This window comes from Mercenaria mercenaria, chromosome 19, assembly GCF_021730395.1.
Source record: "Mercenaria mercenaria strain notata chromosome 19, MADL_Memer_1, whole genome shotgun sequence".
Lineage (NCBI taxonomy): Eukaryota > Metazoa > Mollusca > Bivalvia > Venerida > Veneridae > Mercenaria > Mercenaria mercenaria.
In genome coordinates this window covers 10,139,893-10,196,052 of record NC_069379.1, presented here as the reverse complement: position 1 = coordinate 10,196,052, position 56,160 = coordinate 10,139,893, and the positions used below count along the sequence as shown (strand labels likewise).

General features: G+C 34.6%; 3 protein-coding genes and 1 long non-coding RNA gene across 5 annotated transcripts; 1 reads left to right on the top strand and 3 right to left on the bottom strand.

Moving 5' to 3' along the window:
- Positions 1 to 21,585: 21,585 nt before the first annotated feature.
- On the bottom strand, positions 21,586 to 49,601 carry LOC128551128 (uncharacterized). Its single transcript, XR_008368633.1, has 3 exons — positions 49,061 to 49,601; positions 26,132 to 26,226; positions 21,586 to 23,065 (listed from the first exon to the last, which is right to left on the bottom strand). It is a non-coding gene; the product is annotated as an uncharacterized LOC128551128 (long non-coding RNA).
- LOC128551127 (uncharacterized) lies at positions 29,302 to 40,703 on the bottom strand. The gene is made up of 8 exons (XM_053531566.1): positions 40,350 to 40,703; positions 37,846 to 38,043; positions 37,389 to 37,460; positions 36,763 to 36,840; positions 36,273 to 36,341; positions 31,956 to 32,035; positions 31,244 to 31,529; positions 29,302 to 30,846 (listed from the first exon to the last, which is right to left on the bottom strand). The coding sequence occupies exons 1-8, from the start codon at positions 40,438 to 40,440 to the stop codon at positions 30,728 to 30,730; spliced, it is 993 nt and encodes a 330-aa protein (XP_053387541.1). The 5' UTR covers positions 40,441 to 40,703; the 3' UTR covers positions 29,302 to 30,727.
- LOC128551126 (uncharacterized) lies at positions 40,899 to 46,892 on the top strand. 2 transcript variants are annotated; one of them, XM_053531564.1, is made up of 3 exons: positions 40,899 to 40,973; positions 42,461 to 42,580; positions 43,304 to 46,892. In XM_053531564.1, the coding sequence occupies exons 2-3, from the start codon at positions 42,526 to 42,528 to the stop codon at positions 46,096 to 46,098; spliced, it is 2,850 nt and encodes a 949-aa protein (XP_053387539.1). In that variant the 5' UTR covers positions 40,899 to 40,973; positions 42,461 to 42,525; the 3' UTR covers positions 46,099 to 46,892. The 2 variants fall into 2 exon arrangements, with proteins under 2 accessions (XP_053387539.1, XP_053387540.1); XM_053531565.1 differs by lacking the exon at positions 40,899 to 40,973 and having other exon boundaries at positions 40,999 to 42,580.
- Positions 49,602 to 51,349: 1,748 nt separating the features above from the next.
- LOC123541829 (fibrinogen C domain-containing protein 1-B-like) lies at positions 51,350 to 52,288 on the bottom strand. The gene has a single exon (XM_045327450.2). It carries the CDS (start codon positions 52,286 to 52,288, stop codon positions 51,350 to 51,352), a length of 939 nt encoding a protein of 312 aa, XP_045183385.2.
- Positions 52,289 to 56,160: the final 3,872 nt, after the last annotated feature.

The window sequence follows — 56,160 nt, the reverse complement described above, 5'->3', positions numbered from 1 at the left end:
AAGCTTCTCTAGATGATATAACAAACATATATCATCTGGGGCCGGTCTAAATGACACCTAGTTGTGATGCATTAACGAAAGTAAAGTGCCCAAATTCCGGAAACACTGGAAATACCCATGTTGTATGAAAGAATGAATTAGCTTAGATACAATTGCAAACAAAAGTTGTCAGAGGCAAGCAGATGACGTATTATCCATATGCGCTTACGGCATTCTTCGGTTTTCACGGACAACTATGTAAGGCCCATATTAGGATACTAAAGTTGTCAATTCAATGCTGTAGTTTGGGTTAACAATTTTCAATGGCGAATCTGGATTGTGAAAACACTCATTCTCAGTATAGTTGTGCATAGAGAAAATGCTACAGTGGCGCCCGCGTGTTGGTTCCCCGTGCACACGATTAAACCCTTGCGTGGCACCATTCATAAACGTTTCACGTTACACGCTTAGTTAATCGTGCAGCCAATCAAATTAGTTTTAAACCGTGTAAGCGTGCGGAAGCGGGAGACGAGTTTTTTGCATTATACGCATGCGCAGCGTGTAGATTGGAGATGGTAAAGCGCATGCGCAGCTCGCGCCGTCTGCATGATGCCTGTGTATGATCACAAGTGGAATTTTTTAACTTTTGTTGCTTCCATTTCAAAGTTTAAATGGAATCAAAACATATTTACTAATTGGTCTTTATTAATTACCGATTAAAGATTTGTCTTTAAGAACAAATGTAAAAGGTTTTTTTCTTTTTATGTCATATCGTTTCGTTCTAAACAAGTGTTAAAATACATTTTTAATTCCATTTCAGTGAACTTCTCTATTATTTCAAACACACGCTGTTTTACATAAGTCATTAAATGAAAAGGTGAAATTAGTTTAAACAGTATTTTTATACAAGTATGCATAACATGATACAACAGTTCTAAAGATAAAATGAGGATTAGGAAACAAAGTTTGTGTAACTTATTGTAGAGACCGTACCATAGCCTTTGCATACTTTGATTTTTCAAACTAAAGTGATTTTTACAAGTGCACCGGTTACGATAAAAAAATGTAAACAACGGACTCTGTCTATGAAACTTTGAAATGAATGAATGACAGTCGATCTTAGTCATAATACTGATTGACAGTGAATGCTAATGACTCCATGTGTTGCAGAAAGGTATTTAGTTTGTAACTGTAATTTCCCATCAATTGAAATCCTCTCAAAACTGGGAAAATAATTACTTATATTTGGCCAAAACTCACCGTCTTTGCCGTTCGACAGCTGCAAAAAGGGCAAATATAAAAGATTCAGTGTAAGTAATATTTCACTGGTACTACCAGTTAGTAAGTTCATACTCTGAACAACACGTCAGAGAAATTTGGGCAGATTTGACCGATTATGACGTTGGCAGCATTAGATTATATTTTTTCTTTACACAAAAATTGCCGTTAGGTAACAAAGCGAATACGCCGATAATCCGGAGTTCACCGATTATTGTTCCAGTTCACGCAATGTAATCCAGCAATTAAACTGCATAACTAATAGACCTTTATCACGGACACGGACAATGTAGACGTACTATGTACTATGGTCAAAATCTAGGGGATTTCTCAAAACATAGAAATCGGAAAACATAACCGGAGAGATGCGTTTACTTTCTAAGACACCAAAGTCAAATGCTTTTGCCTAATTATCAAGACACAGCATATTTTTATAATTCTTGACAGTGTTATACTCTGCTGTGAATAAATCTTGTCTGTGTAAGGAGAACACAGACGAACTCATATACCTACATCTTACGAAAATTACCAGATTCAGTTTAATAAAACGTCTCTTCCTTTAATTTTACTTGTTGTCTGCCATTTGATAAAATATTCTTTCAGATCTTATTTTGTAAATTTACGGCATTTAATTTGTCAGTGTGACAACAATCAACCCAATCAGTAAAACAAATTTTGAACGGTTGATCTTTTTCATTTTTGCGGCCGAAAATACTTTCTTAAGGTGGGTCCTGATATACATTAGCAATACACCAAGTTTGGTGACAATAATCATGTCTCAATCAGAACTAAATTCATTTACCAGTAGCTGTTCTTTTTTGTTTGTTTAGGTACAATAAATTTGACCTCAATTCAAATAGCCCACAGCTATGCCTCTACATAATAACCAAGTTTGGTCAAACTAGGCCAATCAAATTAGTATAGTAATTCGGAGAACAGTGATTATCTTTTAGAAACAGAAACCTTGACCTAAGCAACCTGAAATGAATCTTAAGCTGGAGTTTTTATAAGCATGTAATATCCAAAGTTTAACATCAATCCTTTGTCTCTATTTTAAGTATCAAAAAAGTTTAAATTAGCAGCAGCTGCCAATATAGCCAAGCCTTTTATTTTTATATACTTCCTATCAATAAAGTTTTACCGTAATATCTCATTTTTATTTACAGTTATTTGGCTCAATCAATTTAAGCGAATAAGGAGGGTTATATTGTTATCACACCGGCGTCGGTGCCGATGTGGGCAAACGTCGGCCACCTTCTAAACTTCACAATCAAACTACCCCTAAGATTATCAAATCTCATATTTTGCAATAATATTGGTTAGATATTTTTATATCATACTTCTCGATACCTTCTTAATCAGAAAGCATTACTTAAGGATTGATTTTATAAGGGGATAATTATTTCATATGCTTCAACACTTAACGCCTAAACAAGTGGCATTGGCATCTCAAAAATGTATATAGGCAAGTCAAAACAATACAATCAGTAAACTACATAATAATGAAGTATCTTTCCTCCTTCCCAAAGTATTTCGGTACTATTTCAACTTTTGTTTAAGTTAGACAGTAATCTCTGCAAATTGCGCTACATATATGTAAATTATAAACTAAAATCATTTATGATTGGAACCAATTGCCCGTTTAACAGAAATTCTGTTCCATATTGTTACAAAAAGCAGACGTTTTTACAACTTAGCTCCACCTCGGAAGTATCATTAGCTCTTTTTTCCACCACCTAATTTGCAACCGAAAACAGGTGGAGCCAGTGTTTACAGACCGTGTTACAGCTCATTTTGTTTCTTAGTATTTATTTTTCCTCCAACACACTGATCACCAAAACATGAGACATTTGAATAAATGTTTTTTTTTATTCTTCCAAACACCTAGACCCAAAACCCCTCCCCCTCCCCCAGTCTCCCATCCCCGATAGACTTCTACACCGATCCTCAGTTATTCATTGTGATTTCTATTCATATTCCTTTCTTTTTCAATTCTTGGTGTTTCATTTTTATTGTTTCAGTACAGCCTACCTTTCCCACACAATAACAAATAGGCGAAAGATCTGTATTTTGTCTACCAAATTGATTTCTTTCTGTAAGCCTTTAAAATATGCTATTTAAGGGGGAATGGTACTTTGTCAAAATTTAAGATTTGCTGATTGTCTTATATACCAAAATAAACTTGAAGATATTTCCAATTGATATCATCATCTTTTAGAGCAATAAACATGCGTATGACGTTACCATGACGTCGCAAACATGACCCGTTTTCGCGCTTTTTACGTCCGTTAATCGTAGCACTAAAATAGTATAAAACTCGATACTACAAGCGTATTGTTGGCGTCAATGCATTAGATTATATATCAAACGACAGAATAAAGCAATTTCTTAATGATTATTAACATGAACAGGTATTTTCTATCTGAATTTTCGAAGGAGGTTCGAAAACAGACATTTGGTTGTTTAAGAAAATTCAGGAAGAAAATCGATTCTGATCCATTTTGCAAAAAATTGGCCCGTGGAATTTTTGCCAAATTTTTGTATGTGAAAATTCATTATGTTGTTAATATCTATGCCAAAATAGAAAAAAGTTCACCGAAGCGTTTTTGTAGTAAAACCGTTTGAACTTGACTACTGCAGCGTCGTTAAAAGACATGTAATCGTTATGTAACGTTGCATTTGTTTATTTTAAATGGCTTGTCATAATTCTATCTGGAAACCTATAAACAAGCAGTTATGAGACATGAATTAAATATTTCAATCTAATCGTAAAAATATTACACATTTCATAACATGCAGTATTCCAAAATATTTTCATTGATAAGTGCGTATCTTTTAAATTACTAGAAGTTCTTGATGTTCATTTCAATAGCCACTTCATGCACCTTTTTCAAACTCAGCTGCTCTCTAAAATAAGTCGCGATAAATACGGACAGTTCAGAAGGCTAAAAAAGTTAAGTTTTGGAAGAAAGGGAGTGTCGGGAGTGATAATAAAACGGAGAAAAGCAAAATAGAAAAATCGTCGATTATGCATATTTTGGTAATTTATTTGACAATGGTTGCAAAATATGCGGAAAAAGACTTTACTGAAGCCCGCCCGCTTAGCTCAATAGGTAAGAGCGTTGGTCTACGGATCTCGGGGTCGCTAGTTCGATCCTCGGACGGGGCGTATGTTCTCCGTTTGATGAACGACACTGTGTCTGATATCATTAGTCCTCCACCTCTGATTCATGTGGGGAAGTTGGCAGTTACTTGCGGAGAACAGGTTTGTACTGGTACAGAATCCAGGGAAACTGGTTAGGTTAACAGCCCGCCGTTATATGACTGAAAAACTGTTGAGAAAATGGCGTTAAACTCAAAACAAAGACTTTACTGGAAAAAACCTATTTCCCGAAACTAAGTATGGTCTATATAGTGTACTACATTTTAAAATGTAAAATCTAAAATGCTACGGCATTTTACGGAACCCCTATTTTATAAACGTTGCAGCTGCATTAGGTAAGCATGGGGTAATTAAAATACAAACATTTCCGCACAGTTCTATCCGAATGTGAATTTCGTTTAAATTGTATTAATGATACAATTAAAGGCAGATTTATAGAAACGGTAATAAGACTGTTAAAAAAGTTGATTAATTTTCTGAATCAAGTTTTTACGCTCGTTTCAACAGTATGTCGGGTAGTTTCCTTAAACATTGTTCCTGGGAACGACCAGTACTAAACCCCTAACCTCCGACACAAACTACAAAGTGTTCTCACATAAAGAGCCATGTTCGGTAGCGGGGCTCGAACTTACAGTCCTCCATCAGTGAGATATCTCAGTGAATCAAACCACGTAGGCAGTCCTAAAAGTTTACAGTTTATATATATACGTTATTTTTCTTTTGCAAGCAGTACAACGGAATTTTAAAATTCGAATGTTACGTATGAATTTTAAGATTCCGCCGTGTACTGTTTGCAAAGATTACACGTCAAAACATTTACATAAATGGATACCGTTCTACCTGTTTTAACATATGTTATTTGAGCTGCGCCATGAAAAAACCAACATAGTGGCTTTGCGACTAGCTTTGGTCCAGACCAGCTTGCGCAGTCTTGTCAGGATCTATGTTGTTCGCTTTTAAAGCCTATTGCAATTTAGGAAACCGTTAGCGAACAGCATGGATCCTGACCAGACTGCAAAGCCACCGTATGTTGGTTTTCACAAGGCGCGGCTCATTTCATTTAAATATTTCTGTTATTTGTTATTTGTTGCACAGGACGGGGAAAAAAGCCTGAATAGAAACGACTAAATTATGAATTTTAAACATGCCATCACGGACATGCCCCTTCCGTTTACATGACGACATAACGATATAGAATGATGAATGTTCGTCCATATGCCGTAGCGGCTTGTTTCACAATATTGTCTTTCCTAAAATTCAATAAAAAATATATTAAAGTTTGCAATGTTGGTCCAAATAGACATTTGCGAATTAAGTCTACGTGGACTGGGAACACCTAAGACGATCGATTTTTCAAGGGGACCGTCTCAACATGATAATTTAAATTTATGTTTGGTAAGAAAACATTCCTATAATGATGGTAAGGTCTGGCTTATTATATCACCGAACAGGATAAGATTTGGATTTGTCTTTCCGTCCGACTGTTCACCAGAGAAATGTTTTGTTATACATATCGCAAAAATATTTGATCTAGCGTCATAACACTTTCCCGAAATGTTCTTTAATATTATAAGTTGCGCATCTGCGTCAATGTTGAAAAGATGAGCTAGTCTGATTGAAATGTATCCGTATTCCATCGTCGTCGTGGGCCGACATGAAAAAGTCTAAACTGGGACAGCTGGGTTCAAAATGTAGGACAGTAGGTAAATCATTGTGAAAACTGTAGAAAACGTAATAGCATGCGTCTCCATTTCTTTGTTGTTATTACGCCCGAGGGGACGTATTTTGGGATACAACAGGTGTTCATCTGGCCGTATGTCTGTCTGTCTGTGTGTCCGTCTGTCCGTAAGCAATTTCGTGTCGACTCCGCTCTGTAAATCGTGAACCCCTTAAAGGATTTTAAACAAACTTGACAAATGTTCTCCACATCAAGACGACGTGCAGAGCGCCTGTATCAGGTGGCTCGCTTTAAGATCAAGGTCACACTTAGGTGTCAAGGTCATATGACTTTGTTTCGTGTCCGCTCTGTAACTCTTGATCTGTTTGAGGTATTTTAAAGAAACATTGCACAATGTCCACCACATCGAGACTACGTGCAGAGCGCATGTTTTGGATGGCTAGCTATAAGGTCAATGTCACACTTAGGATTCAAATGTCATATAACTTTGATTCGAGAGCGATGTGTAACTCTTGAACTGCTTGAAGGATTTTAAAGAAACATGGCACAAATGGTCACCACATTATGACGACATGCAGAGTGCATGGCTCGCTTTAATACTTTTGGCGATATGTGTAGCATAACTTCTCTCTGATGGACAGAAAAACGGAACAAGAGCTGCCCGTAACACAGCGCGCTCGGCTTTCCTCAGTGCTTGACTCTTAATTAGAGCTTTGCCAGTGAAAAAATCCAAGTTAAAACGGGACATAACTCTATCAAAATTCAAATCAGAGTAATCGGGATTGTTTCAGAGTTCAAATCAGAGTTATGGGGATTATTTTTCCTGGTGTAGATTTCGATAGTAAATAACTATTTTAAGTTTCAAGTCTATAGTTTTGATAGTAACAGAGATGTTTGACCTTATCAAAATTTTTAACTGAAAATTCTAAGTTAAAAAGGGACATAATTTTGTCAAAATTCAAATCAGAGTTATGGGGATTGTTTTTCCTGGTGCATACTTCGATAGTAAATAACTGTTTTAAGTTTCAAGTCAATAGCTTTGATAGTAACATAGATATTTGACTTTATCAAAAACTTTAACAAACGGCGACGCCGACGCAGACGCCAGCCGGAGCGAGTGCAATAGCTCTACTTTTTCTTCGAAAAGTCGAACATAAAACACGCACTTCAGAATTCATATCACCTACCGCATAGTGATGATATGATAACCCAAACCCTATTGCCGTTATAAACTCTTTTTCCTACCGCGCATAATACAATCAAATTATGTTGAGACGGTCCCCTTGAAAAATCTATCGTCTTAGGTGTCCACAGTCCACGTAGACTTAATTCGCAAATGTCTAATAGAAACTAGCAGTATAGACTAGAGAACGATCACTCAAAAAGATGCTAAATCCGTTCCCGATCCTGGATTATGTACTGAGCTTTTATTTTACACGTATTTTAGAAAGAATAAGTTTGAATAGAATGGCTGTATAATAGGTCTTAATAAATTAAGAATGCTTATATTTTTAATAAAAAAACAGCCAATGAGCGGCAGTAAGCTTGTCTACCTGCCTGACATAACTGAAATACTGAAAGGGCCGTAAAACAGGATTCTATCAATCAAAACAAACAATAATATGAATTCATTTGGAATTTCCATATAAGCCGACAATCTCGCATGTTATGCGCCCTTTTCCGAGGTCACCGTACCGTGCTACTGATAATTTCCTGACAAGTCAACACGATGCTGGTACAAATCTATACTTTAGGTGTTTCTGTAATGGCAGCATTCGCTGAGTTATCTTCCCACATGATTTGATAGGTGTCGCTACGGGCGAATAGGTCCTATCATGCGTATACTCTCGGCTTTTATCATAGTTAAACTCTTTTTCTTAACCTTTCATGCATTTGACAGCTGAATAAAAAAGTAATTAAAGTATTAAAAAAATCTAATCGTGTAATTTATCAATATAATCTATTTGGATAGCTGTTTCTTCTGTTTTTAACATAAAATTTAAGCCTGGTAAAATTTTCATCATTTCAAAATGCTGGCTTGTAATATATAACTGAAATTATTATTGTAGCTTTAATTTAAGCGAGTCACATTTCCGTATAATTTATAAGCAAAGTGGGGCTAGCTATAGTAGCTTGTTGAAAAATATTGCTAAATTTTACCCCTGAATGGAAGCTTTGTTTCAGATAGACAATGGTTTCTCTGGAAACATTTAGTTTGCATAAAATTGCCTATCCATCGGCTGCATACTGATTGTTATCATAAAAATGTACATGCCATGTGTCCTGTTAACTCTAGGGGGTTCAAGAATATGTCCTTGAAGCAGACTTAACACTTCCTGCTCCCACTTAGGTGTTAAATATAGGTCAGATGTTAATGTAATGTGTATAATAAGTTTTCTTAATACATTGCAATTTGAAATAATGTCTAATATGTCTCACATTTGTTTTATTTTTAAAGCTTCACAGATTTGTGGTATGTGTATTATAAATCCTACGGGTGTTTTTATTAAATGTAGAGATTTATATTTTCACTTTATGTGGGCAAGTTGCTGTGAACTGAATTGACTGAAATTAAAGAGGCAGCATCATAAAATTAAATTAACACGTGGTATGTCAACTTGTCAATAGAGATCATTTATGCCTCATGGATGATATTTTCATGAAATATATGAGAAAACACCTATAATAAATTAATTGGGCTGATGGAAAATTGAAGGGACATCTTATCACAAGAGTATAATTATATTCTAACATTTTACAGTAATTATTATTATAATTTCTATATTATTCAAGATCTCATTGCATTAAACTGTGTATGCAGATCTTTCCGATTAATTTGTAACTTCAGGAATATATACTGTCTAGTATACTGATCCTTATTCTAAGAATATAGTCTGAATACTTGTACAATGATAAAATGACTTTCCAAGGAGGCATTTCAATATTGAAAAATACTTTAAAGCTAAATAAAAGCATTTATTGTCACAATTAACAAACATAACAATCATACAGTCCATATATAAACTGACACACAGAAAATGCACTTTAAAACAGTCCTTACAGCTAACCTCACAGAGTATCAATAAATATAAATAAAGCTCTTTCCTCAATTGCTCAAGGGATTTTGATAACATAATCGGATATTTTCCAAATCTACTAATATAGTCTGAAGTGACAGCGACGATATAATGTAAATTATGTAAACAAAATTTTCTAGGACCTATTCGCATGTAGCGCCACCTATACGCGCACCTGTTTAATCAGGGGAATTAACTGACCGATATCGCCCATAAGAATGTATATAACAGCCGTACTTAATCAGTATCTGTTTGTCTCCCTTGGCTATATTTTTGCATTAAGACAAAAATGAGATAATCTCGTAAATATTAGTACTAAAGAAATATTATCAATAAATCTATCTATAAATATAAATTTGCCATCAAAATATTATGTTTGTTTCAAAGCAACTTATTACATAAAATAAATACACATACAAAAATAATATATATGTAAATTTAACACACCCGTGTGAGTGATAATTATCTATGACTGCTATATAAGTTTAATAATTTTCTAAAAGTTAGAGTGAAAAAGAGCTATATTTTAATTGAGTTTTTTGTCAATTATTTATGTTAATTTCGTTTTGAAAATTATATTATTATTGACCCTTGAGCCATTGGATATGCTATGGTATTCACTGGAAGAGGTCAATATTGTCCTCCTCCGTTGAATATCACATCATATCCGATGGCTTAACAGTCAATAACTGTTTTATTATATGGGTTCAAGTTTATAAATAAGTAACAAATATTGTTGCAACATATGTAATGTTTGAAAGTAACAATAACTGTGTGAAAATTTATCAAAGTTTACACGAAAACAATTAAATATGGTCAACTTCACAGATGCCAAAAAAATGGAGCAATTCTGTAAAAGCTATGGAGCCCGATATTCGTGCTCAATTGCATAAAGAGGCAAGCAATTCTTGACTGATGTACAAACATATTTTTACTCTACATTTTAATTGTCCTGAATATTTTTTTTTAAAGAACAATTAACGATAGAAAATAATTTCCATTGCAAGCTTGTTTTCCAGTGCAAAGTGAGTTTCAATAAATCTTGAAGAAAAAGGAGAAGCTGAATTAATACAGGCGCTAGAAAGCATAGTTCCACATATGTATGGAGAGCACCATCTTTGCAGCCACTTGTGTAAAAATAAGGCTAATAATGTAAATATTCACGTGCTTACGTCATGTCTTAAGCGACGTTGTTTATTGCGTCACAATGCTCTAATTCAAACGGTTGAACTAGAAAAACGCTTCGGTGAACTTTTTTCTATTTTGGCACAGCCATTAACAACATAACGAATTTTTACATACAAAAAATTGGCAAAAATTCCACGGGCCATTTTTTGCAAAATGGATCAGAAGCGATTTTTTCCCTGAATTTTCTTAAACAACCAAATGTCTGTTTTCGAACCTCCTTCGAAAATTCGGATAGAAAATACCTTTTCATGTTAATGATCACTAAGAAATTGCTTTATTCTGTCGTTTGATATATAATCTAATGCATTGACGCCAACAATACGTTTGTAGTATCGAGTTTTATACTATTTTAGTGCTACCATTAACGGACGTAAAAAGCGCGAAAACGGGTCATGTTTGCGACGTCATGGTAACGTCATACGCATGTTTATCGCTCTAAAAGATGATGATACAAATTTGAAATATCTTCAAGTTTATTTTGGTATATACGACTATTAGCAAATCTTAAATTTTGACAAAGTACCATTCCCCCTTAACTGGGCTAAACCTTTATCTTACTATGCGCTTTTATTTGTTATCATACATATTCTTAATACAACAAGTTCCTCAAACATGTTTGAGAAAACCCCCTAGATTTGAACGGAGTACAGAGTACGTTTACATTTACATTCCCATGTCCGTGTCCGTGATAAAGGTCTATTAGCTACTGCTGTTATAGGGAAGTGGTAGAGTGTCTGCCTTAGGTATGAGAGGTCCTGGGTTCGAGTCCCAGTTAGAGCTTAACTATTTAGATTCTGCTAAAGAAATTGTTTTGCTGTTAATAGACTGTTCCAGATGTTCTAAATTTTTAGCACACAGTATCATGGATCATTATTTAGCAATCCAGATCAAAGTTGAATGTTAAATCAAATGCACCCAATTAGAAAATATTGACTATATTATGTCCCTTTGATGTTTATGCTCTCCATGTTCAAGAAGAGTTACATTTCCTTGATCACAAAATTTTCGTTAACATGAAAATATTAAATGCTCATAACTCCACACTTCTGGTTGAAATATTGTCTATATTTCTGTTTTTGAGAAATATATGGACCTTTGTCTTCCTTTCAAAGCTTTTTAACTTCAAACCTGTGATTTGAAAAACTTAGGTACTATCTCTACTTATTGTGTCCTTCTCCTATAATTACTATACATATTAAACTACTTGTTATGACAGACTGAACATACAAGCGCACAACAAAAATGAAATCAAAAGAAACATACTGTATAAACAGATAATAAAAAGAAGTGTAAGGTGAAATTATCCATATATTTCCAAATGCCTCGGTGATGATCTTATACATTTTTAATGGATTTTGCTGCGTTTTTTAATCCACTGTTACAAGGATGAGTGTATACCAAGTTATCATAATTATTCTTGTATGAAATGTTTTAAATAACTTTTGAGGCTGAATAATTGTAAATATAAATTTACGCTGAGAGTAAACTCTGTCACAGAATACAGGATAGATTTAGTGTGATGATTTGATAGATTACTCACATTAGGGCAAAAAATACAGCTTTTATACGGGAGCTAGCGTATATTAGAATAGATACGTTTTTCTTCCTAGTATGTACTATAAACTCTCATCTGTCTAAAATCAATCAAAAAAAAGAAAGGGAGAAATGCGTAACTTTATATAATATGTAATTTATTATTCAACTATAATATTCAACGAAAATCAGAAAATTTATCATAAGGAATGTCTCTAAAAATATCGTAACAAAAAGAAGAAACATAAGTTCTTTTCGCAAAATTGTACATACACTATCATAGTTACTAAAGATTATACATATTTAAACATGCGCAAAATGCTACTCCCGCTAAACAATTAATGGAAACCGGATGACACAATATCCCATCCTGCCAGTCAGAGGATCAAAGTGCAAACCCGCCTTTGGCGGAACGTTACGTGCTATTTGTGATCTACCTAATCAGAATGAGAGTCTCACAATTAGTACATTTTTGTCTCGAATAGCTTCAGGCAATATCTCTATATTGCAAATATTGGGGTAAATTGAAGAAAACTTTTCCGATACGGGCAGCTGTGTCAGAAGTCACGAATTTAGGTCCGAGTGGTTCTGTGTTGGACAGGGTACGCGTCAAGGCGGGAAGAGTTCGCCTTTGCTTTATCTTTTATTTATAAATGGGCTTATACAAGAATTTGAGAACAGTAATTTAGGATTCTCCATATACAATATGAATATTTCCTCACCGACAGTTGCGGATGATATGGTACTCATGTCGTATTCACAAGCTGGACTCAATGGAATGCTGCAAATCTGCCACAATTATTCGCGTAGGTGGCGATACGAGTATAATCCAGATAAGTGTGGTATAATTGTTTTTAATGAAAGCAAATGTAAAAGCGATATACCAAGGCGTTGGTTTTTGGGTGAGAAACAGATACTGGAAACTGAGTCCTATGTTCATCTTGGTATTAACACAGACAGTTTACTATCCAGTAAAAGTAACATGTATAATGCGGTTGTTAAACTACGTGGTACCCTGCTCAGTATATCTAACTGTGGTTTAAATGCTGATGAGTTAAATCCAACAACGTTGTATTCCATCTATAGATCAATTGTCATACCGAAAGGGATGTATGGATGTGAGCTTTGGAACAATTATGCTCCGTCTGATCTGCTGCAGCTTGAACGATCACACAGATTTTGTATCAAATATGTTCAACATCTTTCCGCAAATATAAACACTGATTTTGCTTTAAGGGCCATAGGTTCCCATCCTATTGATTGCGAAATTGATTATAGAAAGCTGCAATTTTTAGGACAGTTATGTCGGCTTCCTACACAATACAATGCAAAAGACTTATTTAACAAGAGACTATTCAGCTTTTTAAATTGTGATATGCAAATGCATGGATTTGTACCAGATATATATAAGATATTGCAGAAGTATAATCTTTTAGATTATTTGACAGAGTATAGTTTATCGGGTATGTTCCCAAGTAATTATCAGTGGAGAAATATTCTTCGTGCGGCAGTAATTGGTCAAGCAAAATGGAATATGATTTTAAACTTGACTGCAAAATACCCTGACGTTCGGACGGAGTTAACAGTGAACATTGAAGGAAGCTGTGAGTTATGGAAATTAAGTAAGACCAATCCGGTGTTAGCACCATACTGTATTTCTGTTGTAAATGCCATGTGACTGTTTTATTCTCGCGAATATCCACAAGTGTGTCAAAAGTGTAACAGACTAGTCACTGATTTGCTAACACACAAGATATGTTTTTGTTCAGGAAATAATGGCGATAGGCTTAAGTTGTGGCGGTATATTTTTCTTACGAATGGACAAGACTTTTATACTCATTTGATTGTATCAAGCCCCAAAGAGCAGGTCAAAATCTTGTTGTTCGACCTAACCTCTGTATTGGCAACAAATGAGCATGTTCAAAATATAAATTATTTGAGGAATATTTTAATGTTGTTGCACAATATTTTAAAGGTATTTTAATATACATGATAAACTGTGTTATGTAATAGGTAGGATGTGGTAAAATTGCACTAGTTTCTAAAACTCTAAAACTCTTATGTTTCATTTCGGTAAGGGTTTCTATGATGCTGCTTGCAATTTTACAACTGTGTGATTGTAGGCTTATAAATGACACAGATTCATAATGCCCTCATGTGAATGATATAAGGTGAGAACCAGTCTTTAAGTAATGGCAAGAATGTCTATACCTCTAATATTTCGTTTCGGTAAGGGGTGTGGATGATATTGCCTAGAGTCCATACATACAACATAATGGGTATTAATGTATCGTTTAATGGTTTATATATGACTAATTATAGATAATGTTGCTCTCAATGTATGTATACAGCAAGTAATATCAAGGTAAAAGATTGTAAAACCGTACTTTTTATAGGCGTTCAGTGATATGTATGAACGAAAGAAACAAAAGATCACTGAGATATATATAAATGTCTGTATAGCTTTTAGAAATGTGTAAATATTTGTGTATTTCTGTTTATATATGTTTCTGTATATACATATGTGCTATGTTTTGTGTATGTAATCTTCATTATTGGAGGATAATAAATAATAATAACTAAAAAAACACTTTTTTTGTAATTAAACACGTAGTGTTCATGCGGGTGCACTCTGTCATATACTTGGGGAAAGGAATGAATTATGTGAAAGAATGGAAAATTCTGCGATAAGTCATGTCAAAACAGACCAAATATATTTTGACTGTGTGTTCGTATTATGGGGACCCTTTTCATTCTCGTGTAGGGATAAATTTTTATAAAATATCACCTTATTTAAGTCGTCGGCCCACAGTTTATGCTATTAACTGGTCTAAAGTACAACGGTATATTTTCCTGTACTGAACTCGTAACTTGAAGGAAATTTATTTCTGACCTGATGCAATTAGAAACTTGATGGATCGCTTGCCGGTAAAAAAAAAGTGGGAAAATATTGCCCGAGGTCCGAAAAAGTCATTCATTAAACTTCAACAAAAATGTGTTTTAGTGTGTTTAACATATTTATCAAGTTTTCAAGTTTTACTATCAAATCGGAAATTACGTTCAAACATTAGTAAAACGCGGCGGATGAATGATTTTCTCGTCAGACGAAAAGCTTTACTGGCTTATAAAAATATAAACGTATTACACACCTGTCTTATATATTTCCTAAAATTTTCAAACAGTTGTAGACCTATTTCTGCAATACAGATTAATGTATATTTCGTTTGATATAAAAAATGGGAGGGGAACCGTAATAATTCGGCCACAGCAAATTCTACCATTTGCTTTTCCATCTAAATTGCTATTCAAAGTTCTGTGTATTTGACAGCAGAACGAGAAATTTCTCCAGTAACGAAGGTTTGATTATATAGTTTTCATTTTCCTTTGAGATTTCATTAGAATTTACAGACTTCAAAGATGATATTGTCACAAAAGAGAAGGCTCAATCAGATGATATGTACGTCGGGTTGCACCACTTGAGATATATCTATCTCTTTCCGAGGGGGCGTACCCTAGAAATAGCATAAAAATTGTAACGCACACGCATCATTTTTTGACGTCAATGACACGAACCACTCGGCCACAGAGCCCACCACCCCCGCCCCTGCACACACATCATGATCAGCCAATGTGTAGTTGCACTATGCTAAATTATCACTATATGACATCTGGTGATTTTAACTTGAATACTATTTTCATGTTTATTAAACAAATCAAGGGCATAAACTGCATTTACCGGGTCAAGTGGGATAATACGTGAGGTAAAATGTGGCGATTCTAGCTTAAATACAATCCGCATTATAAACACCCAGACTGACAGCCGGACGGGCAACACAAAAACAATATTCTTCCGCTTTTGGCAGAGGACAAAAAGGAAACAGTTTCAGATATGACCTAACTTGAGTAAAGATTCTCGTGCAATTTACTTGTCTCACCACAATTTCAACTTATTACCATTTTTGAAAATGAGGCATTGGACCGGGAAGAATTAAGTACAAAATGGAGATAATTTTAAATGCATTCAACGTAGTAACTGTTCATTGTGTACTGCTTGCATCTCATGTAAGTTAAACTGTCCGAGATGTTCTTAGTACTTTTGGACAAGAAAATATTAGCTACATAAATGGAAATAATTGAATACTCTTCAACACAGACATCAAGTTCTTGTAAGATGCAGTTCGTCTCAACGATATCTATGTGCATCTTTAGTTTCAATGAAATGTCGGCTGTACATTACGAACTTTTTGTAACATCGGTCTGTCGGAAAATCGATAAATTTGCCTATATAAGCAATAATTTTTCTGTATTCTTAAATTAATGCATTAATTTTGATACATTTTTTAATTATCGTTTAAAAATTGCGTTATCTATTATTTTTTTTAGTCCAAAGATTGCACACAATTTAGCATAATATAATTTAATTGTAAATGTTTTTAAAATTACTCTTTGATATTTATTGTGTATTACAATATTGCCTAGGGGTAAACAATATCCGGTCAGTGTTGTTTCAAATCGGGTCACAAAAATACGTTACCCCAATTACTTCAAGTGATACTATTAGGTATTTTTAAGGTTTTTGCGTTGATATGTATATATTTCACTTTCTTCTGTCTTTTCTGTAGTCTTTTCCCTTTCCATCGGGAGTTATTTTTATGATTTTTACCCTTATTTTATTAATCGTATGACAGTAGGAAATTTAGAATTCACAGAAATATATTATACCTGTCCATCTATGAATTTAGATTATACCATAAATCGTTAATAGATGTGTTCCGTAAATATTTACTAAGTAAAGACCCTGGCCCAAATTTCATGAAAAAAACCTAAGTAATTACTTAGTTAAGTCTGCTATTCTAAAATTGAGCTATTGATTAAGTTATTGTTATTTAATGTTGATTTTTGTTAATGTATTTATAGTTAAAATATACTATGGTAGTAGTATTTGTCAGCAGTACTTATTCAAGTCACGCAAATATGATATTTCTATCTAAGCACGATATAAGAAAATTAATCCTTACCATGCTAAATTTCTATTTTGAACTTGTCTATCTTTCAATTTGGACAGTACTATAAATTATGAAAAGGGGTGCATACCAAAAAGTTACTGGCTGAATGGCAAACAGTGCAAATCATGATCAGTCTTCACGGATGTGCAGGCTGATCATCATCTACACTGATCGTAAATTTATGTGTTAGATTAAAAAAAAAAATGTTTCGCTTTTAAAATAATTTAGATGGCCTATTCATATTCTTGAATATTTATTTTATTTACAGACTGTTTCTTGTGCGTAAATATTTATTTTTTTTTTGTACATAGATATATGTTTAACATGATGTTTCATGTATTGAAAACAACGTAAATTTATGTGTTTGATGTATAAAATGTAACGATTTCTAAATATTTTAGATAACATATTCGTATTCTTAAATATCACTTTTATTTGACAACTGATAAAGTATAGTATAAATTTTCGACACTTTAATAATATTAAAACTTCATTCAAGTATATCGTTTCGCAAACCGCCCGCCAGAAAATGCATCAGAAAATGACCAAAGCTGTTAATTATCGACCCCCATCCCCGTGTTACTACAACAACAACAATTAATACGGAAATCGACGAATGCATCTGGTAGCGCTGATACTGGAGGAATAAGGTCAGTAATTCGGTCGAAAATGTGCTTCCGTGGTGTTCGAAAGAAGTCCATAATAAATAGATCCTAATTTTCCCATTTTTTTGCGCAAATTCGTGTAGAACGAGTGCTTTAATCACCGTTTTTCACTACTAGAAGACATTCTGCATGAAATGAGACGGTTTTCATGTTCATACACCCCACATGGCAAGTTTTGCAGATCGAAACCGGAAGTAGGTGTTTATTGCGCGGACGAGAGTAAATATGCGCCATTTTTAGGGTAGCAGACCACAACTGACTGGCATTTCACTAGGAACTACATAACCCCATATTTTCTTTTCATTTTTTCATGAAAAATAGGTGTAGGAAAAAGTGATGTTCTCTAAAGGTACGTAAAGACGACCTGAAGTTGTCGTTTTTTATATGAAACAAAGAAGGATTTGAATTACTGACCTTTAACCTGGATTATTGATTTCGTGATAGATAGAGCTGTCCCGCTTTATCGGTTTAGAGATGTTTCTAAAAGTTGGTAATGCATCAGTAGCAAAATGTGAGTAAAGGTCGAACAGACAGACAAAGCGATAAAAATATTTAAAATCTCAACATGAAATAAATCAACTTTATTGATACTATAAAATATTATTATATCGAAAGAAAATACAGTAAGAAGCAAAATTAAACAGAAACAGCTACCTTTACATGTTTTAAACACGTCATGTGATAAAAACCGATGTATCATCTATCCTAAAAACATAAAATATTTTAAAGTAATTAAGTTTTAAAACAAAAATATCATTTTCCTAATAAGCAACCTCTACGTGGTGCGTTTTTCAATTACAAAAATAAACCAGAGGGCCATGATGGCCCTGTATCGCTCACCGGAGTACCATTGCTCAAAATGATATGATCTAGTTTTGACACAGAGGGTCCTAGGCTCAAATGCTGCATTTTTGTACTAACATGATATTCCTTACATACTTATATATTCGTTTACATAAAATAAAGGGACGTAAATTGTCATAAATTCAGTTAAAAGTTATCTACCCTGATTGTCCGAGTCCATCTGATGGCACAAATGACATTTCAAATCAGTGTCTTCATTGGTTACTGAGATATAACCATTTTAATTTGAAACAAAGGGAGGTAATTTGACATAAAATCAGTCCATACTATCTACCCTGGTTGCCTCAGTCAAACTAAAAACAATAATAAAATTCCAAATGAGTTCTATCAACATCCATTTTTATTAAAATCAGGGGAGGTAATGATGCACTGGTATATGCATGCAGAAGATACAGAGTACAAGCCTATACAGCAATTTATCTCGCCTCCTACAAGATTCTTGCATTTCTATTGGTCAACAGACGTCACGTGGAGACAGGATATATTCCATATCCTGCTAGTACATTACAGATATGAAATTTGACTAAAAACAAAATGGCTGCCGCACTGCTATCGTAATTAAAACAAGTCAGATTATAAGCCCAAGCTATAGATATCATTTCCGAGATAAAAAAAAATAGTGTTGTCTTGCCGCTCTTATTTTTCCTATCTAAGTTAGGTTCGTGAAGTGAGTAGAAATTATATATAGAAGAACAGTAACTCTGTGGCACGGCCGCGATTGACCTTGACCGTTGACAAGTTGATGTTGTTTTAGTAAAATCATCGGAAAGCAAAGGAATTAACGCATTTGTAAGACAGCAGTTTGTTGTAGGATTATTTAATCTATCTGCAAGATAAAGGAATTAACAGGAAACGGACTAAAGCGGAAGTTTTAAAAGACATTTCTGACATCGTCTAATCTGATGATTTTTCGAAAGGATGGAACGTAAAAGTTTTTCAAAACCAGTTCATAACCTGTATAAATGAGCTTCTGTGTTTTGTAATTCTGTCAAAATACAGTTCATTTTTCATTTTATGGCTGGTATTAATCAACTATAATCAAAGCATGAAAACCAGGGAAGATTTCAGGATTCCAGTCTGCACTGTAACTGTAAGTAGCTTTATAATATAAAATCTGTGTCAATCAGTACAGTGAGGATGTAAAAGGTAGTCGGCAAGATAAAATCGTTACACTGCTTGTTGGTGACAGGATACGGGATATACGCTGTCTCGAAAATCCATATCAGGCTCGAGCTACGCTCTCGCCTGATATGGATTTCCTCGACAGCGTATATCCCGTATCCTGTCACCAACAAGCAGTGTAACTAATAATATTAGTATAGTATTCATATAGATAAATGTTCTATCAAGAGTTACCTAATACGACTATTTCTTACCATGAAAGACATAAATAACGTTTCAAACAAATCTCATTTGAAGATGCTAAGGTGTATTCATTTAGATAAAATATAAAGGGAGGTAATTTGTCATAAATTCAGTCAATATGTATCTTCACTGATTGTCCAAGGCCATCTGTTGACATAAATGCAATTTCAGATCAGTATCTTCGTTGGTTACGAAGATATATCCATTTTAATCTCAAATAAAGGGAGGTAATTTGAAATCAGTCCATAGTTACCTACCCTGATTGTCTCAGTCCAACTAATGACAATAATGAAATTTCAAATAAGTCCTATAAGTACTTACTGATATAAATCCATTTTGATAACAATCAGGGGTGGTAATCAGATATTAAATAACTCATGGAATCCAAGATTTATTGTTGTTGGAAGATATTTTGGAAGTTCGTATCAAGTCAAACCATAAAAGAAATCTCTATATGGTTGCAAAGGCCAACATAGCCAATTTTGGATCTTTGAGGGGCCATAACTCTAGAAATCATGATGGAATCTGCCCAGTTCAAGAACGGAACCAAGATCTTGTGGTGATACAAGTTGTGCGCAAGTTTAGTTAAAGTCAAATCATAAATGAAGCTGTTATTGTGCAGACAAGGTCAAAATAGCTTATTTTTAGCCCTATCAGGGGCCATTACTCTAGTACCCATGATGGAATCTGGCCAGTTCAAGAAAGGAGCCAAGATCTTGTGGTGATACAAGTTGTGCGCAAGTTTAGTTAAAGTCAAATCATAAACGAAGCTGCTATTGTGCAGATAGGTCAAAATAGCTAATTTTGGCCCTTTCAAGGGCCATAACTCTCGAACCCAAGATGGGATCTGGCCAGTTCAAGAAAGAAACCGAGATCTTATGGTGACACAAGTTGTGTGCAAGCTTGATTTAATTCAAATCATAAATGAAGCTGCTATTGTGCAGACAAGGTCAAAAAAGCTAATTCTGGCTCTTTCAGGGGCCGTCACTCTGGAACCCATAATGCAGTTTGGCCGGTTCAAGAAAGCAACTAAGACCTTATGGTGATAAAAAATGTGTGCGAGTTTGATTAAATTCAAATCATAAATGAAGCTGCTATTGTGCAGACAAGGTCAAAAAAGCTAATTCTGGTCCATTTCAGGGGCCATAACTCTGAACTCATAATAGGATTTGGCCAGTTCAAGAAAGGAATCAAGATCTTATGGTGATTCGAGTTATGTGCAAGTTTGGTTAAAATACAATCATTAATGAAACCTCTATCGTGCAGATAAGAAATTGTTGACGCACGCACGGACTGACGACGGACGAAGGGTGATCACAAAAGCTCACCTTGTCACTTTGTGACAGGTGAGCTAAAAACCAAGCAATAATTGGTCTTGTGCAGTAATATCTGTCATTCAGTGGATAAAAAAATAGCTGCAACAATCAAACCATTTGTAGAATCCAGGGTTATTTAGTACTTGTTTCAGTCCGCCCGCTAAGCTTAAGGAATGCGCCGATCTACGTACCGCAGGGTCGTGAGTTCGATTCCCGGGCGAGGCGTATGTTCTCTGTGACGATTTGATAAAAGACACTGTACCTGAAATCATTGTCCTCCACCTCTGATTCATGTGAGGAAGTTGGCAGTTACTTGCGGAGAACAAGTTTGTACAGGTACAAAATAAATGAACACTGGTTTGGTTAACTGTCCGTCATTACATAACAGAAACACTGTTGAAGTATGAAAACTGTCAATCTACTACAATTTTCGAACAAGTTAAGGCCGAATCGGTCTTACAATAAATCAAGCATACGAGATCTTATCATTTTAATAGCTGAATGTCCTTTGTTTTCAAAAATCAGGATTCAATTAAATTCTGCATTTTAAAAATATTTGTTTCAAAAGTGCAAAATTACAATTCAGTAGGTATACAGATATCAACAAATAGGAAAATGGCGCGAAAAAAATGACAGAAAATAACGGTTTCTAATAGTTCGCAGTTTTGTCTCTGTAGAAATACATTCCTTTCTTGTGATGCATTCTTTTTGGCTCAAATTATTCAACAGATATCCTTGATATGTTGGTAGCATTTTCGTCGTAAAAAAACAACAGAACTTGTCACGGAAAATAAGTCATTCTTTCAATTTGTATACTGCACTGACAACATTCCTCAAGAAAAAATAACTAAGTCACAGACCTTTCAAATGGCCCGAGGTGTGTGCATTGTTCAGTGCGCGCTTCAGCAGCTCAAAGTCCCCCGATTTCATATAGAGTATTTAGTGAGTCAATACCTCAGCAAACTGTCTCTGTGGTTACCTTAGCGCGAAGTGATATGTATTGTATTCGTCTGTTCTTGTCTCGCTTCCAATATAAATTGTCGTCTGCAGCAGTGGCTTCGCACATTAATTGTAAATGAATTTAATGTAAACAAGCTTAGCTTTATAAAAACGCTAGTATGCGGCCGTTGCTGACTTAACGTCGTAAATAATTATTTTAACATTTTTAAACATCGCTCTACAATTAGACACAATCACAGCACTGTTAACGGAATCGTGTGCCATGATAGCTCAGTCGTAGGGCGTCCGCCTATGGATCGAGAGCTCCGGAGTTTGAGCACCACCGGAAGGAGAGACAGAGAAAAAGAGGTCACAGTTAGGCAGAGTAGCTGGTCCAGCGAAAAGACTTTATTCCTGAAAGATACTATCTTCAGATGATGGTAAAAAACTGCAGCTGGCCCGACGCAGTGACTTTCTTCTCGGGGATGTATTCACACAGCTTCTGGTTCGACGCGAGATTTTTTTCCTTAGCGGGAACATCATAATCGAGTTTCTTCTCTCCACAAGCGAGATTTCCAGACTTTATCGCAGATTTTCGTATAAAACTATCGTAATACCGTCTCGCCAAAGCGGGCCGAAAACCGTCAAACAGTCTATCACAACATAATATCAAAAAGAGTTTCCTGTTTGTGGTTCTGCAGCTGCCTCCGATAAAACATGCATGCAAACATCATTTTCCCGTCATGCAGAAGTAAATTTCCTTTCCTTTCTCACACTGCCAAATGTTAACTTCTTCTTGTTACCTTGAACAGCATCATTTGATGCATACGTAAATATTGTATCATCGTTCCTACGAAGAGACACAACTGTTTTACTCGCCATTCGAAAGAACTTCACAGTTTGATTTATCCGCCAGTTTTATGAAGTTATATCCTGAAGATTTAAGTCTCAAATACCGATCTTTTTCAACATTTTGATGTCCATTCGCATGACTTTTTGTTACGTTTACATGACCTGTAAAAAGAACAATAATGTCGTAAACATTGTATTTGTATGACCTGCCCCTGGAAATGAGTAATAGAAAAATAAATAAAGTAGAATACAAACTTACACGAGAAAATAGAATCAGTTATAGGACGAATTATTTAAATATCTTTTTACAAAACAACATGGTCATATGACTCTGAATCGCTCACCTAAGTAATATGAGCCACATGTTTAAAATGGCAAACTGATGCTAAAGAATTAGAAAGTAGGTCAGTAAGTCACATTCATGGTCACTGAAAGTCAGTTTTAAGATCAGTGTGCAAAACTGTACATGTCATCCAAATTTCAAGGCTGCATCTTAAAAAACAAGGAAGTAGGTCAGTAAGTCAAGGTCACAGTCAAGTGACCCCTTATAGCTCGGGGTCATCAGGTAATTATAATTAAACAGTGTAGGAAATATGATCTGATAATTTTTGAAGTATCTATTCCTATATAACTCATGTAACAAGTGACCCCAGTGTGTGTCCTCTTTTTAACCAGGGGCATAATTTGAACAATCTTGTTAGAGATCCCCTAGGCAATGCTACATACCAAATATCAAAGGCGTAAGCCTTGAACTTTCAGAAAAAAATATTTTTTTGTCCCTATATAAATTGTATACCTATTATTTGAATAGCGGAGCTAATAACGCACACTTGTCATTTTGGAGTTCGAGTTACAGCTTCGTAAACTTATAGAAATCTTAAGATATTTTGGATTTCTTTCCGAAATGTGTACCGACTGTCTGACATATTACATATAAATAAAAAGTGGCAAATTGTAATTACACATAAATCATTTATGTACAATTGGCATGAAAACGTATCTTTATCTTATCAGTAAAAACTTAGCCGGAAAAAAGTTCAACGTGGCCGTACCAGTCGAACCACCCCTGGCTACGACTTAGCAAAATGATGTACTTTTTGGCGGCAAGTTATTCTGCCTTTGCGGCCAGTGCAGGCCAAGACTTGCGGGCCGATCATGGCCTGCCTTGTTTGCTATTCGGTCAGTAAATTTTGAGTGAACACCCCTTCTAATAATAAATGACACTGCCCAAACTTTATGACAGACTAGTCCATTTTAGAAATTTAGCAGGGTAAAGGTTAAAACTATATTTAATACACAGGAAAACCAGCATATTTAAAGAAAATGAAAGTACCATTTGTTATATGCCATTTTTTTGGATATCCATTGGGTGACTGACGTAATGAAATTACCGATAGTTATTGTTCTTATTGTAATCCCGAAACCCAAATGGCCTCAGTCACATTTGCTTAGTTGTTTTAATGAGTTGGCTATTTCCAAAACTGAAATTCCGAACTACATCATTCACGTATATTTGCTTTAGTGTTGTAAAATCTATGTCCGGGATAGCATAAAATAAATTTCAAAATAATTCAAAGACGTTTCTAACATATATTGTGGTTAAATGTCCGAATAAAAAATCCTCAGTTCCAAACGATTTCAACTCTGAATATATGACTGTCAGTTACTTTATTATTTCTTTAAGTTAATGACTTATTTGAGTTGTGCACAACTATTAACACAGCAGACAACATTAACTATTATAAGGAGTCCTGATAATATACACTTATTGCATAACTTGCAGGATATACAGTCAAAAGTTTTGCCCGAGGTCTGCACTGAAAGATCACAGTTTAGACTAATGACTGGAAAATCATTCAGTAAGTTTTATAATAAGACTTCAGAAAACAATAGGCCAAGTGGGCCTTAGTCGCTCAACTGAAGCAAAATTTGACCTAATTAGATCTTCCTTGTGACAAAGTATTACATTTAAAATAGAATTTTAAACAAAAGCTGTCCGTAAGACAGCGCGCTCCACTATTCAGCGATTTGACAGTAAAATGAATATATATCTCAATAAGAGACCTCTACTTTAAAAGGAAGATACACTAAGGGGCATAATTCTGTCAAGAACACAAATAAGACTTATTTGGATTGTTACCAGACATGCATATGACGATGGTAAAGATATATTTTGAGTTTCAAGTCATTATCTTATAAGTACCAAAATTATGCCCAGAAAACAAAATTTGTCAAAAAATTAAGGTATGAAAGGGGCATAATTTGGTAAAAAATACAAATCAGAGTTATGGGGATTGTTACCACACATGCAGATGATGATGATAAAGATACATCTTAAGTTTCAAATCTTTATCTTATGTTGCAGTAAAGTTTATATCACAGAGCGAAGATTGCCAAAAATCTTTAAGTATGAAAGGGGCATAATTCTGTAAAAAATACAATCAGAGCTATGAAGAATGTAACTACACATGCAGATGATAATAATAAAGAAATATTTTTAATTTCAAGCAACTAAAGATATATCTATAAACGAAGCTTTTGAAAAAAAATAACATGAAAATAATTCCATGTATAACAACTTTTTGACCTTGACCTTGGGTATAATGGGACCAGCCCCTGCACAGTCTTTGTTTGTATGCTGGACAATGTTAATGTGAAATTACAGTAAGATATAAGTAACAGTAACAAAGATATGACAGAAAATACAAAAGTTGCCGAAAACCTTTAACCTTAAAAATAATCTAACACCTTGGTGACCTTGACTTTGGGTACAAGGGTGCAGCTGTTTGTATGCTGTGTGCTATGCTATATGTTATGTGAAGTTACAGTAAGATATAAGTAACAGTAACAAAGATATGACAGAAAAACAAAGGCTGTCAAAACATTTAACCTTAAAAATAACCTAAGTATAACACCTTGGTGACCTTGACCTTATGTATAATGGGCCCAACACCGGCACATACTTTGCTTGTATGCTGGACAATGATTATGTGAAGTTACAGTAAGATATAAGCAATAGTTACAAAGATATGACAGAAAAACAAAGGTTGCCAAAAAACTTTAACCTTAAAAATAACCTAAGTATAACACCTTGGTGACCTTGTCCTTATGTATAATGGTCCCTGCCCCTGCACATACTTTACTTTGCTTGTATGCTGGACAATGTTTATGTGAAGTTACACTAAGATATAAGCATGATAAGCAATAGTAACAAAGATATTATTATACCCTTTTCTAGTATGATGTCACACAAGATCCATTTGAATATATCTTTATTTTGCTGCCAGACCTTACAGTGCTCAGATGTGGAATGGCACACACATCTGTAACAAAAAAAACAACAACAAAAATGCATCAAATATACATTTAACCTACTAAGCTGATAACAACCTTTTTAGTCAATACCAAAATGTTAATATTCAGTCAAAACAAATCTACTGTACTCATGACAATAAATGGTAGTTACAGAACTTACACTGAGTTATAGATTTTATCTATCAGTCTGTAATCAAGTAAGGCTTTAAAACAGAATTTTTCATTCCTTTTCACTGAAAGACTTTTTTCTCTTTATTCAATTAGACTTTTCTTCAGATAAAATTACATACAGTATTTAAGTATACTTTAAACCTAAGCGAGAGCTAATGTTATAGATGAAATATTTACAAAAACAACCCGTAATGACAATTCTATGACAACTAGTCATAACTATTACTAGTACAGCAATTACTTTAAATACTGGTTATTAATACATGTCAAAGGGTTAGAAATAAGTGCAGTCAGACTGGGATTCAAACCCAGAGCCTCGGAATACCCTTCAGATGCTCTACCAACTGAGCTACCCGGCCGCCTACACACTTTCTCCCGTTTTAATATTCAAGTCCTATACCGTGACATATTTCCCCACCATTTTGAAATTTGTCTTTGAATTTTTTTCAGTTATAGGTACTTAAGTATATATAAGCAATTACAGGCGTAGGAGACTAGCCAGTGTAATACCATCACCGTCCAAAGCTGGGCGCCAAATGTCAAAGGGTGAGAAAAATGTGCAGCCAAACCGGGACTCAAACCCGGGGGCCTCGTAATACTGTTCTGATGCTCTATTGACTGAGCTACACAGCCGTCTACATAATTTCTCCCTGTTTTAATATTCAAGTCCTATACCATGATATACAATACCGGAATTCAGTCTAGAGTAGAGATCCGGGCTAATCCAATTTGATGTGATCCTAGGAAATATTGAGATACTTTTTCATAACCTTAGGACGGCCAGCACATATCTATGCAATCTCGCCAGGCATATATATGTTTTTGACAACAGAAGAAAAGAAAATGAAAGTAGAAATGCTAAACTTGAAAACGAAAGCCATATTTGATTCGTAGATAGTCAGGGGTCACGCGCAGGGGTCACCCCGTCTGGATGCTCATGGACTTCTGTTTTTTGTTTTTGTTTTTTTTTTTGCTATTGGAGCGTCAATTTTCAATTTTCAGCACTTTCTAACATACTGAAACTGAGACTACCTGAGCTTTAGTACAGCATGTCAGCTTTTCATCTACAAATAGATACTTGAGCTCAAATAATAACAAATCCCAAATGGGTCCGTCACGAACCAAGGGTACACTGATAATTTTGGAACTTCATCAAATCGCTCAAAAGGTTGTTTTTGATGTTGTCTGAGAGTGTCAGTATATGCCACGGATGTAAGATATAACCATATTTGAGAACTGCAGACCTAGACATTTCAGAAATACTTTCAAAATTAATTTTGTGTAATAAATGTTGATTCTATGGAAGCGTGAAAGGGTCATCAGACGCTAATATGTTTTATTACGTTAAGGCTGCGGAAAGGATATGGGCAATACCCCCTTGATGTGTTTGTAAAATAAACTGCATTAGCATGTCTGTATTAAACCACATACGCATGTTTAACAGTTTCAAATGCTTTAAATATGTCAAAATATAACTTATTCAACTAATAATAGCGAAATTCTTCTCCCTTTCTTTTCTGAGGTGAAGGTCACGATTGACTGGTTTACAACATGGTCATTCAATTTCATCAGCAGCTTGTTAAAATAAATGATGGAAAAGTACTGGTCAACATCAAAATGCTTCCCGTGAATTGAAAGAAAGGCAGAGAAATGAATTGTCGACTTATTTTGGGGGTATATTATAACCCTAAAGTACGTCACTTGTACAGTTCTTTAAAAACATGTCCCCAAAGGCAAAATTCGCAGCGTTCGAAGTTGAAACTTCACAAATTTATGTGCTGGTGTAATCAAAATAAACCCCAGATGTGCGTTTAAGGTGCTGATTTGACTGTGACTTTTTTCTAACCAGGGCTCCCGATAATTTTTTGGCCAATTTAGTATTTACTCAACATATTTTTTGTGAATGAGTAAAATGGTAAAATCTGGAATTGACTACAAGTAATTTTACTCTTGAAAATTTTTAAATGTGAAAAAACCAGAAATCAGTTTTATAACATATTTATTGGGTGTAACTTTGTTTGCAGTTTAGTTTCAATTCATCATTTAAAAGTTAATTTGCTTCTTTTTTTCCCTTGGCTTGTTTTGGCTTCACACAGTGACTCGCTACCGAATAAAATAGAATATTCAATATACCTTTAGCTATGTTTTGGGGATCAGTTTTGTTGGTTTAAAGAATGCATAGAGTGTTTGCTGACTTTTTTATACATTCTCAGAAATAGACATTTTTGTTTATTCCGCACCGGAAATTGATATTTTAAATCGACACCGCTGTAAAATACACTACCGTACCATCAATATTAATTCCCAACTATTTGATATACACAGACATCGAGTGTAAAAAATAGTTTAACCTTGGTTTATAGAGTACAATGCGTGTGTATGTTCAATGTGGGAGAATTAATGCTGACTGTGCTCATGTTACATAAAGCATCCGGAAGATTCAGATTTTGTTTACGCCAATAAAAAGTCATTGCGTGCGTTTCTGTTATTTCATATAGATCTATGTTTTTATATGCTTAAAAATTATCAGACATGCATACTCTAATACACATCTTATCTTGAGCCCTGTAAACAATTTTACTTACCGAAATATTGATTAAAAGATGTGTAGATATATGAATTTACAGTTACAGGTGATATACTGATTTATATATGATCTGTTAATTACTGTGTATGTGCTCTACTGGGTGAAGTTCTGTAAAACAACTTCCCTTGACACTTTAGAGTATAATATCTACGCCCCTTTTAGCACTGGTATTACTATTAGGAGGCTTAGCATCATGAAAAATGGAATACATACATTGAAAAAGTAAAATGAGGTACAGTACCTACCGTAGAACTAGTAAAACCAACATGAATACCCAAACAAAAATAATGTGGGAGTAAATGACTACAACAAATGACTAGTGCTATACATCCTTTACTAGTACTTCAGTAGTGCAAAATTTCACATGCAAATGAGGTAGTAAATGACTCAGTAAATGACTAGTAAAATACTAATTAACACAACCGGAAAGAAGTAGTTGATAAATAAATGACTTCTGATTTACTAAGTAAATGACTTCTGCAATACAAAGTAAATGACTTCTGCAATATTAAGTAAATGACTAGTCAATGACTTCTATACTTTGTATGCACAAAAGCAAAGTATCCAGTAATTGATTAATAAAAGACTATTTACAAAAGTTAACAATAACAAGAAGCTATTAAAAAATGACTAGTAAATGACTATACTAAAAACAAATCAAATGACAAGTAAATGATTTGGCAAAGAGGTATATGTGTTAAATTTCTTAAAAAAAAACATAAAAAAACAACCAGCTATATACACTCACACATACATGTTACAACTGTTGTGTACTAAATTTTAAATTGTTGTTTTCTTGAACAACCAAATATTTGAAAATTTCTTAACGTTTTTAAAAATGGCATGCATGTATGCACAAAAGAAAATTATCCAGTAATTGTCTAATAAAAGACTATTAACAAAAGTTAATAACAATAAAATATCAAAAATTGAGTCGTAAATGACTATACTAAAAACAAATCAAGGATATATTCTAAATAACAAGTGTTAATATGATTTGGCAATTGGGTGTGTTTCTTGTAAAAAAGAAACAAAAAAAAAAAAAATAAAAATAAAAAAAAAATAAAACAAAAACCAGCAAAATGATATATACACTGGCATGTTACAAGTGTTTTGTATTAAATTTAAATTGCTGTTTTCTTCACAAGTCATGAAGGACCAAATATTAAATCCTTACCAGGTACATACATGTCAAAATACACCTAAAAATTGGAAGTTCCATCAATGTTGTACCACAGAAAAGTGGTCTTGGATTTTCCCCTTTGGCCAATAATAAACAAGTTTCAAAATAAGCTATTTATAATAACATAAAAGGGAAGTAATTAAAAAAACAAGAGCTGTCTCCATAGGACGACACATGCCCCCGATGGCACTTTGAATGAATAGTTATGGCCGATGTTAGAGTTTAGGACCTTTGACCTACGGACCTGGGTCTTGCGCGTGACACATCTCCAAAACATGAGCTCTGCATGTCGTCTTGGTGTGAAGAACATTTGTGCCAAGTTTCTTTGAAATCCTTTCAGCAATTCAAGAGTTACAGAGCGGACACCGAACACTGATATGACCTTTAACCCGTAAGTGTGATCTTGACCTTGAAGTGAGACGTCCAAAACATGTGCTCTGCGTATCCTGTCACCAACAAGCAGTGTAACTAACAGTATCCATTACAAAGAAAAATATAAAGAACTTATGTAGACACTATAATTCGATCCTAATCACAGACTTTATAGTTTTTGTACGAAGGATTGCAATTAATTGCTCTTTTGTTTCCCACTCAGACGATCCACTGTCTGTCTAGCAGCGCACATCTTTGTATTCCAGGCTCTTCTGAATTTGGTTTTATTCGTCTTGAGAACATGAACAGCATACCCTAAAATGTATGATTATTGAAATTACATTTTAAGTTTACACACAAACACAAACATAAGCCGTTTTCATTTTGACTGGTTATTACAATAAAAAAAAGCCTTTTTTTTAATGAAATGTTCAGTAAAATCATATGACACTGTTATGTCAAAAATTCCTGTTAGTAAACATTACAATCACGCATTCATTCTTTGCAAATAAATCTCTAAGCAAGACAGATCATAACAAAAGAAACAGACATATCTCTGGGGTTTTTTTTACTACAGTGTTAGAAAAAAAATGTAAATCAAAGTCCAAATGGACTTTAATTATCATCTTTTCTTTGGGAGGATAGCCTGTCTTTCCTATATCTTTAATATTTGAGCTAGATTCAATAAAAACCTAGTGGTATCAATACATACTTTTCAAGGACAGATATACAGGGTTGTCTTTGAAGACTGAAGTCCCTCCCTGCACCGCAAGTTCTGATGGCTCAAAAAATCCATCAATTAGCCTTTTTATAATTTCTGAGGACTCATCCTCCTTCACATCTCTGTTTTGGCGGGCAGCTTTCTTTAATTTTTTTGTTCTGGCTTTGTTTATCGTTGCCAGAAGCTCCTCAAGCCACATGGGCCGAACAGCTATACTGGCCCCTTCACATAATAACTGGAAACCTTCAGGTGCAGTCCTGTTTTTTTCAACTATGACCTGAAACATAGTATGAATTGCTGTTTTCACATCATCAAATGGAATGAAAATTGAGAATTAACATATATCTAAGTGACACAAAATGAATAAGTCCACTAGCAGACTGCATGTAAACTTGCTCGTTTGCAGTTTCAATTAATTCACAAGTATACTACAGAAACTATTTTGATTTCAGGGTGTAAAAAATATATATATTCATATATGTATACAATCATGTCATAACAATACTTATAACCTTGAATGATCATGTCTGCTTGCGCATGTTATTAAAAAATTGTGTCCTTGGCTTTTCTGTCATGTTTTGGTATTAAGCAGGGTGTTATAAAAGTTCTAAAACCATAACCAAGCTGCGGTGTCATTACAAAGGTGAGAACAATAGTACCCTATACTTCACGGTGTCAAGCTACAAATATACATGATACTTACATAGTCAGCAAAGTCTACTTCAGGCTTCGTTTTCGGTCTGTATGCCTTTGTTCTCGACACAATACCTTGATTTTCAGCACCTGAAATATTTCATCATAGCATGAGTTTTTTAAGAACTCCACACTAGCATAACGTTTTGAGTAAATACATCTGTATTTACAACTTAATTCTAGAAGGTTATTTCTGACATAAATACAACATTAAGCGAAATCAATTATATATAGCCATCGAAATAGACATACTGGATAAATTTACAGCAGGTGCTTTTATGGAAATATTAGCGGTTATACAAATCAACCAGAATTAACTGTAACACCATTATAGCGCTGTCTTAAAAGGCTCCAAGAAATATAAATAGTGTTAAAATGAATTGCTGTGTACATGAAAAACAACAGTACAACTAACTTACAAAAAATCAAGGCCTTTGAGTGGCTTTCTGTCTAAGTTACCACGGTTTAGAGTTCAGATGTGTAGGAATTGAGAAACAAGGGCGTTAGCCAGAGTGGTTAAATACTGAAGCAATCGAACGATGGAACATAGTAAATTAGATGATAAATCACATGAAGGTCTTGATTGTTTTCAATCTGACATAAGCATTGACAATACACTGGAATTCATCTATCCGAGTACCTAGGCAACCATAAAAATACAATTTTATAATTAATATACAGCGCTATAAAGGGTCAAAGCGTATTTGGATTTGTCTTACAGACTATATGTATGTATGTGGCAGATGTAAAGTATATTTTAAAGCTTATAAGAGGAAAGCTCATGGAGTATTTCAAAAAAAGATTAAATTCAAGTTACATAATATGGATTCAGCAGAGTATAATCAGGACTCCTAATATCTTTTTTTTTGCCTGCAAGTATTTATTAATCATAATTGTTATGAGAGTAAAATGGCAAATCTGAAATGGACTAGAAAAAATTGTACACCTGAGAATTTGTAAATATGAAAAAAGAAAATTAATCAGTTTTATAATATGTTTATTAGGTATGACCCCCATGAATTTGTTTGCAGTTCACTATAGTTTTCAATTAAGCTTTCAAATTTTTGCTTCTTTTTTTCTCTCTTGGCATTTTTTGGCTTCACACTTGCTACCAAATCCAATAGGATATTAAATATACCTTAAACTATGTTTTGGGGATCATTGTAGTTGCTTTTATGAATGCGCAGTGTTTTTTTTTTTCATAAAAAGAGACATTCTTGTTGTTCACTCAGCACTGGAAGTTGGTATTTTAAACTGACGCCACTTTACAATTCACTGTACTATACCATCCATATCAATTCCCAACTACTTGATTTAGGCAGTGCCGCACACATCAAGTGTATAATATAGTTTAACCTAGGTTTATAGAGTACCATTCAGTGCCTGTGTACGTTCATAGTGGGAGAATTAATACTGAACGTACTGTTTATTGTAACGATCAGGACAATTCACATTTTGCTTGTGCTAGTAAAAAGTCATTGCGTGTGTTTCTGTAATTTCATAGACATTTTTATATGCTTAAAAATTATAAGACATGCGTATATAATATATATGCATTATTTAAAAGCGTAATTCACATCTGGAGCCCTGTATAATGATTAAAATTTATAAACTACCAATAAAATCATTGTATTGGTGTTTTAAGACATTCCATCATTTTCTAAACACTAATTCTTTACCCACCCTCATACTCTCTAAGTTTTCTCTTGAGCTCTGCAATTTCTTGATCTTTCTTGATGCAGTCATTGCAAGATTTGTTAAAAGGATTGGGGTTTTGCTGGGGAAATGGTGAGCTATTGCATGCAATGACTGGAGAATTATTCATCATGCTATCACATGCACTGTCATGGTCTGGACAATCTTCCATTTCGTTTTCTAAAACAGCAATAGAAGACGACATGAAAGAGTTGTCCATCACAGTCTGTTCATTAATGTCTGTAGTGTCTGTAATGTCATCAGTATCGTCCCGGTCCGGTGTGTCTGTATTGCAGTCGGTGTCCTGAGGAGAAGGAGCTGGAGGGATCAGAACCTGGGGGTTAAAAATATTCCTGTTAATTTGAGGGTTAGGTGGTTGATAGTGTTGGTGCATAGGAGTGGGAGACAGAAGGTTAAAGTTTCCAGACATTTCAAACTGTTGTCCAGGAAAAAGTTCGGTAGGATTTAAGTTTCTCATTTGTGGGGGTGTAGAGTGACTGCTGAAAGGTGAGAACATGGACTTGTTGACCATTGTCTGTCTTGGAGTGAATTGGTTGGCTGATAAATGGGCAGGTGTATAACCTAGGGATTGGTTAGGGGTAGTTTGCATGACAGATGACCAATTTGTGTGGTTGCCAGAGAATGTTTGAGGAGTTGACACACCGGAGGTAGTGTGGTTAGCCATCAACTGATTTGAGAGAGAGTGGTTAACAGATATTTGGTTGATGGTTGGATGGCTCATAGGAGACCAGTTCCAGTGGTTGGCAGAAAATGGATTTGATATAAAGTGGTTTGATGACCAGTCAGGAAATGAAGGGTTTTCAAAGGATTGATTTAGCAAGGAGTGGTTTGAAGGCAACACTCTGGGTATACCATCACTGACAGGGTGACTGGGTTCATTTTCAGGTGACTGTGTGTTGGAGTCAGTGTTTCCGGGGGTCTGGCTAGAACTTAAGTTATTTTGCAGTGACATTTCAGATGATTGGTTGGGTTGGGAGTTATGTGACTTATTATTGTTGGCGTGACTTTCTTCTGGATGTGTAGCATTGTCTGAAAGGGATTTAGAATTTTTATCTGAAGGTGTAGAATTGGAATTTTTATCACTCACACATGCATCATGCAAATTGTTATTATTTGTTATAAAAAGTTGTGACGCTTGCATATTGGCTGCAAATGCCTTGGCCTTTTCCTGATTGCGCTGTTCCTGTTGCAGCTCTGTAATGAATAATTTCCGGAATGTTGAGAACTAAAAACTCCATAAGGCAGCACACATTACTATATTTAAGAGAGTTTGAGACAATTAATTGGGAAATATGTGAAATTTCCAGTTTTATTTATAATCACACATTTCTTCTCAAATAAAAACATGTACAAAAATATTGGTAAATACATTTTGTAATAGAAAATTTAACAGAACTGAAAATCCTTCATTCACTTTGAACAGCACAAATGTTTTATAACCCTGTCAGACAAATATTTTGAAACTGGTGCATTTTCCACTAACTCAAATCTGCCTGAATTTTTTGTTATTAAGTAGATTTTAACTAGAATGTGTCTGTAGGACATCTATTTAGCTATGAGCATCACAAAATAAAATCACTATCATTTTGAACATTTGAAAGGCTGTAACTTGTGTGAAGCTTTATGAATTTATTTCAAATAATTTATGACATCATAAGGTGAAAGTGTGCATTTTTGACTATTTCAGGGGCCATAACTTCAGAATAGAAATATGGGGTGGAACCGTCCAAAATATAGGAGGTGCATGAGTTTATATCATGATAAAGACTCCTGCAAGTTTTCATTAAACTCGTGTCATATACTTTTTGAGCTAGGTGCATCACTATTGTGTGAATGTTTAATTTTTGTTATTTCAAGGGCCGTAACTCTGAAAATAGGGCGGCAGAGCCAGAGAGACAGGAGCTATGCAAGTTTTATATAGCATTATAAAGACTCATGCAAGGTTTCATCAATTGATATGAAATACTTTCTGAAAATGTGCATTTTTGACTATTTAAAAGGACAGTAACTCTTGAAATAGTGGGTGAAGCAAGAAGAAAAAAGGAGGTGCACAAGTACATTTCATGATAAGATTCGTTAATTCATATCAAATACTATTTGAGCTTGGTTCATCACAAACTTTTTCTAACAGACAGACAAGACCAAATCTATATTCGCCCATCACTAATAGTGGGGGCACAAAAAGCTATTGATACAATGTACTAAGAAATCAAATGCTCATATCTCTGCTAGTAAAGCTTTGCTTATGATGACAATGTGTGTGAAACCTGCTCTGCCGGAGTTTATTTATTTGGTTTGGTTTAAAATTGAACCTACACATAAAATTAATAGGTCATACGGCGACTTTCCAACTTTGATGGTGGAGGAAGACCTCAGGCGCCCCTACATGCATTATTTCATCACAAGCGGGCATCTGAGTAGAACCATCGAACTTCCTTATGCCAGCTGGGTGGCTTCCTCACATTAAGAATTCAATGCCCTGAGTGAGGCTCGAACCCACATCGATAAGAGTTAAGTGGTTTGAAGTCAGTGACATTAACCATTTGTCCACAGAGGCCCCTTTGCTCTGACTGAAGTATCTTTAAATAATTGCTCTTAAAATTTATAATACCTTTCTTTTTTTGAGCATTTGAGGAAACTTTCTTGTCTGCCTCTCTGTCAGCAGGTATACGAACAACTTCTGGAATATATTGAAAGGCAGCAATCAGAATATTGCCATATTTGCTCTAGTTATGCTTGGATGATACTCAACTTAAACTTGTATGGTCCACCTTGCGACTCAAGTCAATACAGCATTCTGTATCACTCTAGTATGATAATTTTCCATGTACATTACTTTCAACACCGAGTTGGTAATTACAAAGAAGGTTTGAAACATATCTTCGGTTAAATGTGATAAACAATTGACCTAAAAATTTGAAATAAGATTATAACCCAAAAACTTTCCACAACATAACTGCCACATTTTTTTACACTATAATCTTGCCAAATCTGATATATACTTTTTTCATTGAAAGGAGATCAGCTGAAAAGAGGAAGAATCACATCCTTGATTTTTAAGGTTATACCCTGAATGTTTGTTTTTTAAGTACCGTACATACCTTTCTTTTTCTGACCAGAGTGCTGTTTATGTTTATTTCTGTGACCATTCTCTTCATTTTCTGAGACCAGAATTTTCCCTGAAACAAAAACATTCTAGATAAAGCTGATCACTGATTTTTCTGGCTTAATATGCTTATTTAATTCTTGTGACTCAAAAATCTGTTCAATGTTAAAAATTTACTACCAAACAAATTTTATTTTTAAAGGGCTGTTTTTAAATATTCAAAACATGAACGAGTTATTTTCAGAACACACAACAACTGTCTGATTTGTTTGTGCTAAATATAAGGTAGTGGACCCGTAACAGTAATGTTTAAAATATTATAACTTAAGTCTCAAGTAAAATGATTTAATTGGTCAGAAATTTAGCTCTAACACTGAAAATTATGGACGAGTCCAATGTGACTGTTTTAAATTTTGAGTCTTCATTTAAAAATTACAACAGAGCAGAAGTAAAATCTGCCTACATTCTTACATAATATGTAAACTCAAGAGTAAAGGCAAAATAATTAAGGCATTTTCACCACATTCAACTCAGTATTTTCATTAATGATAGACGTTTCAAAAATACCAATGCCCAAAAGCATAAAATCAAATATTTCAATGAATAAATTATTTACAGTACCTTTCTTTACTTTAATATTTTTCTCTCTCTTGGCATCGTTCCTCAATTTTTTGACAGCTGGACAGTCTCCATCTAAAATACATTGTATGATATACATAAATGAGTACAATTCTGACCTTTCGCTTTAAAATATTTAAAAGTATACAGGCACCAATTTTTCAAAAATTTTCATTTACTTAAATAATATGAAAACATCATTTTGGCATATTTTGTCTCCAAGTTTGTATTTGGTTGTGGGCTTAAAATGAACAATTGTGTGGGTTAATTTCCTACTGTGGAAGAAATCCTTAGATTTGCGTGTGTAATTTTTTGTAATTTTGGACTGTTTTAAATGGGGGTTTTCATCTTATGTGCTGTAAAAAAAAAGATTACAGCATTTGGATTTGTCAATCAAAAATATCGGAGTCAAATACTGATTATGGATATTGTTACAATTAAAGGTTATAAAATATTTTACCTTGAACTGATGTTCCATTGATGGCTTTAATAGTGGCCTCCCAGTACACATTACCAGAGCATCTGGCTAGTATCTGTTGACCAAGTTTGAGTGTGCTGAAGGCTTCTACCTCTTTATTATCAACTCCCTTTAAATCTCCCAGGAAATAAATGTCTTTTTCAAGGTCTTCCTCTGCAAACTGCACAGTCACATATGGGGCTGGATAAAATATTGAAACTTTGTATAACTCAATCACAATCACTCTAGTATCTTCCTGAAGTTTTGCATATGAAGTGCCTTACATTAATCCAGACAACTATAATTTTATACAATGCAACTTTAAGTCTTAGTCAGTTTATGTTTGCAGAAGTTAATCTGTTAATGAACAAAACACATTTATATAACAAGTTACTATAGCTGTTAAATATGAGCCATGGAATGACTTTACCTCTATTTTGGTTTAGCAAGAGCTGAATACCCCTTTTAGCAGCCTGTATGAGGTGTAGATCTAGTTATAACCATCGTTCCTGGTAAGAACCAGTACTATAGACTCCAATCCTCTTTGTTTAGATGCATGGGTAATTTTATGTAATTGGTTTCTTTTGTCATAAAAATACAAACCACATTATGATTTCATCTTTGATTTGCTCATTCTTCAGTGAGAAAAGTTCACTGTAATTAAGCTATGTATTGACTAATGATGAAATTTAGATGCTTTTTGCAGGTCCCAAGTACGAAATGTATCATGTTATGTTGTGTCAGGAACGTAAAAAGCTGGAATCAGGGATAACTCTGCTCTATCACTGTGCTTTTGCAGTAATCAATTATAAAATATATTATATACATGTATGCAGTAATTCACTACCCGGGACACTTTTATTTTCACAGAATAATTTGAGTTTACCTTTTTCTCTCTTTTTTATCCATATTTAGCATTAAATTGAGCGTGAATGTTACAAAGTAAGTTTATCCTAAGTAGCAGACTCACAACAGGAAACCCAGGACGCTTTATTCATTTGAGAATTGCATACTGTATATAATACCAAATGAGCCAGGGTTTTTTTACTAAGAAAGTGACACCAATAGTCATGAATTCGCTCAAACTGTCCTTTAATTGCTCTTTGAAAGCTCCTTTTGGGAAGTTATTTTACAGATAAACACGTGACTGCTTGTAGACACTTGTCACTATGCAGTTTTATCACTGTAAAAGAATCCGGCGTACCAAGTTCGTCATAAGCAGTATTATCACTGTAATCGCGAAAAAATCCAGTGTCCCTCGTCATAAAATGCAGTTTTATCACTGTAATCACAAAGAAGAATCGGGCGTCCCAGGGTTCGTGTTATGACCCTCTACTTATGATACACTTACATTCATCTCAATGTATTCCTTAGTATGATAAAGCTGCAATAAATACTATTATTAAAAACAAGGTATACCGTGTAGCTTATGATACTTCAGCGCCCCCAGTTTATATGCTGGATTTGGACATGAGCATCTAAATCAAAACAAAATTATGAAATAGGCATTTAGAGTTTCGGAAGCCAGGACTAATATCCCGGGATGTTTACACCGACCTACATAACGTGGACTGAAACCCCTTTCAAATGTATAAGTTTTTGAAGAAGAAGAAGAATTTATGCCCAATCCGTGATATAACTGGGGACACCTGCAGGTAGTTTCCATTTTAGCGATCCCCACTGACTTTGAAAGTTTGACTATTTATTTTAGGAGGGTTGTGTTTAAATTCTTGTTACAATATATAGCTTTGGTATGGGGCCGGTAACTATCTATCTATATATATCTTCCGTAATCGTCGCCCTATATCTATCTTCCGTAATGGTCGAACCCCTAGCGAGCCCGCCAGCTTAGCTCAGTAGGTAAGAGCGTTGGTCTACGGATCGCCAGTTCGATCCTCGGGCGGGGCGTGTTCTCTGTGACTATTTGATAAACGACATTGTGTCTGAAATCATTAGTCCTCCACCTCTGATAATTCATGTGGGGAAGTTGGCAGTTACTTGCGGAGAACAGGTTTGTACTGGTACAGAATCCAGGAACACTGGTTAGGTTAACTGCCCGCCGTTACATGACTGAAATACTGTTGAAAAACGGCGTTAAAACCAAAACGAAACGAACCCCTTGCGGGGACGTAGACGTTTAACGGAAAAAGAATGAGTGGGGGTGCGGGAGCCCCCAAAGTAACGTGACATCATGACGTATGTCCGACTAGGGACCGCTAAACTGGAAGTGCTATTCTTACCCCTTCTGTCTTTTTCTTAAATTAATAGATTATTGTTACAATTTATTTATAAATAATTGTAACTAGCACATGCATGCCTTTAGTAGTCCTAGCAGGAAGTGTTACCAGTAAAGTGCTTTCTAGCTAATAACTGGCATTTAAACCTATATGTACTCAGGTAGCAGGTAAATTTGTGCGTTGAAAATGAAAATTTCATCGGGCACAGCTTCCATATAATTTTTTGGACGCAAGATATGTAATTTCTGTAGCTACGCCTAGAAAACATACCATTTCTGTCAGTTACAGTTAATTCGTTGCCAACTTCGCCATCAGTAAACTTAGCAGGTCGCTTTATTCTCCTTGCAGATTTCGAATTCATCTTGTTTGTTGTTATGTTCAAATTCACCGCGTAAAGAAAATGGCCGGTATGTTGTGTACTTCCGCTATTCCATCAGCTAGATAATCCCTATATATTTTGTTCAATATTATCCTTATTAATGTCGAAAAAAATATTTTATTTTATTGGTTATATGAAAAAAATTACAGTCTCAAATATAACTTAAAATCTTGTTTATGTGTTGATTTTGTATATTACAGCGACATTTTCAAATTTGGAAAAGCCTAGACTCGTAACAGCCACAGAATTACATATATTTATGTTCGACGAAAATAATTATGTTAAAAAATATTAATATATGTGATAATTTCACATTTATTATTTAAAATATCCAGATATGTAAATATTAGCACATGAATACTTGTAATAACATTTTCTTATGACGTCTGGTTGACCTATTCAAAGGTATAAAAATTCGTTTAATAAAATTTGAAAACTATCAAAATCGGATCAACAAGAGCTGAAGAGTACGAAACATGCATAAACAAATTTTGCCCTGACGGGAATTGATTACGGTAGGTATATTTTTAAATAAAATACAAAATATTAATGTAAATATACTTGTTTTCATTTGTGATATATGATATGACTTATGTCATGAGCAGATATAGTACGACATCGATGTATCGATCTTTCTGCCTGGATCGAATCATTCGTACACAAGTCATGTCGTAATTCAATACGTATCTATCTCTATCTGAACCTCTTGTGAGTAAAATGGATAGAGTGAACATGAACATATTATTCATCTTTGAATTTATAAGACCTATACTGTAACCCTACAGTAAGTTATCTGTAAATACATATAATGGCCATATGTAGGCCAATCAACAGTGTTCCCAGAAACGGTACGTACTCAGCACTCCTTATTTTAGAGACATGTGCAGTCACAGCTGTTATCTATCTCTAAGTGAGGGTGTGCAAAGTACAAGAAAAACTCTGGACGTCCGTGGCGGAGTGGTTACGGTCGCTGTCTTCAAATCACTTGCCCCTCATTGATGTGGGTTCGAACCTCACTCGGGACATTGAATTCTTCATATGAGGAAGCCATCCAGCTGGCTTACGGAACATGGGTGGTTCTACCCAGGTACCTGCTCGCGATGAAATAATGCATGGAGGGGAACTCATCAAAGCTGGAAAGTCGCCTAAAATTGTGTCGGTGCGAGGTTAGACCCAAGAAAAACTCAGGTGTCTGCCCCCAACTTTAAATGTCAGTAGGAACACTGATCAAACAATGGCCAGATTACAATTGTCAGTATTCTTTTTGAAGTGGCTATAGGTAGCTGGTTTTCACTACCTATAACACTTAAATCTACGTAGCCGGTTTTATGTTTACACATCGTAAGTCAAAGGTAGTCGGCTTTATAATTAACTGTATTATAAAGACTCATGATTATATTACTTAAATTAATTACCCGATACATATTTGAGATACCATTATTCATTCTTAAAACAAATCAAACCGCTAAAAAATAAAAAGGGCAAAACAAAGGTGGTGGCGGTTAGGAGTTAATTTATTCTCCCTGCGGGGAGTCCCATATGGGCGAGAATATTCGCGTCTTCGATCGCTGTCCATTTTAGAGCATCAGCGCGCATCTTGTCATGCTGTCCCTCATACATGCAGAGTACCAGTCTCACCGTTGTGGAAAATGATACAACCAGCAATGAAAATCTTTAGTCAAGGAAGCCTTTATCCGGCAATCAACATAAACTGTCATTATTGTTTAAATGGAATCAAAATGACAACACAGTCTGTCATGTCCATAGCTGTCAAGCCTCCATCTATAAAGGCCACGATTGTGATTAGTGTTCGAAGGAAAGGTTGTCCCTCATGGGGGTCTGGAGGGCGATGATCCCTAGAAGCCGGAGGCGCTTAAGGAGTGGGGAAATATTATACTAGCTTCCAAGGTGTGGGGAAAGTGTCTGTTACATCAATAATTATAGAGCTTTAGAAACCTGGTAATGAGTACATGTTTGTTAAACAACTAATTTTTTTTTTCAGCTGAACGACAAGCACTGGGGTTTATTTTCTACTGGCTGGCTGCATAAGTGCATATATTATGCAAGATGTATGCCTCAACTAGTACTGGTACTAGTAATCTTGACAATGATAAACACACAGGTAAGACCAGTTTTATTTTGATAATCAATTAATCATGCTTATTTGATTATAACTTTTATTAACATGTTAAATTTTATTGTTAAACTTTAAAAATGCTATGTATATACAAGACATAAAAATGGAAGATTTTCCTAGTTGTCACAATGGTTAATGTAGCTGACTGACAAGTAATTTTAGTTATAGGGGATGAAAAATATTCCTGGCTGACAGCCATTATTAAAGAGTAAAGTCTTACTGCTAGAGTGAATATAAGAAAAGGTGTTTGCATAATAAATCCTATTTTCACTATCATATCTCCAAATCAGTGCAAGTGTGAAAATTCTGCTACCCGGCATATAACAAACTGAAACCTTTTTGCTGTAACTGACCCAAGATTCAGTAGGGGTGTAACATATATGCTATTCTCATGAATCATGATACAAAACTGTTATAAAATAAATGATACATTTGTTTAGTAACTATCTTTAACACTGATGTACATGAAACTTTTCATTCAATTTTTCTGCTTTTCACTTTATCGATGTTTTTAATTTATATCGTGAAACATCGATGTCTATGATACAATACATATATATTGCAAGACTTGTGTATCGTGATACATTTTATTTCAATATATCATTACACCCTTAGGTCTTATGGTTAGATAATGTTTTTTACCAGAAAAAATAGTTCTATTAAATAATCTATATAATATATTCTAAATCTTTACTTTTTACATTTCAGAAAAGAAAACACACACTGTTAACAGCCGCAATCAAGTGCGCCCGAGACGCTATAAGCGAATTAAATTCACAAAGGGTCATTCAAAACCTGTAGAAACTAGTGAGCATACAGTTGATAACAGTGTCCAAAAGAATGAATCGTGTTTATTTAGTGATGAACGTCAAACAGAGGCTTTTGTTAGTAGTCACAACCGGCTTCTGCAAGGTAATTGTAATGATGGCAAAAATCTGGAGGACATCAATTTCCAGTTGAATAATATGGGAAACACAGCAAGTGTGACAGAGTTTCCTACAGATGTCGATGATGATGCAATTAACTCAAGAAACATTAACCTCACAGATGAGGATGGTATAATTAATAGAAGTTTTATTGAGGATTCTGTGTCAGATTCAGAACAGGATTATGAAGACTTGATAGACATTGTAAAGCATCAAGAGGATCCTCTGGTTGACACACTTTTGTTTGATCTGAGAAAACAGAATAATTGGGAAAATGAGGACAGTGACACTGACAGTGAGAATGAAAATGGATACTGTGAGTCTCTGAACCAACCTCTCAGCCCGGGACATCTGTTAACATTGAAAACAAGTGTGTTGATGGTTTGGATGTATGCAATATGTCATTGCTTAACTGCATCCCAGCTAGGTGACCTTCTTACATTGATAAACTTACATTTAATGGCTTTACACCCTGTGTACAGTAGTTTACATAGATTTAAGAATGTTCTTAGTAAAGACATTGCAGCTGAAAGTCTGAAAAGACATTTTTATTGTGGAAAATGTTTTCATCCATGTAACGAAAACCATGAAGTTTGTGAAAATGAACTATGCAGGAAACAGCTTGATAAAAATTGTCGAGCACATTTTGTTGAACTTAACATTCTGGCTCAGTTGAGAAACTTGTTTAAAAGAGAAGATTTCAAAACTGGCCTAGATTACCGTCTTCAACGAAATAAACAATCCAGTGAAAACATTGAAGATGTGTATGATGGTCTGTCATATAAAAAGTTAATGTTAGACTTTGACCAGTCGGCAACAAACCTTACTTTTACTTTTAACACTGATGGCGTCCCCATTTTCAAATCATCTAAAACATCAATATGGCCAGTATTTTTGATGATCAATGAGTTGCCTTTTAAAATGCGTGCTAATAGAGATTTCATGATACTTGCTGGTTTGTGGTGTGGTCAATCAAAACCAGATATGAACCTTTTCCTTACACCATTAATAAAATCATTCATTGCTCTAGAGAAAGGTGTTGAAATAAACAATAAACATGTTGTAGGTCATCTTCTATGTATGTCATGTGATCTACCTGCCAGGAGTGCTGTATTGAATATGAATAATCACAACGGGGATAGTTCATGTATCAAGTGTTTGCAGACTGGAACAAATTTCAGAACTGCAAACAAAGGCAACGTAAGAGTATTTCCATATGTACAAGACAATCCGAATGGTCCTCCTAGAACTCACACAGATCTTATTAATGATTCGTATAAAGCATTAACTGACAAATCCAAACATGTTAGAGGAATTAAAGGACCTTCAATGCTTATGTTATGTCCCAAATATGATTGTATTAAAGGAACAGCAGTAGATTACATGCACATGCTTTGTCTTGGTTTAGTGCGTTTGTTGCTTAATTTATGGTTTAATGTTTCTAACAGCTCACAGGTCTTTTCTGTGTACAGTGATGTGAAAATTGTTGATGACCGCCTTGAAAACATCAAAGTTCCTTATTTCATTAAAAGGAAGCCAAGGTCTATTTCAGATAATCTGAAGTTCTGGAAAGCTGCAGAGCTTAGATCTTGGTTTTATTACTACTCTGTACCGTGTTTAACTGGAATTCTGCAACCACGGTATCTGTATCATTACTGTGCCTTTTTACAAGCTATGTTTCTGTTGAACCAGTCAAGTATTTCCCAAAGTGACATCTTGAAAAGTGAAGCATTACTGAGATACTTTGTTTTTCTACTTCCGACACTTTATGGGGAAAAATGTTTGACATTAAATGCTCACTCTCTCTTACATTTGCCAGAATGTGTTAAAGAGCTAGGCCCGCTATGGAGTTACTCCTGTTTTTCATTTGAGGGTGCAAATGGGGAGCTGCTTAAGATGTTCCATGGAACACAGTTCATAGACATACAGATTGCAAATGCTGTTCACATTTATCAGTTGCTTCCCACTCTTGCAGATAGTGTCAGTTCTTCTAATGTTGCATATAAGTTCATCAAGTCGTTAACAAACACTGTGTCAGTAAATAATGAGTCTGATAAAGCAAACGTTTTCATGTTAGGAAAGCCATACCAAAGGCAGCTTCCTTTAAGTGTTGGTCTTGAAGTTAGGAAATTAGTTGGTTGTGAAAATGTGCAGTTGAATTTTTATAATAGAGCAAAAATAAAAGGTAATTTATACCATAGCATGGCATACAGTAGAGTTACAAAAAGGAATTCCTATTCTGTAAAATTTCTTTTAAATGGAAACATTTGTTTTGGTTTCATTCATTGGTTTGCTACATTTAGAAACAATTCTGTTGATTACTCAATGGCTTGTGTTGAAAAATTCGAGATAAAAAACTGGAATGTATTTGAACAATGTGATGCTATTGATGATGAAGATGAGTTGATCAGGCAAAATTTCATGAATGTAAATTTGCCACACATTAAGTTGTTAAAACAGTGTGGGAAAATGTTAGTTATAAGTGTCGAAGATATTTGTAACTTATGTATATGTGCCAATTTTGATGATGTATATTATTTTTGTGAGGAACCAAACATGCATGAAAAAAGCTTGTGAGAACACTATAGTGGGATCCATGATGTCTATAAACTAGCAAGACACTGATTTTGCTCCAAGTTAATTGGTCATGAAATTGTGAAAACAGTCAAAAAATAAGATAAATTTCATTAAAAATGAGAACAGAGAAATGAAAAAATCTGAGTATTGTAAATCATATGAGTAATGGCTGAATATAGATATAATGCATAGAGACTTTGGCTCACTATGAAAATTGTGATAACTGTTTCCAAGACGGAGTGGAACCTTTGAATGTATCACTTTTACAAAAGGAAAATTTGAATTATTCATTGACTGTTTAGGTTTCAGTCTTTTCAAAGCTATACATTTAGATTGCATGTTTTGATAAAATAGTACAAAAGTCAGTACAAATCTTTGAAGTGAAAAGTACTTAATTTAGCTGCAATAGATAGGGAAATTATTTGAAACTTTAAGAATTATTTGTTATTATTTTGTTATGTAACTTAATACTTGGTACACGTATTTCCTAAAACCTACAATATTGCATTATATCACCCTTTCCTTCTGCTCACAGCCATTTTGGTAGGCAAGATCTGATAAGCATTAACAGAAGATATCCACAAATACCTGATACCTGCTGTGCTTACTGTTTCTTTTAACTTTATAACTTCATAATTTTTACAAATCAGGTTGTTTAATCTAGCTGTTATGTCATTGATATAACTGCTGACCAAAATGGCTGAAAATTTAAAACAAGGAGGTGAATATCATAGGGGTTTGGGAAGTATTGATACTTACATGAAACATGCTTAATAAATTTATTTTGAATCCTTCATTTGACTTTATTGTTTTGTGCTATTTTAAAAAGAACCAAGTCATATCATGGGAGAAATAATCGTATGAAACTTCCACAACCATAAAATACATTTACAATTTATTATAATGGAAAATAAAAAAAGTGCTTTGTCTATAGTTCTGTTACCATAAGGACTGCCTCAGCAGTGCAATGGTTGGTTGGTTTGAATCCAGTTAGCTCAACTTTTTAGCTCACCTGAGCACAAGGTGCTCAAAGGTGAGCTTTTGTGATCACCCTGTGTCCACCGGCGTCCGTCCGTCATCAACAATTTGACTGTTAACACTCTAGAGGTCACATTTTTGGCCCAATCTTAATGAAACTTGGTCAGAATGTTACCCTCAATAAAATCTTGCACAAGTTTGATATTGGGTCATCTGGGATCAAAAACTAGGTCACCAGGTCAAATCAAAGGAAAAACTTTTTAACACTCTAGAGGTCACAATTTTGGCCCAATTTTAATGAAACTTGATCAGAGTGTTATCCTCAATAAAGTCTTGGACAAGTTCGATATTGGATCATCTAGGGTCAAAAACTAGGTCACCAGGTCAAATCAAAGAAAAAGCTCGTTAACACTGTAGAGGCCGCATTTATGACTGTATCTTCATGAAACTTGGTCAGAATGTTAATCTTGATGATCTATATATAGCTCAAGCTCAAATCTTGATTAGGTGGGGTCAAAAACTAGGTCACCAGGTCAAATCAAAGGAAAAGCTTGTTAACACTCTAGAGGCCATATTTATGATTATATCTTCATGAAACTTAGTCAGAATGTTAAACTTGATGATTTCTTGGATAAGTTCAAATCTGGGTCATGTCGGATGAAAAACTAGGTCACCAGGTCAAATCAAAGGAAAAGCTAGTTAACACTTTAGAGGCCACGTTTATGATTATATCTTAATGAAACTTGATCAGAATGTTAATCTTGATGATCTTTAGGTCAAGTTTAAATCTGGGTCAGGTGGGGTCAGAAACTAGGTCAAATCAAAGGAAAAGCTTGTTAATACTCTAGAGGCCATATTTATGACTGTATCTTCATGAAACTTAAGTCAGAATGTTTAACTTGATGATCTTTAGGTCAAGTTCGAATCTGGGTCATGTCAGATCAAAAGCTAGGTCACGGGGTCAAATCAAAGGAATAGCTAGTAAACACTTTAGAGGCCACATTTATGACAATATCTTAATGAAACTTGGTCAGAATGTTAATCTTGAAGATCTTTAGGTCAATAGGTCAGGTAAGCGATACAGGGCCTTCATGGCCCTCTTGTTTTATGTGAGATAACTTGGTAATTTGCGTCTTGCACTGACACAGAATATACTCCCAGGTACGATGGTTAGGAGACTATATCTATATATAGACACTGAAATATTGCTGTAACATAAGTGTTGACAAAAATTAAAACAAACACATTTGGACACTGATAATTGCAAAAATGAATTCTTACTGAATATAGATAGGATAAAACGAAAGAACAATTAAATTCTGCAAGTGCAGTGAGATACTGGTAAATGATTCCATTCTAACTAATATATGCTCCAAAATTATGTACTTCAGATTTGTTGAGAAGTGTATGTTTAATGAAATACTGGTAAATTACTTCCATAAAATGTTTGTTTTCAGTGGAAGACCAGTGCAATACTTTCTGTTAAATGTAAAGTCCAACAACTGACTAGTAAATTACCATTTCCAATTTTTCAAGTTCAGCGAAAGACTAGTAAGATACATAATGATGTAAATGACTAGTAAATGACAATCACGAAAAAGTCATTTACAAGTCATGCATTAAATGCAAGACTAGTGATAGACTACATTGAATGACTAAACAGTCATTTACTGATACAGTAGTGGTATTTTTCTTGTCATTCACTCCATTTTTTTTTGGTTTGGGTATTTCATATTTTCAACAACTGATGACAACACCTTCGTTGACAGCAAATGGTGTAAAATTATTAAAGGGAAGTCACCACTGTTAGTCAGTTTGATTGTAATTACATTTGCGCGCTTGTATTAAAAATCTTTCAAATGTGCGAAATTAGGTTCCGAAATTATGAGAGATACAGTGAAGTATATATTACATTTGTGTTTATCATACAGTACATAGTGCTCAATAAAATCAAGCGTAACTACAGTAACATTTCAACACTTACTGATGGAAGGCGAATCCAAATTCTTGGCGATATAGAATCTCAGTGTCGCCGCTTTAATATTGCAGTGGAACTGCCCTCTTTTTATGATGTAGACAACATCTACTAGATCCTGTCTACACTACTTTCCGGGTATACTTATTTACAAAAAATTCTTTACGGAAATGATCAAAAAGTTAAATTTCAAATCAAAAATAAAATTTGAAAGAAATATCATCTTTCAAACTAGAACCGTAAGACGATGAATCCATATACTTTTTAAAACACTTAAATCCATTGCACGCTGAGCATGCGCATTTAACCTGCTCGGTTTTGCACGCTGGGCATGCGCATTTAACCTTCTCGGTTTGGCACGCTGGGCATGCGCATGAGAACATTTATTTGCGCGGCAGCGCACGCTGCACGCTGAGCATGCGCAATAACTATTTCTCGTTTATGCACGCGTTTCTAACCGTGCAACACGTTTCACTTTTCGCCTTCAACACGCGAGTTGCTCGCGTTATCCCGCAAACTCGGGGAACAAACACGCAGGCGCCACTGTATATCAAATATTCGTCTATATTGAGTAGAAAAAGAACAAAAATCGGCGGTCAGAAGTTTAGTCACAGAGCGTGGCAATGTTCTTTTCGACAATTGGAAAGATAGTTTTCAGTCTGTTCGCCATTATTAAACCATTGTAGCAATTGAATAACGTCTGTTTGCACTTCCAGAATTCAGAAAAAGTCCATTGTCAATATTTTACTATTTTCAAAATTATAGAATTTTGATTGCAGCATTTTAAAACTTCTACTAGGCCTCTGTGCACCTTACCGCTGTGAATTCGAAAGCTTGACTGAGATCGCCATTTGACCTATAATTGTGTCGTTGCGACGTTATGAAAACAAAGAAAAATATCCAACAGGGAATGCAACGTTTCAAAAACGCAACCTCCTAAAAACTAAACTTACAGCACGCAGATGTGTGCAAATATACAACATAAGAAAATGTTATCCATGATTAATCTTATGATAATTAATTATGGAGTATACCAATGCGATATAATGTACAATTACATTAACCTATAAGAAACAAATATGATAATTCAAATTCCTTACATTGTACAATAATATAGTATTCACTCATTCGCTAAACTAAAGACGTTTCTTATTTTTCGGTCATGAGAACAAACAAAATCTAATGTGAACTAAGGATAGAATGAATAAGAGTTAGATGAAAGATGCATCAAATCATGTAAACTGTTCCGAATGATTTGATCAACCCTAAACAAACTAATCCCTTATCTGGAATATATCTCTGGTTGGGAAGCACCGGTCCGTAAATAACCAATACAATGAGAGAACATACACTTTACAGTATTTTTATAATAGGTTGATGATCAAGCACATTTACAACGTGACAATATTTGTGTGTCTACGAGAACAAAATATGAATGAGATTTTAAAAAATGACAACAGGTCACTAGCTTTTTTGTGACACAGCTAACTTGTTTTAAAAAGTATAAGTGCAATGCTCTATAATTTGAAACAAATACAAATTTCAAATAGTTTCAAATAAATGTTAATTTCCGTAAGGTATGCCAAATTTGACGTCTCGTCGAAAAGGAAATACATGACAGCAATTTGGACATTATATGAATATGTATGGTATAATCTATGCTTTGATAACAATAAATGAGTATGTTTGGAACGGTTTCATATCACAAAGTTAATCAATACATACATAATAACATGAAATCTAATTTTACTATATTATTTTTACTTTAACTTAATGAATATGAACAAACTATTTACTTTCAGAAAGAGTAAAATAGCATCTTAGAAAAAAAGTTTTATAATATATCTTTATTTAAGGGATGCTTTAGAAAATCTTTTAAATTACAATTGCAACTCGGTTGTGACTTACAAGAAATTAGTCGAAATAAGTTCACTACAATTATATAGGAATTCAAACACATTAAATATCAAACAAAGATGTCTGTTTGACTCTTTCGTGAGAAAATTCAGCCTGTTTACGCCTACATGTATGCATTTTGTCATAAACGTAGCATTTTTACTCTACACATGTCTGTTAGAATGAAAAGCCTAGTATGAGAAGCTGAATCAGTAACAAAAATAAAACAATGGACCCTGTTAATTCAAACTGAAACATAAAATCAATTAACATAATGATCATTTAAATATTATCAATAACGTGACATTTGAAAAAAACACTGACAAAGGTCAAATTGTTTCATTGCTTTAACAATGTTATATTTGACTAAAATCGTTCATTTTAATCGTAAATAGCATACAGTTACATCAGCCTTATTTTCATTTCTGTTGCCTTAAGAGGAGCATAGAGTCCTTTCCAATGTTCCCAGACAGGACCTTTTCCGTATGCTGTATTGCCGTATTCCCCATTCAGATTAGCGTCATGACAATTTGTATACCACCAAGCGCCGATGTAGATCTGAGCACAGTTTATACTTCTGTCTTCATCATTATCCATATCTTTTGTTGAAAACATTTTGTTATTGTGCCTTTTTAAACTGTCTCCAGCATTCCCAGTGTAACTATCAAATGATAGCCTATAACTGGACTTTGCATCTCCGAGCATAAACGACTCATATTCTGCATATGCCTTCTCATTATCGTTACTGGTCAAGTCCACACGTAACTTGTATTTGCCTTGAGAAGAAATCATGTGTATTGCTTGGTTTCCGAGCCAGTAGTTTTCGTTTAAATCCCCAAAGCCAGATTTATATTCATCCCAAGTTCTGAAGAAATTACTCGCCGACACTCTGCGTTGTATGACGGTCCATCCACCGGTCGTTGTATCCATGTCACATCTAACTTGAAAGCCTTTAACACCAGGTTTGGGGTAAATAGTATAAACGCCAGTTCTCGTGTATCCGAGGTCTAGGACTTCATTGCAGTCCCTGGGTCTCGCGTTGCCGTCTATTGACCTCAAGATCTGATCCAGTTTAGCTTCACATATGTCCAATTTTACAGTTACATTTTCTATTTTTTCAACCAAGTTTTCAAATCGTGTTTCATATGTATCCAACTTTGACGTTAAGTTACCAATTAAGTCCGAATGATAGTTTCCGTGAATTCTCGTAGTAATTAGGTCCGTGTTATTCGCTTTCTTCTCGCTGTATCCGTTATGAATATTGACAACAGTATAATGATCAATAGCGTCAGTAGTAACACATAAAATTACAATAACTCGTATAAGGCCTTTCAATTCCATGATTTTATTTCAAAATTCTAAAGCAAACGAAAACCTGCAAGAATGTCGTTTCAAAAAGAATGAACTGAAAATTAACAGCGTAGTAGTTTATTTCGTGGTTTACTGTTTACTGTGCCGTAGTTTTGCATAATCGGATCTCATTAGATAGATATCGTATTGTATGAAATTTTGTTTATCTGTGCTTTCGTATCTTTGCCCATTTCAACTGCAAAAAAACTTAATGTTTCAAATCTTCCTTTTTTGGTGCTATTTCGTTGGCGATTTGTGATCAGGTATTTCAATATTTTAAAAAATGCATTTGGATTAGTCGGATTTAGAGTTGTAAATCTAACTAACTCCAATGTAGTTTTAAGTTAGTGAACTAAATACACAGTCTTGTACCGACCAGTTATTATAGACTAAATATTCAATCATTCGCAATGTTAACATTGCACCAATCATACGACTAAACAAGTAATTCGCCAGGTGGGGCAATATACGCCCGAGGGGTTATATAAAAGTAGGACGGAAGCAACATTTAAGAAAAAAATTATATATAAAAAATATGGAAGGTGTCAGAGGGGGATGGGGGAGCAGGGTGTGTTGGGGAATATTTAAGGACAAGAAACATTTTATTTACGTTTGGGGACGGGTGGGTGGGTAAATGGGATGGGGTGGGGATGTAATATAGATTTTTGCAATTTGTACATCGTCTCATCAACACCTGCCTATGTTCCAAGTTTCAAGTCAATACCTTTAATACATTTTTAAGTTATGCTCTGGACACAAATATGAATGGCTGTGACTGTAACCTTAAACCTACAGACCAGTTTCATGTTTTCTGCACATTGTCTCTTCACTGCCTACCCACATGCCAAGTTTGAATGCCTAGAATGGTTAATAAGTTATGCTCCGGACACGAAATAAGACAGATCTCATCACCTCCTACTTACATGTAAAGCTTGAAGTCAATACCTTGCATGGTTATTTAGTTATGCTCGAGACGCAAAATGCGACGGAGAGTTTGACCTTTTAGCTCAATTTGTGACCTTTAGACCAAGGTCTTTGTATCTTTTGACCTACATATCCGGTTCAGGCACTCTGCACATCGCTATCTATCTATATGTTAAGTTTAAAGTCAATACCTTTTATAGTTATACAGTTAATTCAAGAAACGAATTAGAACGGACGCACGCACGCGCCGTCACATAATGCCGCCCGTTTTTCAAATACGGCTGTATAAAATATATATCATGCACATGTGAACTGTTGTAATTTCAAGTTCCCGACCCGGCTTACAATGACAAATATAAACAAAGAAATGCACTTTTCTGTTCAAGTAAAATTTGACTTTTAACAGGCGTGTACCAGCCTAATAATATCACTGGGAACGCTTGCAACATGTCATGGTATATCCGGTAAAAGTAACTATAATAATTATTTAGAAGTGATAGTTGATTTAATCTATTTTCTTATTTTGAAATTATAGGCGAGACTAACACTTAGGGGTCAGCAACTTTAGATAGAGTATGAGAAATGGCAATACTAATTCCACTAAAATGCAATGACAAATTGTCAAAAGTTGACACATTATGCTTCACAGCTTTGCTATATAACCCGGTCTCTTCGACAGACCGGGAAACACGTTAGCTATGCAGCACTTTAGCTGCAGAGCGCCTAAGCTACAGGATAGAGCGGTAAGATCATGTGTGTCTATCTATTTTGGCAGTTACGATTCTAAATTATTATCATTGAAATTATTTCAGTTTTGAGAGACTATCTATGGATCAATTAAATTATGAATGATTTTTTTTTAACTGTGCATCTAGAGAGTGACATTTTATGTATCAATCAATTCTGGATAATTTCGGGCTTTGGAAAGAATAAATTATATTCAAACTGTGTCTATCGGGTAAATAAGCAAGCGCCGTGTTTGATCCGACTTTGCAAAATCCACGAGAGCAGAATACAAAATCCAAGATCTAGCTACTGTTATAATGACCGTTTTATTATATACATCAACCTTTTGCTTTAGTGTTTTGTTATTGAACGAAATCTTTAATGTTTATCGATGTTAAAATGGAATTTAGTGAAGGTTTTATGCGCGCTAATTTCAGAAATGCGTCCGGCGGTCATGCATATCAAAAAAGTAGTCATGTAATATACAATACAAAAGGTACAATACGGATTTTTTCTGCCTGTTTATATTTAATAGTGAAATACAAGCCGAGTTTTATAGAATTTATACAGGTACATAAAAAAGAAGTATTTATCCACATTTTTGCAGAGATTGCAATATGTAAAACTTATTAACATACTTTAATAGTTTAATGTTTTTTTATACATGTCTAGTAAATCAGTTGTATTTGTATTCACCATGAAAAGAAGGATAATGTGTTAGTTTATTTTTTCCCGTATTAGTGGATGGGTCGTGCTACAGTTATACACGTCGAACACAGATACATAGACCTTTCTGTTTACTATCGTTGTATTTCATTTATCAACATTGATCTTATCGCGCTAATCAAACAGGCGGTTTTGAGATAAACGGGTTTCCGGATTTAGTTTGCAATCCGGAATTTTCGCAAAACTCAGCTACCTTTTGCCTTTGATTTTTCTCTGATTTTTTGAATTAAACGATAGTTCTAACCCCAAGAGTAACAATTGGTCGCTTTCTTCTTTATATTTTTAAAGAATGTTTCTGGGAGGTTTTCAAAGTGGGTCCCCCCATGGGAGTATTTTTTCCTCCCATGGGGTTTTTGCTAACCCACGGGAGGTCCCACGGGTGGATTTCTCCCACTTTACCAATTACGGGAGAAAAAAACGTGGGTTTTTTCTAAAATTTTAAATCAAATATTTTAACTAAAATTTAAATAATTTATACAATAAAAAAACTGTTGTGACATGATTTCGCTTTGAAAAACGACTTTTAAAAAAAACTCCATTTCTTTGTGGGAGGAAACCCCCAACTGGCGACTCGATGAATTTTGAAATTGCTTTTTAGTTTCACTTTTTGCTAATTAATTATAATTTTATCAATATCAACTAAATTTAACTTAAAGATGTTTTACTGTGCGAATAAAAAAAATCGTAAACCCCAGGGTGAAAACCTCCCATTGTTTTAAATGGGAGCACATCCCGTGGGGGAGGTTAGAAAATAAATAAAAAATAAATATTGTGACATTTGACAAAAACAAAACATCAGTTTTTTTTTAACTAATATTCCATCATAAAGAAACATCTGGGTTTCTACTCAGCGAAAATATTATACATTGTATAATTACAATGCCCCGCCCACGATTAAACACAGGCCGCTTGTGTTATGACCGTAGCTTTGCGATCTCAACGATGTACATTAATAAGACGGGGTCATAAAACTTACTGAAGCATAGACGATATATTTGACATGACAAATATGCACCGCGGGACTTTTTTAACCCAAAAAATTTAAAAAATGCAGGAGATTAGAGGAAACTCTCCTTTTAAATTGAAGTTCAAAAAGAAAAACTATCCAATTTCTAACCCGATCTGCCTGTCATAATGCTAGTGTCAAAGACTTAATCATTATTAAGTACTTCCTTTCTTATTTGAAATGCCTAATATATCTCCATAAAATGTATAGTATTCTTCATATAATTGTTAAAAATACGATGCGAAGAAATCAATAATTTTCAATATAATGACATTATTAACAAAATAAACTCGAATTCAAAACATAATGACATCCTACCAACAACCTAAACATACCGCACCTTCTGGAAAAATTCTCCCGTAATTTGCCCAGTCAAGAACATTATAGAAATTAATCAGGCAGAAAGGACGATAAATGATTAGACCTGAAAAATGCCCCACCCAGTTTGATAAGAATTTGAAAAAATTAAATACTGTAACTT

Excerpts from the sequence above, each read along its gene's own strand:
- LOC128551127 (XM_053531566.1), bottom strand. The coding sequence starts at position 40,440 with ATGAATTCGAAATCTGCAAGGAGAATAAAGCGACCTGCTAAGTTTACT. Across the intron at positions 36,342-36,762 it reads CTCTGGTCAGAAAAAGAAAG|AAGTTGTTCGTATACCTGCT; the intron begins GTATGTACGGTA and ends AATATATTCCAG. Across the intron at positions 32,036-36,272 it reads AAATGCTCAAAAAAAGAAAG|GTGCTGAAAATCAAGGTATT; the intron begins GTATTATAAATT and ends GAAATATTTCAG.
- LOC123541829 (XM_045327450.2), bottom strand. The coding sequence starts at position 52,288 with ATGGAATTGAAAGGCCTTATACGAGTTATTGTAATTTTATGTGTTACT.
- LOC128551126 (XM_053531564.1), top strand. The coding sequence starts at position 42,526 with ATGTATGCCTCAACTAGTACTGGTACTAGTAATCTTGACAATGATAAA. Across the intron at positions 42,581-43,303 it reads TGACAATGATAAACACACAG|AAAAGAAAACACACACTGTT; the intron begins GTAAGACCAGTT and ends TTTACATTTCAG.